Raw genomic sequence first — 72,089 nt, forward strand, 5'->3', positions numbered from 1 at the left:
TTTCCTGGAAGCAGACTTGTCCAGGAACGCCTGGGATTTTCACTGGCCCGTCCCCGTGGTTCTAATATGACCCGGCTGCCGACATCCAGTGGCTGCCTGGCTTCATCACAGACGTATATTCTGCCTGGTTATGCTGGACCCTGTCCCTCCTAAAGGGAGCCCTGCCCAGAGCTGCCCAAGTGACCCCAGCCAGAGGGAAGGGTCACAGCTGCTGCCCCGTGGTGAGCAGAGGCCCTGCGGTGCCTGGACCGCTCTGCTCGGGCTTCGAGGGGCGAGGCAAGGGCCCGACCACCCAGGGCAGCCGAGCAGCCTCACGCCCTGCGAGCCCGTCCCCGCCCCTTCCTCCACCGTAGAGGCCTAACCGGCACTCATTTCCTGACAGAAAGCTCAACTTGAACTGTGAAACAGAAGCCATTTTAAAAGAAACCGACTCCGCGTTTTATTATTTTTCCAGAGAAAACAGGTTCCGCCTTGGCCGGGCCTCGGAGCCGCGCGGGACGCGCCTCCGCCCATCCCCCGCGCCGTTCGGGGGCGCGTGGGCCACGAGGGGCTTTATTTCAGAGGAAATCCTTCCCTTTGAATCCGAGACTGAGGGAGGGAGAGAGAGACTATAAGAAGGAAAAAAGGTTGGTTTTAATATGTGAAGCTGGTGCCCCTGGGGGAAACTTTAATTCTTGTCAAATGTTTCGGGAGAACGCAAAAGGGAAACTTGCCACGTTTGCACATGCCTTTCACGGCTCTCCAGCTCCGAGGCTCTGTGCAAAGCCTCTCGCATCCAAGGAGATGCTAGAGGGATGGAGCCCCCCCACCCCCCGATGGCCTGGGAAAGGGAAATGAAGGGATGCCCAGCAAGGGACAAAGCGGCTGTGCAGCCGCAGTCAGCACCACGTGCGCCTGGGGGGTCTCAGCGGGAGGCGACCGAAGCAGGAGCAAGGCGAGGAGCGGGGCTGGGGGGCGTTCAGGGGCGAAGCAGCCCCTTCCCAAGATGGACAAGGCTGAGAAAACGCTTCTCATCCACCTGCCCTTCTTCACAGACTCTGCAGGTCTAGAGGGTCTTTGTGTCAGGAGACCCTGGAGCGCCAGAAAAGGGTGTTAGAAGACAGGGCCCTCCACTGATCCCGAGGGGCCACGTAAGTGGAGCCATGGTTAGAGTCGCCAAAAACCCATTTCCCAGCCCTAGTTTCTGAAATCCAACGCCCTTGGGACGAAACAGTCAGGATTCTAATTCTAACTGGTTACTCTGGGGGCACTTCTGGGCATAGCTGGGGTTTTGGAGAGGAAGGGGAGACGGTGGGGAGAGCAGGCAACTCCAGAGATGAGATGGGCACCCTGCAGACATTTCTCCTGCAAAAATAAAATCACCCTGCAGGTTGGTCAATATTCTGCAGATAAACAAAGGCTGTGACAGCCCCAGAGTTTAAACTGAGATGGACTGTGAAATGAGATCTTATTAGATCCCCTGCCCAAGACACACATGGAGCCTTCAGCCTCGGGGGACTTCAGAAGCGTTTGGGGGCACAGGACTCTGGGCATGGTCCCCAGGGACGGCTGGGTTCTCTTGGGCTCTCAGGTCCATTCAGGTGATCTCTGTCACCTCCCACATCATTGCCCTGACCTCTGGAATGAGGTAAGATCTTGTCCCTCCCATAACTTCCTTCTCACAATGTCATTTTTCTGTGTTTAAAACCCATCTTCCTAGTTGGACTGGTGACTTTCCAGGGGCAGAGCTCTGCTGTGTTGCTCACCTCTGAATCCCCAGTGCCTACCTTAGGCTGGCACACGGCAGAAACTTAAGAGCTCTTTGCTGAGTGAATGAATGAATGAATGAATGAACCGTCTCGCTTGCTGCTAGTGAAGGAGAGTGCTGGGAAGGGAGATGCGAAAAAAGAAGAGGTGGAGATTTTTAAACCCCTAACTGGCCTAATTTGGTTTAGCGCAGTTTAGGAAAGAGCTTGGAAGGCATAAATCCCTTGGGGCCATCCCCAATACTGCCTAAGAGAAGCATGGCCTGGGGACCCATGGGGGTTCCCACTGCGCAACAGGAGCACCTGTCTGCCATGCTGGGGGCAGGCTTTGGGGAGCTGGTTGCACAGCGCGAGTTGCCAGACACACAAACAAGCAGATTGTGAGGAGAAGGCCAGCTTTATAGAACAAGCAGCAGCTCCCGGGGGATGTGACGACGCCAGTCCCTGGTGTGAGCACACATTCCCCGGCCCCATTCTTTTGGGTTGAGGCACAGAGGGCTGCCATTAAAATACAGGTGTTATCTTGGAGGACACGCTAACAGGAATTTAGGAAACGAGTTAGGTAAGTTCTTTCATGGTCCATGAAAAGCATCTTGGTACTTAGAACAAGGAAGGAAATGGATCCAAAAGGGAAACGAAGAAGAATGCCAGCAGCAAAGGCAGCAAAGCAAATAGGTGCCTGAGAACGTTATTTAGAAAAGAAAGCTTCTACCCACATGGCTGACACAGGTTCCTATTCTAGGTTTAGTTCCAGTGTTTACAGCGTCTCCAGGCTGATAGGTGCGGAAACTGTAGTGGACATGCTATGCAATGATTTCAGCAAAACGTGTGACAGAACATCCAACAATATTTTTATAGAAAGTGTGGTGAAGCACGCGCTGGATGATAAGAAGTTTAGCTGGATCTGAAATGGATAAATTACTGGATCTGAAGCGTGATTAACAGCCTGATAACATCTAGAGAGTTGTTTCTAGACTTTAACTTTTTAATCAGTCATTTTTATGGGGAAAATATCAATGTTCCAAGTGAAAAACATCAAGAGAGAGAGCTGGTATTATAGACAGACTCATGATTCAAAATGCCATCAACAATCTCAAATATTGGCTACAATTGATGGAATGAACCTTAACACAGAAGGAAGATGGATAATGTCTTATATTTAATCTCCAAAATAAATCACAGAAAAACAGGATGGAGGAGACTCAGGTTGGCATGAGCTCATAAGAAAAAAATCAGAGGGCTAAGAACAACTAGAATGTAAGTGGAGGAGAAAGAGAAAAAAACAAGAGAAATGACTGAAGAAATAGGATGTGCTACCTGGAAAAGAAAGTTTGGGGACGTGTGAGTGTTCTCTTCAAATATTTAAAGCACAGTCTATCAAGAAGAGGAGGGGGTTGCAGAAAGAAATCAGGGTGACAGACTTGTTCAACAAGAGAACGGAGAACCTCCGAGGAACTGGTGAGGCTGCCTTGTGAAGCAGTGAGCTAAGCTCCCTGTGCTGCAAGACCAGACCAGATCCAGCGCTTCTGCTGACAGACATCTTTGCAGCCAGAGATCTTGCAGTGGATGGTAAATCAAACTGGATGATTCCTCGGGTCTCCTCTCTTGCATAGCCTCTGATTCTAGGAGCACCGAGGAAGCCTTTATTTACAGCACTGAATTATACACAAGTACCAAGCACTACAACAGACCCTCTTGATAAGAATGCACATCCTAGGAAATAGGGAATAGAGAACAAAGCACTAAAACAAAGCCCAAGTGGACAGGAGGTTTTGTGCATGTAGTTTGGGGGTAGGTGTTCCAACCTGTGGACAAGGATGGGTTTGAAATAAAAGACAGCAAAGGTGGAGGTTCCATAGCCCACAGTGGGAACTGTTCAGTGGAAAGGTGGTCGAGCATCTTAAAAGTTCCTCTCAGACTTTTGATTGTGGGTCACTTTTTTTTTTTTTTTTAATCCCTTTCCCTGCCTCTTGGCGAGGACACATATCGTTAGGTCGCTGAGTTTTCCTTGTGAATCACTCACAGAACAAGCAGTCGCTCTGCCATGTCGTAAAATATTTTTCCACTTAAGGACACAAAAGAATTTGTTGTGAACACAGAGAACCCTGACATGCAGTCCTCTCGCCAGCAGTCCCAGAAATTGTCTGCAAGAAGAGTCTGAGGAAGGAGGAGAGAAAGGGCTGTCTCCAGACTCGTAACGCACAGGGCTCCCCCAGGCAGGTCTTATTCAATCCGTCTGGCTGGTCTCATGAAACATTCTATTCTGTACCTTCTGGGCTGTTGAAGATGCAGAGTGGAGATTTATAACAACAGTTGTTCAATCCAGCCCAACTGGCTTGGCACAGGGAGGAGCTATGTTTTTCAGAACAGCTTTTCGACATTCCTACATGAGTTGAGATGCATGAAAATTTCAGTTTTGAAACAACCAGATGTTTTTGTCAGGAAAGAAATAGATGACCTCAAGGAGGCCAGGAGGATAAACTCAGGGCTCGGGGAAGAAAATGGTACCGCGGGGAGCTCATGTCTTTCTCATAGCCCCTACCAGCCACACCATGATTACCTACTTGTGCCAAAGCCAGACCCCACTCAGCATTTTCCTTCCCACTGGGGCTGCAGTGCTAGGAGTTAAAGACACAGCCTGCCATGTTCCACCGCAGACACCGGGAGTGGGTGGGTCCACGGCTGGGAGCACACCTCTCAAGGCGGAACTAGCCCACATGAAGCAGATACACAGTGAGCTGCAGAAGGTAGCAGAAACAGCACCAAGCTTAAAAGAGGGGCTCTGGGTTCTCAGCCACTGATTTGGTTATTTCCTGGAGCTCCAGCCTCATCTTCTGTCAAACGAGGGGCTGGGAACAGATAAGCCCTAGAGCCTTTTGCAGCCCAGTTGATTCAGGAAATCTCCGAGTCCTCTCTTCCTTACAAACAGATGATACATTGAGATTGATTGTGAGGAAATAACTTCTCTATTACCAGTTACCAGCTAAAAGATAGAAAGGGTTTTATCTCAATAAAGATGGCATTTCCTAATTTGAAAAGCAAATCACTTCAGTACATTCATGAATTGCACCTATATTATAGTGACCACAGTCACAGACTTTTCAAAATTGTCTGGATTTCAAATATTCTCACCTGCTATCTCACCATGAGTTCCGATTTTCTGTTAAGAAACCATGGTCAGGGACTTATAAATACTGGTGGGGAAATGGAGAAAGGAAGAAAGGCACAGAGTTCATATTTCATGTGACTCTTTTTATCCCGCACGTGGGGTTTTCTTGTTACTTCTTCACATCCTTTCTGGTAAGTCCTTTTTTGGGTTCTCGAGCAAGAGAAGCCCAGGAGTGAAACACCTCTGCCTCCCTGGTCTCCAGGAGCTCCGAGTCCTCGGTGTGTCTAAGACATTGGGCTACACCAGGTGTCTGTCTGCTGCTACGGTCAAGAGCTAAGCCCTCTGGGCACTTTAACTGGTGCTCCTCGGTGGTCTGCCACCTGCTACTATTTCCACTCTTGTTATCTCTCTCCTCTGTTTTTAGAAAACCCTGCTTGGTCACGGGGAGGCCTTGACCCGGCCAGAGAGCTCTGAGGGTACCTGTCTTCCTCTGTGTTCACCACACATCCACCCCCAGCGCTGCCCTTTGCCCGATGAGCCCCAGCTCCCCGGGCAGCTCCCCTTGCTTTCCGGGTGATACCAGCACCTGGGTGACTGGTCTAGCGCTGCTCTCGTCAAGCTACTCCCTCTCCTATAGCCGTGCCAGCACGCCTCTCTCTTCTTCGGAGAGAGCTGGGAGAAACCATCACAAACGTGTTCAAAATTACACATCCCCACTCTCCTTGACAGAGAAGCTTTGCAAACCTCATTACGAGAGCTGGAGAAAATACCACGGGACATTTCTGGGTTCATGGTTATTATTTTGCATGTGTTGCTGAGCTAATAGAGTGTGACCTTGGACATCCGTGATCCAAGGGAAGATGGTCGCCCATGTCCAGAGGCTATCCTACCAGTGCAGCAGAGATGGCTACCATTTTGGCTACTCACCCCCATTCACTCTACTTGCAGACTTCTTGAAAGGCAGGAGAGCCAAGGAGACAAAGATAAAGCGGAAAGGAATACATGTGGGTGGGTTTGGGAATGAGTCCTCTCACTTCCCTCCTCTTTGTCCCCCTCCCTCCTTGCTTTTCAGATGGTGGATGGACTGATTAGGATTATATTATTATTTTTCAGTTTTTCTCTGACTCTGTGAAACTGAGCTCTACCAGAGCTGGACTTAGACTTGTAAATACTCTTCTAGAGAAGCCTTGCTAAGTGGAAGCAGCCTGTTCAGTTCACTTTTCTCCTCTGGTTACCACCGATGACCTCCAGACATCTCAGTTTTACATAATTCTCCAGCAAGTAAAGCCACCTCTCCATTGCCTCTGTTGGAAAGAACGTCATGCTTGACCTGCTCCCTTGCTGGTGTGTGAGCCTGACAATGTGCGAATCAGCCCAGCTCAGATAAGGAAAACTCCAGATACAGACCTCATGGTTTTATATCTTCTCCAGAAGATCTGAGTGCCTGGTGAATGTATTGCTAAACAGACACATTAGAAGTGAAGTTCTCTACCACTTCATTGAAACCAATCTTTTGCTATAAAAACAATGGATTTGCATCAAGCAAAATGTGAAAAAACACCATCTGACCTCAGGCCATGTAAATAACTTCAACAAGCAAAAGCTAAACCATACTGAGCCCATCTAACAAGAAACATATATTGAGAAATCTAGCATGTGGGAGAACTTCAGCAGATTTTTGAAAATCCAGCAAAAATGGGAACTGAACAGCTCAGATACAACTGATTTCCAGTGTCTTATACATTCCGGAAGCAAAGAATGGAAGGCTTATGGAATGCAATGAAAGTAACTTCACCTTGAGCCAAGAGTTTAGAGAACCAGTGCCATCCCTTTTCTCCTACCCTCCCGCTCCCTCAGTTCTTGAATTGAGGTACCATTGTTAACAAGCCAGCCATCCGCTACAAGATGAACACCACAGTTGTCTTTCCATTCACTCCCTGAAGAAACTGGAAGAGAAAAAATATATTCTTATCCTATTGGATAAAAATATCTCTTGATAAATAAGTGCTGGATTCTTAACAGGACATTGTACAACCAACACCAAAAGTATTCTTTCTTCTGCAAAACTTTAAGCACAATTTCAGGTCAAAGAGTTAAGAAACAATTTCCAAAAAACAATTCGGAAACTACATCCATCTGTCTAAAAAGACCTCGTTTCCAAAACCCTGTTGTTAAGCTTTTTGTTTCCCTGAAAATGTTTTTCTTTTCATCTCAACTTTTACCTAAAGCAAGGACCAAGATTTACTTACAGGAATAGCTCAGAAAATTTTTTTATCCCACAGTCCTTTTTCTTCTTGATTTCTAAGCATTGCTACCCACAAAGCAGGATCTTTCTGTCTGTGATAATTACTGCGTGCAAAGTTCTGATCCTTTTATGTGAAAATGTGTGTTTTTTAGATTAACATCAACTTTACATTCAGTCAATTGTTCAGAGTTCGAAGGCTTTAAACAGTCATCTTCATCCTTCCATTGCTGCCATGGAGACGTAAGCACCTAGCATGCAACCCCATGTCTCCTAAAAGGGACATTTGCTCTTTGTATTTAAGAGGTACATGGGGCACTGGGTGTCCTGAGAGTTTGGAACCATCTGGTACATGGCACAGAGCACATTCCAGATGGTGGACTCTAGCACGCCGTCCTCCGTCCAACCGGAGGGTGGCAGTTGGCTAATGAGGAACTCATGTATCAGTCTAGCAGCTGGAACTTGAACTCTTGGTCCAGAGAAGTAGTGTTTTCTAACTGGCCATAACTGAAGTCTCTCTATGATTCAGGGCAGTAAGTCCTTTTCTTGAAATGTACAAGTAATCAAGGCATGGAGGTGTTAAGAACAAGACAGCAGCCCCAAATGGAGCCACTTATGCTACACCCCACATCACCCCCACTGAGACTTATTTACAGTTCTAGCCTCTCCCAGAAATGGAATGTGAAACCAGTCCAATCAGGTTTCACCTGGTCAGCACTAGGCCTGATCGACCCCTGCCATCCCCTAAAGGAAAGTGACCTTTCCACAATGAACCCACTTTTCTGCCTCCCTGTTTCCACTCCCTTCTCCTTTCATTTCACTTTGAATGTATTGATATTTGCCAAACAGAAACAGACTCACAGGCACAGAAAACAAACTTGAGGTTACCAAAGGAGAAGGGAAGTGGGGAGGGACACATTAGTGGCATGGGGTTAAGAGAGACAAACTACTATGTATAAATAGATAGGCAGCTAAGATACACTGTACAGCACAGGGAAATATACCCATTACCTTGTAATAACCTATAGTGGAATATAATCTGCAAAAATACTGAATCACTGTGCTGTACACCTGAAACTAACACAATATTGTAAATCAATTATACTTCGATTAAAAAAAAAAAGTCTTTCATTTCTCTCTGCTAGATTGGATGCCGCCCGATTCACTGAATCAAGCCAGTAAGATCTTGAAAACTTATTCCGTTGAGTTCTGTTTTCCAAGAGAGGACAGGGTTGGGTCACCTCAGGGCTTCATTCACTTTGAGGCTGAGACAGCTAAAAAGAACCACCGCACAGAAGCAGAGCCCTAAGAACGGGGTAAGGAACAACTGCTCTTCCCAGGTGAGAACATGTAAAACCTCAAGCAGCTCTTAAACCTTTAGGCCGTACTTAGCTTTGTTTCAGTGCGCTCGGCTCTGGGCAAGGTAAGAGGGGCAGAGGAACTGACCGAGCTTCCGACGGCTCCAGCCGCCACCATTTTCAGAAGCTGATTTAAATAAAGCGGAAACTCGCAGAAGATGTCTCCCTGGAAGTGCCCACAGAGTTTAAGGAGAAACAGAAACGTACCTGGCAGAGCCTGGCTCGGTCTGATTTGACTGCGGAACCCTCCCGAGAAGTGAGCGGCTCAAGCACGCTGTCTACCTGGGATGACGACCTCGTGTGCGGGCGCGTGCGCGGGCGTGTGTGTGCGAGCGCATGCGCGGGTGTGTGTGCGGGCGCATGCGCCATGAGCGGCAGCCATGACGCCGCGCTGGGCTGACCTAGGAGGACCGGCACACGCGGGAATCATCGCCGTCTGACGAGAAGGGACAAAGGCATGTAGGAAAGGACACGTTTGAGGTGGGAACGTGAACAACTGGGGGGCGGGGGGGATGTGAGCGGGGACAGCAAATGCGAGTTGAAAATAATCAGTGTATTTGGTGAGGAGAACTTCTTAATACTTTTCAAAAAACCCACAAAACCCCAAGCGAAGAGCAAAACAGGTAAGAAAGAGGGAGAAAAGGGGGAAAGTCCGCGAACTCAGGTGTAAAAAGCCTTGTGGCACTGAACCCCGCGGGGCCCGGCCGGGCGGCCCCCCCAGCCCCACGCGGTTCCCCTTCTCTCGCCGTGTCCTCCGCGTGGAGTCGAGCTGGTTCCCGGGTTAGCTCCGGGCAACGGGGGGAAACGCTCTGTGGCGCTTCGGGTCGCCGCGCTGCCCGGGAGCCCCGGGCCTCCACCAGAGCAGCGCGCAGGCGCGCCCGTCCGGTCCCGAGGCTCCCCTTCGCAGCGCGGACGCGGGGCAGCGGGGCTCTGACGGCCACCCTCCCCCACCCCCCGGCAGGTGCGTCAGTTCTCGCTCTTCGGCGGCCGCTCACCCACCCGCTCCCTGTCGCCCAGCCGCTGTGCCCGGGCAGCGGGAGGCGGCGGGCGCGGCTCAGGAGCCCGGGCAGCGCGCGGGGCGGCGCGCGAGGCCGGCCCACAGGCACGTTCGGCAGCCCCGCGACGCCGCGCAGACGGGGAAGAGGGAGGCGGGCCTCTGCAGGCGGCCCGGAGGGAGGCCGGTCCCGTGGGTCGCGCGGGCCGCGACGAGGACCTGGGTTTGTCCCGAGTCTTGGGACGTCACCGGCGGGCTTGCAGGGAGCAGGACGCCGCCGGCCTCAGCTGGCGCCTGAAGAGAATCGCTGACCCGCCTGCCGGGTTCGCGGGAACGTGTGATGAGAACAGGAACACCCCAGTTCGGGCGGCGACGACTCACGACGTCGGGCTTCCTGCTCTGGTGAGCGGGGTCTTCGGACGTCCCCCCGTGGCAGCCCCTCGCTTCGTCCGAAGGGACCCCTGGACAAGCCGGGCAGAAACCCTGAGGGCTGGAGCGACCCTCCAGGAAGCCGGCAGCCCGTCGCGGCGACAGGCTCCCCACCGCGGCTTGGCAGTAAAGCTTAGGACGGAGCACGTGGGGAGGAAGAGGGGGAAGGGTGGCCTCTCCAGTTCCAGCAAGGCCGGCTTTACCGATGTTGGCAAACGGAGTGACCTTCCTCAGCGAGGAAGCTCATTTCAGCCCGGTTCACCCAGCCGGGCTGGTGGGCAACCACAGCAAGTGTCCTAGACCAGCGGCCCCCAACCTCTTTGGCCCCAGGGACCGGTTTCGCGGAAGACGACTCTTGCACGGACGGGCTGGGGACAGTTCGGGCGGGAACGGGAGCGCTGGTTCAGGGGGTCACGCGGGCGACGGGGGACGCCGACGGAGCTTCGCTTGCCTGCCCGCCGCTCACGTGCCGAACAGGCTGCAGACACACAGCACTGCCTCTCAGGAAAGAAGAGCGCTGCCACCCCCCGGAGCGAGTGAGGGCGCCCCCCGGGAAAGCAGCCCGTTCACTTCAGGCTGAGACTGTACTACGTGTTAACGTGGATTTACCTTCGTGTTCCATGACACGCCAAGGCCTGTTTTGAAATTTAGAGATTACCGCAAGCGAGGCTTCGGTACGTGGCAAAAGTGGGAGCCAGTTGGAGGTCCATGCCCCGCCTCGTGGGGCAGTGCCCACCTCATGGAAGCTGCCGCCCGGAAGGTTCTCAGGTAATGAAAGGACCGGCTGCCTCTGGAGCTTTTAAGAGGAGACATATGGAAAGTCTGAAAAGAAATGTCTGCAGCTTCCATTAAAGGCGTGCTCTTCCGAGGGAATCCCATGCGCTCCCAGTTCCGTGGAGGGAGCCCCTGGTGACCAGAGTTCGTTCACAAGGGCGTCAGGAGGAGGTAGGTGGTACTCTGGTCTTGAAGAATGAGTACGATTTGGGTGGGTGCTGTGCTCGGAAGTGTTTGTGTCTCCCCAAAATTCATATGTGGTAATTCTGACCCCCAAAGGGAATGGCATTGGGGGGGCGGGCTTTGTGAGGTGCTTAAATCATTAGGGTGGAGCCCTCACGCATGGAGTCAGCGCTCTTACACAGGAGGCGCCAGAGAAATCGCTAGCCCGTTGCGCCATGTGAGGAGAAGTCTGCTGCTGTGCTGCCGCCCTGATCTCAGCCTTCCAGCTCCCAGAGCTGCGAGAAACAGGTTTCTATCGTTTAATTAGCTAACTAAAATGAAATTTAGAAATTATAATGTTTCAAAATATTTTATCAATTAAGCTATTTTGCTTTCCCCTAACAGTGTTCTGATTAAAAAAAAAAAAATCCAACCCTCTGACACGTTGACCTGACAACGTTGATGCTGCCCTCAGGGTGCCCTGCTTCCCAGTGTGAGAGGTGACACTCTAGGGCCATCAGTGCCGCCACTACCACCCCATGCCCCAAGAATCGGGTGCACACACCAAAAAGGTGTAAATGGAAGTCGGGCCTGGGTGGGGAGGGAGGAAGGGAGGAGCTGAGAATCCTGCCCGGGTTCCAGAATATGCCTGGATTTTCAGATGGTGCTCAAGTCCTTTACTGCACCCCTAACCCTACAGGGTGAACCTCTATTCTTCCTGCAACCCTTGGGACTTGGGCTGATTCCAAGTTCTACAGCTGTTGCGCCACCCATCAGACCAACCTCTTTCCTTGCTTACTTTTGAAGAAATGCCATAAGCTGTGCATTCGCAGAAGGAAACCAAAAGGTCTTACATCATCCTATGTTGGTTCAGATGTATTGCTCATGAAGTTCACGTCAGTTTTTCTGTTTTGCAAAATCACCATGCTCGTAGCCAGATCAGCCATCAGCTGTTATCTTTTTAAAATTTCAAATACTGAAGAATTCTTGTTTTCCTGAAATGTCTGAAAAAGGTTATTTCCAGGCTGACACTCTGCTTGCCAGCTTTTATTTAGAAGCACATTTTTCACATATTCACTTCAATTCTCTAAAAGAGAAGAGGACCAAGAAAGTAAATAAAGCAGTGGCCGAGGTTACTACCCATCCATCAATCCCTGGGCCCTGATTAAGCCCAAGCCATGAAAACATAGCCTTTGAAGGCAGTGGCACCTGCCAGATCCTCTTTCAAAAGGGACCCTTGTTGCCCTTGAGGGTTTAGAATTGAAAAGGAAAGCTCTTCAAAGCCATCAGAAAGTGAAAATTAATCTAAGTGCATCCACGTAGCACAAGAGTGTCAGAATTTATAATTAGGGGTCATAAATCTTTTTGCCATGGAGCAAAAATAAATAAGCATGCGAGAGCCAAATCGAAAGGCAGTGGGCGTTCACACACTCCTAGTGTCAGCTTTAATTTATTTCTCTACTTGGAAAGGGGAGACTTTGAAAGCTGGCTGCCAGTCTGGAGGGAGCCCCCTCAACTCTTCTTCTGGCCCAGACAAATGTCTGAACGTTGAGGGGAGACATCCAAAGAATAACACAGGAAGCTTTTGACTTCTTACATTGAAAAAGAGCTCTTCACAAGGTAGGGGTGTGGTTGGGGGAGAGAAAACAGAAAGAGAAGAAACCTCTTCTCTAGGAATCTCTTTTGTGTAATTCAGAATACTCAGCACGTTAAAACCAAATACCAGGACTTCCCTGGTGGCACAGTGGTTAAGAATCCTCCTGCCAATGCAGGGGACACGAGTTCGAGCCCTGGTCCAGGAAGATCCCACATGCAGCAGAGCAACTAAGCTCATGCGCCGCAACCACTGAGCCTGTGTTCTAGAGCCCGCAAGCCACAACTACTGAGCCCACACACCACAACTACTGAAGCCCCCACGCTCTAGGGCCTGTGCTTCACAAGAGAAGCCACCACAATGAGAAGCCCTTGCACCACAACGAAGAGTAGCCCCCGCTCGCTGCAAGTAGAGAAAGCCTGCATGCAGCAATGGAGACCCAACGCAGCCAAAAATAAATAAATTTATATATAAAAAAAAAACCAAATACCAACAAACAAGTGAAAAAGAAAAGTCTGATTTACAGTATGCTGTTGGATGCACCTAGAAGGGGCTTTGGAAAGACATTCACAGACCATTTTAACTGTATTGAGAACTCTACTAGGACAACAAGTATATGTATGTAAATATGTACATATGTATTCACACAGTGCGGAGGGCACATAATCATTTCCCTTGCGAATGGAAACGACGTCATTACAGCATTAAAACTGGAGGGGATCGATAGTAATAGAATTTCCTGAGAGCTCCACGTGGAGAAAGGTCAAGGAAAACAGCACCTGTGGAACCAATTACTTGTCATCAGACTCAGTGGCATGAAAATACACCCGTTCCCTCTCTTCTGCTGTCACTCACTTGAAGGCATCAAAACAGAAAGCTTCTTGTGAGCAAAGTAAAAGAGCCACTCCAGGAAGATTGCAGAAGTTCTCTGGGAAGATGTCTTCTGCAGCAACCTTTCGAGATTAGCACTATGCTAACAAGTTTACGAGCTGAGTCAGTGTCACACATGAAGCTGCCAGACTCCTGAGTCACCCCTGAGCTTTCGTGTTTCAGTTTCCCTTGTCTATTAAATAAGAAGACGTTTCTGTCCTAGTGAATCATTTTTATGTTTACGATATAATGAATTAAGAGATTGAAAACACTTTTAAAGTATGAAGTGCCTTAAACATACGAGAAATGCATTGCTCCCAGATTACTGGGCAGAGAACACAGGGCACAGAGTCACCCACACAGGAGAGAAGGCTTTGCTGTCTTCTCATGGTGGCCAGCGTGGGGTGGAAGTTGGTACGTGGAGCAAGGAGCAGGTGACTCTGTGCTAGACTTGCATGAAGCCAGCTGGATTGGAAGGCGGGAGCTCACGGGCAGCGGTGGGCTTGTTTGATAGACCTCTCCACGTAGGAGACTCAGAAGAAGTCTGACTTGCTAAAATTGCAACCTCACTTTCCAGACCTGTCTGTCTTCCATCATCAAGAAGAGCTGAGGAGTTAACCAGCATTGGGAATTAGTCTTTGGGGAGGAAATACCTGATCTTATGCTAGACTTTGCATCATTGCAGGAGGCAAAGCCCACCAGTTTATCTAAGGCCTACGTAGAATGCCAGTGCCATAGAGAACAGGGCACCTGTAACACTACTTGGCCGTGCTAAGTCGTGGCTCCCATGAAGAGTCTCTCAAGGACCAAGGGTCAGTTGAAAGGACCATCTTGAACTCTTCTGGCAAAGGAAGCAGGCATCTGCATGTAGTAACTAAGGGCTTAGGTTCTAGCCAGTCCCCCCACCCATTTCACCACCCTTCCCCTACACTCAGTCTGTCCCTAAGCTTAATCAGCAGTTAACCAGCTTAACCAGTGGCCTACTGCTTAAAAGTTTTATTTCATCTGAGAAGCCCACACTTCAATATTTGTAAAATATTGTGGAATAAATAATCTGCTATTCCGGGAAGCATGAACTAATCCAGGGGTACAATAACATTAAGAAATTCATCTTCTTTCTGCCGATGTCCTCCCCTTTAAGCTGGTCCCCGTGGTCACCTAATTCCACCAAGAAGAAAAAATCATTCCCTCTGTTCAGTAGGTTCATTTCTTATGGGTCTCCCTCACTCCTCCTGTACCCTTTATTTCTTACCACAAAACCCTAGGGGGGGGGCATCAAGCAATAGACATTTATTTTTGCTCAAGTTCTCTGGGTCCACTGGGCATCTTTGCTGATCCAGGCAGGCATGGCTGACTTCAGCTGGGCTCATGTGGTCAGTCGGCAGGTCAGCGGGGGCAGCTGGGAGGAGCCACCTCTGCCCCACATGGCCTCTCGTCCGTCCTTCACCCAGGTAGCCCGGTTGGTTCGTACGGCTACTGGGCAGGAGCACACAAAGCCTCTTTAGGCTGGTACCTTATTCTTCTAGAGCATTCTGTTGGCTAAAACAAATCACAAAAGTTGGCCCAGATTCCAGAGGTGCAGAAACAGGCTCCGTGTCTTGGTGGGAGGAGGTCACTTCTAAATCACACTGCAAAGTGTATGGATCCAGGGAGTGGAGAGTTGGGGCTATTTTTATCATCAGCTTTACCTTTAATAGATGGGACAAATAAGCCTTATGTTCCACATTAGAAGAGAATGATAACTATTTCTGTGCTTTTGCACAGATGTTTGTCCTGTCTAAATTCAAAGGTAATAATTTATTGAGTATGGAAGTCTCCAACAGCAAGTCCCCAAAGGAAAATTGCTATATTTTTTTTTATGAGGGGAGTTTTCTGAGGGACTTTAGCCTCTTAGTGACTAAAAATCCTTTCATTAACTGGGACAGGTTGTAGACAAGAAGAAGAAAAAAACCCTTAATTTCAGGTTTAAAGTTTGGGGCCTTTTTTTTAATCCTTTAAGGAAACGCAAAATCCTTAAGGAAAAGCAACTTTGCCAAAAGAGAATGGACTTCCCACAATGTCTGTTAACAGTGGAGGGTAAGATTTCGAGCTTCTTGGTTGATGTAAGCCTGTCTGTTCAGACTTCTGACAGCTTCCTGATAACACAGACCTGGCGGGTTTTCATATACGCGTCCACGCTGTTAATGTGCATATATGTCTTTTAGGTGTCTGGATCCAATTTGACAGCCATTTGGATCTCATGTCTATTCACTGATGTAATAATTTTAGGAGATTGGAGAGCCAGGGTTGAAAATGGTCTTGCCAAAGCCAAGGGAAATCTGGTCTGGGGAGAGGGCTTTCTGCGGTCCGTTTTGCAGGGAGACTTGCCTGAAACAGAGGTTGGGGTCACTTCCCACTTCCTTTTATTGGAATGGGCTAGCCCTATGGTAAAGAGATTGTTGGTCACTCTGTGTCCAGTCCCTTTGCCATGTGACTTTTTGTTCTTCCTTCTAAGTGCAGTGTTCTTCTTCCCTTGATTTTGGGCTCTGCTATGTTGCTTGCTTTGTCCAGCAGGCTATTAGCAACATGATGCAAGCAGAGGCTTGCTTTCTTGAGCCTCTGTCATGAGAAGAACATGCCTTGGGTAACTGAACAGTCCCAGGAAAACGAGAAACACCTGGAAGACGCTTGAACTGCTGAAATCATCCAAGCTGCCCCCTTTGGCCTAAATTTGAAGCAGCACCAGCTGACCAGCAGGTACATGATCCAGAAGAAAAGTTTATTTTTTTATGCCACCACGTTTTGGGATGGCGTGTTATGTGGCAGTGTTTCACAATAGCTCACTGATACTAGCCCCCATGGAAAGTAGAACAGGTTATAAATTACAAGTGGAAACCTGACATTTGGTGTATAATACAGGGTACTTACGGCTGCAAAATTTGGGAATTGTATTTTATCAATGTGACTTGATTGGTCCTCACTGACATTCAGTTGGCACCCAAGATTCCCTCGGTAACTGAGATACCAAATGGATAAACTGGATAAAAGAAAATTAGATATTTCATTTTTTCCCCATTTTTACTACAGAATTACCGTACCCCAAAGAGAATAATGAGCCGTTATACAACCATCACCCAGCTTCAACAATTATCAGCATTTTACAAAATTTGTTGCTGCTACCCTACCCATTGTTTTCTTGAAAATTAGCTCTTTTCAATTCCAGAACCACTAGAATTTAATTGGGTGAGTCTCTAGAGTCACTTAAAGTAGAAAAGACTCTCTCTTAGGATCGCTTGGGTTCTTAAATTTGAGTTCAGGAGCTTCTTACGTCTTCAGAAATTTATGCAAAAGTTTGTGTATGTAAATGTTTCGGGGGAGGATGTCCCTGGTTTCCATCAGATTGAAAAGATATGATCTGCTTTTCTGCACAAATACCAGCCATTTTTGCCTGTTCTCACCCAGCCTTGCCAGATGGCAGCATCTCGCACCCTCTGCAGGCAGAAGGTAAAGCATCAAATCACCTCAGCCCCAGGAGAATGGCTCCCTCCCTAGATGGGCAGAATCGTTGATTTGCTTATGCAGGCACAGAACTAAGGCAAAGTGTCAGCTTTAATTTTAGTAGCACTACAAGTCACAATCCTTTAAATATCAGGAAGAACAACTCTGCCTTTCAATGGAAATGTCTTGGGTGGCTTAAGGGTTCATCTTCTAAATCTCAGCTGTCTTAACAATTTCGGATGTGGCCGCCAGCAGCCTCATCAGTGGAGAGGAAGCACCTCCGGGCAGGTAGACCAAGCCCAGGGCTGTGGTTCTTGCAGTTTGGAGAACGTACAAATCACCTGGAAGACTTTAAAATCCAAGTTTCTGGGTCCCTTTCCAGACCTACCAAATTGGAGTCTCTGTGAAATCTGCATTTTTAACAAGTTCCCGTGATTGGTAGCAACTGGTCCACAGACCAGTCCACTGGAGAAGCATGGTCTGAGGGGCACCCAGGTCCAGAGTAACCATCTGAAGCTTAAAATAAGTCTTCCTGTCTTGAATTCATATTTCATTTCAGTCTGTAAATGGGGGAGGATTTAAAAAAAAAAATTGGAAAAGAAACCCCTCTAAATTCTCTACCAGCCTAGAAATCTGATTTCCAAGATTTCCAATTTCCTTTAGGGCCTGTGCACCTCTACTATTTTGTAAGTGCAACTGCTGTTGCACTGGGCTGATCCTAAAGGTTTAGGCTCTGCAGGAATTCTCATCAACCCAAACTGGGGAGAGCAGGCCAGGGACAGGGGCCACCAAAAGTTATTCATGCTACACAGGTGGCAGTGGCAGGCATGGGACATATAGTCGAGCACGACTTGAATTTCTAAACCAGTTCTTCCCAGGAGAAATATCACAAAAGCAATGGGAGCTCCAGAAATTATCTTCAAGTACAAAAGAGAACAAGAGCATGAGTACAGAGCTCCAAGGGACAGTAATAGTTGGTCCTCCCCCTCCGTGTTCAACATCAAGGCCACTGGTGCAATGTGGGTTTCATTAATGGCTCAAAGACAATATTTCACAGAGTTATAGGTTCAAGATGTTATTGAAAAACCCATGTTGTGCTTTTTATCCCCACCTATCCTCTCCCCCAGGGTTTTCTTAAATCATTAAACTTTTTTAAACGTGGTTCCATCCAAGTGGTCATATTTCTAAGGATCTGGGGCAATGCACACCAGGGCCAGTGAAACCCAAAATGGTTTGGTAGAAGGATGATGCCATTTCCTCTGCCTCTTGGGGCTACAGGGGGGAAAGCTGTCAACCCGTTAAGTACATAAGCAGGATCGTGTGGGTGGCCCCAGAGAGAGACACCTGTTTTGCTACTAAGTGCAGGATCACAAACACAATTTTTCCTTAATACTATCCTATCTGAAGCTCCGCCAGCACTGCAAGGCCAAGGAAATTTCTAGAGAAATTTAGAGCAAGATCTCACAAGGTCTTAAAGGCGTAACCTTGGGAAAGAGCCACTGCCTTAAAAGAGAAAGTCTATGGACTTTCTTTTTCCACAGATGCAGACTATTCCATGTATGGCTACACTATTTACTGGTGGACATTCAAGTTCTTTCCAGTCTCTTTTCCTATTGTAAACAAGGCAGCAATAGATAAGTAAATATATGCTAATGTAAATTAAAATGCTGCTTTGATTTCCACAGGATGGATTCCTACAATCACTGTGAATGGGTTAAGAGTGTTTATGAGCATGGACATCTGGTATTTTAATAAATATTGTTATTTTCAAAAATTACAATAACAAGTCTTCCACCAGGAGTAAAGTGCCTGTTTTCTCACATTTCTGTGATCACAGGTTATTTCTCGTCTCCTTCCTCTCCTCTGATAGGCATAAAATGATCTTATTGTTCTTTTTATCTGCATTTCTGTGTGTCAGGTTGACCATATTTGTATATGTCTACTGGTCATTTCATAGATATTTTCTCTTTTGTGAATGCCTGCTCTCATCCATATTAGGTTCATTTTCTTATGAATCTGCAAAAGCTGAATAACATTAACACTTGGTCTTTTGCATATGTTAATAATGTTTATTCCCAGAATTGTTTGTCTTTTAATTTTGCTCTTAAACTTGTCCTTTGACACAGAGAGATTTTTTAATTTTTAGGTAGTCAATTCTTCATGGATTCTGGCTTACGCCACCCAAAGTTATAAAATATGTGTCTTAAATTTTCTTTTAAAATATTTACTGTTAAAAAGGTAAAAAACTTTAACCCATCCATCTTAAATTCATTTTTGTGTGTATTATGTGAGGTTTGGGTCTTGGCTTATTTCTTCTGATATGTAAGGCCAATCACTACAATGTTGTCTGTAAACATCACACTAGCCTCTGGTGAGCCAGGATGCCATGGGGTCATATATTAAATTCCATGGATCTGTTTCTAAACTCTCTTTTTAAAATTCCTGTGCCTATGCTACACTGTTTTGTTTACAGTACCTTCATAGTAAAATTTAATAGTCTCTTACTTTTTCTAAAGATTTTGGGGCAACTTTAGCATATTGATTTTTACACAAAAACTTTGTCTATTAAAAAACTGCCTACTGAAATTCTGATTGAAATTACATCTTATGTGATTAAGTCTTCCCATCCAGAAATATCTGAGATTAAGATCTTTCCATTTATTCAGATCTTGTCTAATGTCCTCTAATACTGTTTTATAATTGTCTTCATTTGGGTTATTAGTCCACAATTAGGACTCTGCTGCTAATATGAATGAAATTTTGCCATGCAGGCAATAATAATCCTCCTTATTCACAGATTCCATATTTGCAAACTCACCTACTCACTAAAATGTATTAGTAATCTCCAATCAATATGGCTGTGCTTTCTCCATCATTCACAGACATATGCAAAGAGGCAAAAAATTTGAGTCACCTGATGCTCAAGTTCCCAGCTGACATTGAACAAAGCAACACTTTGTAAACAATTGTCCTTGTCATGGTATATTTAGTGCCATGCTTTTGTATTTTTGTGCTTTTTGTTGATGATTTTGCTGTTTAAAATGACACCTAAGCATAGTGCTGAAGTGTCATCCAATGTGCCATGGTGCAAAAAGGCCATGATGTGCCTTAAAGAGAAAATCCGTGTATTAGAAAAGCTTCATTCAGGCATGAGTTATAAGCATGAGTTGGTTGTGAGTTCAGTGTTAATGAATCAACGATATATATTAAACAAGGTTTCTCTAAACATAAACACACATAAAACAAGTTTATGCACCGATCAGTTGACAAAATGTTATGATCAGAGTCTCACAGGAACCTGACCATGTATTTCTCCTAGGAGTTCAGTATTAACTAATTCAGTGTTATGACAGTTTTATAGAAAATAACAAGAACTGGCTGTATGTCTTTACTTGTTATCCTTATATCAGATTTTGATATTAAGATAAAGCCAGCTTCATTAAATTAATTAACAAGCTTTGAATCCTTTAATATGGTCTAGAGTAGTTTAAATATATAAATTCTTTTCTTTAGGGCAATCTGTATTCAAGGCTGAATACTCACTCCTTCTTCTATTTTCCAGCCCAATTACATCCACCCATATTGTCAGAGGTTCTTCAATGATATGGAGATAATCCATTATGTATTTGTATTAAATACCTTATTATTTTAGTTAAATAGTAAATTTCCAATAATATAATGTTGCTTCAAATTTGAATATAAACCCCATCCCATTATGAATTTCCTCCTGACAAATTAAAATTTGAAGATTAAATCCTAAAGAGATCAAAATCCAAAATTCTTGTTATAGCCCAAAAGAAAATATCTAAAAGTTTTTGCCCTTGTGTGTTAAAAGTCCAGAGAAATAGAAGTTTAACATTCTTCTTTCTCCCTAATGTCTGATTTTGCTATCACTAGACGGTCCTGAGTGCCTGGGTAAAGTGAGTGTTGGTCAGCAGCTGCAGACTGGGATGTCCTCTGGAAGGTGTGGCTCACCTCATACCACAGGTTGAACTAGGCTCTCATATACCCTGCCTTTGAAAAGCCCAACGTGTTCAATGAAAGGTAAGAATATCACAACATTGGCTTTATTTTCTTTAATTAATTTTTATTGGAGTATAATTGCTTTACAATGTTAGTTCCTGCTGTGCAGCAAAGTGAATCAGTTATATGTATACATATATGCACTCTTTTTTAGATTTCCTTCCCATTTAGAGCACCTCAGAGCACTGAGTAGAGTTCCGTGTGCTATACAGTAGGTTGTCATTAGTTATCTACTTTATACATAGTATCAGTAGTGTATATGTGTCAATCCCAATCTCCCACTTCATCCCAACAGCCCCCCACTTCCCCCTTTGGCAACCATAACTTTGTTCTTTACATCTGTAACTATATTTCTGTGTTGCAAATAAGTTCATCTATACCATTTTTCTAGATTCCATATATAAGCAATATTATACAATTTTTGTTTTTCTCTGTCTGACTTACTTCACTCTGTATGACAATCTCTAGGTCCATCCACGTCTCTGCAAATGGCACTATTTCGTTCCTTTTCATGGCTGAGTAATATTCCATCATATATATGTACCACATCTTTTTTTTTTCTTTTCTTTCGTGATACGCGGGCCTCTCACCATTGTGGCCCTCTCCCATTGCGGAGCACAGGCTCCGGACGTGCAGGCTCAGCGGCCATGGCTCACGGGCCCAGCTGCTCCATGGCATGTTGGATCCTCCCGGACCAGGGCACGAACCTATGTCCCCTGCATCAGGAGGCAGACTCTCAACCATTGCGCCACCAGGGAAGCCCCACCACATCTTTATTCATTCCTCTGCTGATGGACACTTAGGTTGCTTCCATATCCTGGCTATTGTAAATAGTGCTACAGTGAACACTGGGATGCATGCATCCTTTCAGATTCTGGTTTTCTCCAGGTATGTGCCCAGGAGTGGAATTGCTGGGTCATATGGTAGCTCTATTTTTGGTTTTTGAAGGAACCTCCGTACTGTTCTCCACAGTGGCTGTATCAATTTACATTCCCACCAACAATGTAGGAGAGTTCCTTTTTCTCCATGCCCTCTCCAGCATTTATTGTTTGTAGATTATTTGATGATGGCCATTCTGGTATGAGGTTATACCTCATTGTAGTTTTGATATGCATTTCTCTAATAATTAGTGATGTTGAGCAGCTTTTCATGTGTTTGTTGGTCATCTGTATGTCTTCTTTGGAGAAATCTCTATCTAGGTCTTACACCCATTTTTGGATTGGGTTGTTTGGTTTTTTGATATTGAGCTGCGTGAGCTGTTTGTATATTTTGGAAATTAGTCCCTTGTCAGTTGCTCATTTGCAAATATTTTCTCCCATTCTGAGGGTTGTCTTTTTGTTTTGTTTATGATTTCTTTTGCTGTGCAAAAGTTATGTCCCATTTGTTTATTTTTGTTTTTATTTTCATTACTCTAGGAGGTGGGTCATAAAAGATCTTGCTGTGATTTATGTCAGTGTTCTGCCTATATTTTCTTCTAAGAGTTTTATAGTATCCGGCCTTACATTTAGGTCTTTAATCCATTTTGAGTTTAATTCTGTGTATGGTGTTAGGGAATGTTCTAATTTCATTCTTTTACATGTACCTGTCCAGTTTTCCCAGCACCACTTATTGAAGAGGCTGTCTTTTCTCCATTGTATGTTCCTGCCTCTGTTGTCATAGATTAGGTGACCATATGTGCATGGGTTTATCTCTGGGATTTCTACCCTGTTTCATTGATCTATATTTCTGTTTTTCTGCCAGTACTGTACTGTCTTGATTACTGTAGCTTTGAAGTATAGTCTGAAGTCAAGGAGCTAATTCCTCCAGCTCCATTTTTTTTCCTCAAGATTGCTTTTGTGGGACTCCCCTGGCAGTCCGGTGATTAAGACTGTACGCTTCCACTGCAGGGGGCATGGGTTCAATCCCTGGTTGGGAAACTAAGACCCTGCATGGAATGCGGTGTTGCTTAAACATAAAATTAAAAAAAAATTTAAGAAAAAAATCTAGAACAAAAATTGCTTTTGCTATTCAGAGTCTTTTGTATTTCCACACTAAATGTAAATTTTTTTGTCTTAGTTCTATGAAAAATGCCATTGGTAATTTGATAGGGATTGCACTGAATCTGTAGATTGCCTTGTGTAGTATGGTCATTTTGACAATATTGATTCTTCCAATCCGAGAACATGGTATATCTCTCCATCTGTTTGTGTCATCTTTGAGTTCTTTCATCAGTATCTTACAGTTTTCTGAGTACAGGTCTTTTGCCTCCTTAGGTAGGTTTATTCGTAGGTAATTTATTCTTTCTGATGCAATGGTAAATGGGCATGGTAAATGGTAAATAGGTAAATGGGTAACATCTTTAGGATGTTCTACGTATAGTATCATGTCATCTGCAAACAGTGACAGTTTTACTTCTTCTTTTGCAATTTGGATTCCTTTTATTTCGTTTTCTTCTCTGATAGCCGTGGCTAGGACTTCCAAAACTGTGTTGAATAATAGTGGTGAGAGTGGACATCCTTGTCCTCTTCCTAATCTTAGAGGAAATTCTTTCAGTTTTTCACCACTGAGAATGATGTTTGCTTTGGGTTTGTCATATATGGCCTTTATTATGTTGAGTTAGATTCCCTCTAAGTTCACTTTCTGGAGTGGTTTTATTATAAATGGGTGTTGAAATTCATCAAAAGCTTTTTCTGCATCTACTGAGATGATCACATGGTTTCTATTCTTCAGTTTGTTAATGGTGTATCTCATTGATTGATTTGCATATAATGAAGAATCCTTGCATCCCTGGGATAAAGCTCCCTTGATCATGGTGTATGGTCCTTTTAATGTGTTGTTGGATTTGGTTTGCTAGTATTTTGTTTAGGATTTTGGCATCTATGTTCATCAGTGATATTGGTCTTGCAATTGTGTTTTGTGATATCTTTGTCTGGTTTTGGCATCAGTGTGATGGTAGCCTCGAAAATGAGCATGGTAATGTTCCTTCTTCTGCAATTGTTTTGGAACAGTGTCAGAAGGGTTAGCTCTTCTCTAAATGTTTGATAGAATTCACCTGTGAAGCCATCTGATCCTAGACTTTTGTTTGCTGGAAGATTTTTAATCACAGTTTCAAATTCATTACTTGTGATTTCTCTGTTCATATTTTCTATTTCTTCCTGGTTCAGACTTGGAGGGTTGTACATTTCCAAGAATTTGTCCATTTGTTCTAGGTTGTGCATTTTATTGGTCTATAGTTGCTTCTAGTAATCTCTTATGATCCTTTCTATTTCTGTGGTGTACGTTATAACTTCTTTTTCATTTCTAATTTTATTGATTTTGGTCCTCTCCATTTTTTTCTTAATGAGTCTGGCTAAAAGTTCGTCAATTTTGTTTATCTTCTCAAAGAACCAATTTTTACTTTCATTGATCTTTGCTGTTGTTTTCTTCATCTCTATTTCTGCTCTGATCTTTATGATTTCTTTCCTTCTACTAACTTTGGTTTTTTTTTTGTTGTTCTTTGTCTAGTTGCTTTAGGTGTAAGGATAGGTTGTTTATTTGAGATTTTTCTTGTTTCTTGAGGTAGAATTGTATTGCTGTAAACTTCCCCCTTAGAACTGCTTTTGCTGCATCCCATAGGTTTTGGATTGTCGTGTTTTTGTTGGCATTTGTCTCTAGGTATTTTTTGATTTCCTCTTTGATTTCTTCAGTGATCCATTGATTATTTAGTAACATATTGTTTATCCTCCATGTGTTTATGTTTTTTACAGTTCTTTTCCTGTAATTAATTTCTAATCTCATAGTGTTGTGGTCAGAAAAGATGCTTGATGTGTTTTCAGTTTTCTTAAATTTACTGAGTCTTGATTTGTGACCCAAGATGTGATCTATCCTGGAGAATGTTCTATGTGCACTTGAGAAGAAAGTGTATTCTGCTGCTTTCAGATGGAATGTCCTATAAATAACAATTAAGTCTATCTGGCCTAATGTGTCATTTAAGGCTTGTGTTTCCTTGTTTATTTTCTGTCTAGATGATCTATCCATTGGTGTAAATGGGGTGTTAAAGTTCCCCACTATTATTGTGTTACTGTCGATTTCCCCTTTTATGGCTGTTAGCATTTGCCTTATATATTGAGGTGCAACTATGCTGGGTGCTTATATATTTACAATTGTTATGTCTTCTTCTTGGATTGATCCTTTGGTCATTATGTAGTATCTTTCCTTGTCTCTTATAACAGTCTTTATTTTAAAGTCTATTTTATCTGATATGAGTATTGCTATTCCAGCTTTCTTTTGATTTCGATTTGCATGGAATATCTTTTTCCATCCCCTCACTTTCAGTCTGTACATGTCCCTAGGTCTGAAGTGGGTCTCTTGTAGACAGCATATATATGGGTCTTGTTTTTTTTTTTTTTTTTTTGCGGTACGCGGGCCTCTCACTGTTGTGGCCTCTCCGGTTGCAGAGCACAGGCTCCGGACGCGCAGGCTCAGCGGCCATGGCTCACAGGCCCAGCCGCTCCGCGGCATGTGGGATCTTCCCGGACCGGGGTACGAACCCGTGTCCCCTGCATTGGCAGGCAGACTCCCAACCACTGCGCCACCAGGGAAGCCCTGGGTCTTGTTTTTTAATCCATTCAGCCAGTCTGTGTCTTTTGGTTGGAGCATTTAATCCATTTACATTCAAGGCGATTATCGATATGTATGTTCCTATTAACATTTTCTTAATTGATTTGCGTTTGTTTTTGTATGTATTCTTCTTCTCTTGTGTTTCCCACCTAGAGAAGTTTCTTTAGCATTTGTTGTAAAGCTGGTTTGGTGGTGTTGAATTCTCTCAGCTTTTGTTTGCCTGTAAAGCTTTTGATTTCTCCATTGAATCTGAATGAGATCCTTGCTGGGTAGAGTCATCTTGGTTGTAGGTTTTTCCCTTTCATCACTTTAAATATATCCTGCCTTTCTCCTGGCCTGCAGAATTTCTGGTGAAAAATCAGCTGATAACCTTATGGGGATTCCCTGGTAGATTATTTATTGCTTTTAATATTTTTTCTTTGTATTTGGTTTTTGTTAGTTTGATTAATATGTGTCTTGGTGTGTTTCTCCTTGGGTTTATCCTGTATGGGACTCTCTGTGCTTCCTGGGCTTAACTGACTATTTCCTTTCCCATGTTAGGGAAGTTTTCTACTATAATCTCTTCACGTATTTTCTCAGACCGTTTCTCTTTCTCTCCTTCTTCTGGAACCACTATAATTCGAATGTTGTTGCGTTTAATGTTGTCCCAGAAGTCTCTGATTCTGTCCTTATTTCTTTTCATTCTTTTTTCTTTATTCTGCTCCATGGCAGTAATTTCCACCATTCTATCTTCCAGCTCACTTATCCATTCTTCTGCCTCAGTTATTCTACCACTGATTCCTTCTAGTGTATTTTTCATTTCCCTTATTGTGTTGTTCATCACTGTTTGCTTGTTCTGTAGTTCTTCTAGGTCTTTGTTAAATAGTTTTATATCTTCTCAATCCATGCCTCTATTTTGTTTCCAAGATCTTGGATTGCGTTTACTATCATTACTCTGAATTCTTTTTTAGGTAGATATCCTATTTCCTCTTCATTTATTTGGTCTTGTAGGTTTTTACCTTGCTCCTTCATCTGTAACATATTTCTCTGTCGTCTCATTTCTGCTGATGGGTGGGGCTGTGTTCCTGTCTTGCTGGTTGTTTGGTCCTAGGCATCCAGCACCGGAGCTTGCAGGCAGCTGGGTGAAGCTGGGTCTTGGTGCTGCGTTGGGGACCTCCAGGAGAGCTCAAGCTGATTAATATTTCCTGTGGCCAGGAATTCTCTGGCAATCCAGTGGCCTAAACTCAGCACTCCCACCACAGGGGTCAGGCCCAATCCCTGGCCATGGAACCAAGACCCCGCAAGCCACATGGCATGGCAAAAAAAAAAAGAAAGTACATAAACCCCAAGACAAATAACAAAAACAAATAAAAACAAAAACAAAACAAAGCAAAAAACAAGAAAACAAACAAAAAAATCCACAAAACCAAAACAAATAATAAAAACAAAACTAAGAAAAACAAGACAACAAAACAAAACAAAAAACTAACTAAACAAGAAGCAAAGAGAACAGAAACAAACACACAAAAATGACCAAAAAAGATAAAAACAAAACACAACAAAAAATAAGAACAAACAAAACAAACAAAAAGTAGCAAAAAAGAAAAACAGAAAACAAACAAAGAACAAAACAAGAAAAAAATAAAAATAGAAAAGTAAAAATATATTAAAGAATAAAAATAAGACAACAATAACAAAACACAACACAACAACAAAAAAAAAAAAGAAAAGAAATTTCCTGGGGCCTCTGCAAGCAGTGCCCATGATTCCACAGTGAGCTACAGCCAACCACTGCCTCCCCAGGGCACCCTCCAAAGCCTTTCTTTTTCCCAAGCTCTAGGTATGTCTCTGGATCCGCTGTGTCAGCCCCACTTCTGTGTGTGTTTCTTCCACCAGTTTCTGCTCCTGAAGCTGCCCCAAAGCACATATGCCATTTCAGGCCAGCAGGGGCACAGGCATCAATGTGGGTGGCCGCTGGCGCCCGCATAACCAGAGGTGGCTTTGGTAGGGCAGTACTCAGGCCCACTGGGGCATTGGCTTTAAAGCTGCCAAATTTAGGAAGCAAGCCAACTGCAGACCCTAAGTACAATTATCCCAGAGAAAATCATGTTCCCAGAACCTAGTGCTTGTTGCCAAAGCCCAAAGCAAAAACTTATTTGTGTCTGAAGAGGGAAAGAATGGAGAAAATTTTGATTCAATACACCAAATAGTATGGTTAGTCTACGTCAGTTGACCAGTGTTTACAACCTGGGAGTTTAAACTCCATTGGAAAAAAAAAAATTTCTAGCAAGAGGGTAAGTTTGGCACCATGCATTAACATACTTAGGGGAGAAAGCCACCTATATATACTGTATCCCCTTTCAAAAGTGGCATTTTAAGAAATGCTATGCTCTTACTAATGTTTTTGTAATGATGCAGTCCCGGGCACTGAGTTTTATTATGGAACCTTCATTCCTCATCCAACATATTCAGTCGTCTTCATTTCTAATTTTCCCTTTGGGCCACTCAATGTTGGGATGAGTGTGGCTCTGTCCAGGTTCATACTTGGCATTCTCGAGTGAACAGGCATTTTCTCTTTTCTTTTCTTTTCTTTTCTTCTCTTTTCTTTTCTTTTCTTTCCCTTCCTTCCTTCCTTCCTTCCTTCCCCCCCTCCCCCTCCCCCTCCTTTTCTTTCTTTTCCCTGGGCTCCAGTATTTATTGTTCCAGGAAGTTAACTGGAAGGTAAGCTAAAAAGAATTTTGCTGGGAAGACTTGCACAACATTTACACAAACCCATTTCCTAGAATGTGCTCTGAGAAAAGACTGCGTGGGAGAATAAGTAAGAGAAACATTTCATTTGCCTCTCTGTGTAGGAGTGAACAGGCATTTTCAATGCTGTGCTACGGTGACTCTGTGCAGAAGCCTTTGAAACTTGCTTCTGGGGTGGTTTCTCTTTCATTCCCCATGTCTGCTTCAGCTGGAAGATCAAAGCTGGTTCTGATAACTGGACTCCTAGAACCCTAGTGAAAATCATTCTTCTACTGTAGGCTGCTCCTTAATACAATAAGCTGTGCAGTTTGGGTCCTGGGCATCTAAAGCTATGTTAAAAGCATGTATAATTGATGGATCACGTATAGAGTAGCCAGCTAAATATTCTCAGCTAAGTAGGAATTTCTGATAAACAGATACGTCTGAGCGTATCCCAAATACTGTGTGAGACGTATCTAAATACTAAATTTTTGTTGTTTTTTATTTGAAATTCAGATTTAATTGGGCATCCTGTATTTACATTTGCTCAGTCTGGCAACCCAAATCTTGAGCTAACTGGACACCATGTGGTGGGGATGACTCTTCAACCCAAGGACAGGCACTTAAGCCAAAGGTTGTCCCTTCCACACTTTCTTCCTTGGCACTGAATGGACAATGCCTTTTGGAGCAAACTGGTCTGCTTAGCTAGGTGCTGCTTAGCTAGGCTTGGAAACCACATCAAGCTGGAATCTCACTAGTGCCCTGTGGCATAGGTGGAATGCAGCTCCCTTGCAGTTTAAGGGTGCTAAATATTGTTCCCACCACCAATGCCTTAGGAGGTCTGACCCCACCTCAGTCTTTCCTGAAAACCCTTGTTTCACTGAGAATCAAGGTCATGCTGCACCAGCCTTAGCATTAAACCCTTCCCGTGAAGATGGTGGACTAGGAGGATGCAGGGTTCCTGTCTCTGCACAACTAGGGCACCTACCAGGCACTGGTGGGGGGCCACAGACACCTAAGGGGACAGGAGAAACCCCTGAGCAACCGGCTGCACCACAGCTTGCAGGATCTAGGTACCCAGGCCAGGGGTTGGGCCTGAGCTCCAGCAGTGGGAGCGCCAAGTCCCAACCACTGGACTGACAGAGAAACTCAGACCCCAGGGAATATTAATCAGAGCAAGGTCTCCCAGAGGTCCTCATCTTGGCACCAAGACCTGGCTCTACCCAACTACCTGCAAACTACAGTGCTGGAGGCCTCAGGCCAAACAGCCAGTAAGACAGGAATAAAGCCCCACCCATCAAAAAAATAAGATGACAAAATATATATATATGTAACAGATGAAGGAGCAAGGTGAAAACCTACAAGACCAAATAAATGAAGAGGAAATACCAACCTACCTGAAAAAGAATTCAGAGTAATGATAGTAAAAATGATCCAAAATCTCAGAAGTAGAATGGAGGCATGGATTGAGAAATTACAAAAATGTTTAAAGAAAGACCTAGAAGAACAAAAGAAGAAACAAACACTGACAAACAACACAAAAACTGAAATGAAAAATACACTAGAAGGGATCAATAGTAGAATAACTAAGGCAGAAGAGCAAATAAGTGAGCTGGAAGATAGAATGGTGCAAATAACTGCTGAGGAGCAGAGTAAAGAAAAAAGAATGAAAAGAATTCAGAGACCTCTGGGACAATATTAAACCAACATTCGAATTATAGGGGTCCCAGAAGAAGAAGAGAAAGAGTAAGGGTCTGAGAAAATATTTGAAGAGATTATAGTCAAAAACGTCCCTAACATGGGCAAGGAAATAGCCACCCAAGTCCAGGAAGCACAGAGTCCCATACAGTATAAATCCAAGGAGAAACATACCAAGACACATATTAATCAAACTAACAAATATTAAATTCAAAGAAAAAATATTAAAAACAGCAAGGAAAAAGCAACAAATAACATACAAGGGAATCCCCATAAAGTTATCAGCTGATTTTTCATTAGAAAAATCACTCTCTGCAGGCCAGAAGAGAGTGGCAGGATATATTTAAGCTGATGAAAGGGAAAAACTTACAGCCAAGCTTACTCTACCCAGCAAGGATCTCATTCAGATTCAATGGAGAAATCAAAAGCTTTACAGACAAGCAAAAGCTGAGAGAATTCAGCACCACCAAACCAGCTTTACAACAAATGCTAAAGAAACTTCTCTAGGTGGGAAACACAAAAGAAGAAGAAAACATACAAAAACAAACGCAAATCAATTAAGAAAATGGTAATAGGAACATACATATCGATAATCGCCTTGAAAGTAAATGGATTAAATGCTCCAACCAAAAGACACAGACTGGCTGAATGGATAAAGAAACAAGACCCATATATATGCTGTCTACAAGAGACCCATTTCAGACCAAGGGACACATACAGACTGAAAGTGAGGGGATGGAAAAAGATATTCCATTCAAATGAAAATCAAAAGAAAGCTGGAGGGCTTCCCTGGTGGCGCAGTGGTTGAGAGTCTGCCTGCCGTTGCAGGAGACACGGGTTCGTGCCCCGGTCCGGGAAGATCCCACATGCCGTGGAGCGGCTGTGCCCGTGAGCCATGGCCGCTGAGCCTGTGTGTCTGGAGCCTGTGCTCCGCAACGGGAGAGGCCACAACAGTGAGAGGCCCGCGTACCGCAAAAACAAAAACAAAAAGCTGGAGTACCAATACTCATATCAGACAAAATATAAAGACTGTTATAAGGGACAAGGAAAGATACTACATAATGACCAAAGGATCAATCCAAGAAGAAGACATAACAATTGTAAATATATAAGCACCCAGCATAGTTGCACCTCAATATATAAGGCAAATGCTAACAGCCATAAAAGGGAAGATCGACAGTAACACAATAATAGTGGGGAACTTTAACACCCCACTTACACCAATGGATAGATCATGTAGACAGAAAATAAGTAAGGAAACACAAGCCTTAAATGACACATTAGACCAGATAGACTTAATTGTTATTTATAGGACATTCCATCTGAAAGCAGCAGAATACACTTTCTTCTCAAGTGCACACAGAACGTTCTCCAGGATAGATCACATCTTGGGTCACACATCAAGACTCAGTAAATTTAAGAAAATTGAAGACATATCAAGTATCTTTTCTGACCACAACACTATGAGATTAGAAATTAATTACAGGAAAAAAACTGTAAAAAACACAAACACATGGAGGATAAACAATATGTTACTAAATAATGGATCACTGAAGAAATGAAAGAAGAAATGTAAAAATAGCTAGAAACAAATGACAATGAAAACATGTTGATCCAAAACCTATGGGATGCAGCAAAAGCAGTTCTAAGGGAGAAGTTTATAGCAATACAATCCTACCTCAAGAAAGAAGAAAAATCTCAAATAAACAATCCAACTGTATACCTAAAGCAACTAGACAAAGTAGAACAAAGAAAACCCAAAGTTAGTAGAAGGAAAGAAATCATAAAGTTCATAGGGGAAATAAATGAAATAGAAATGAAGAAAAGAATAGCAAAGGTCAATAAAACAAAAAGTTGGTTCTTTGAGAAGATAAACAAAATTGATAAACCTTTAGCCAGACTAATCAAGAAAAAAAAGAGAGGACTCAAATCAATAAAATCAGAAATGAAAAAGGAGAAATTACAACTGACACCACAGAAATACAAAGGATCATAAGAGACTACTACAGGCAACTATATGCCAATAAAATGGACAACCTGGAAGAAACGGACAAATTCTTGGAAAGGTACAACTTTCCAAGATTGAACCAGGAAGAAGTAGAAAACATAAACAGACCAATTACAAGTAATGAAATTGGAACTGTAATTAAAAATCTTCCAACAAACAGAAGTCCAGGACCAGATGGCTTCACAGGTGAATTCTATCAAACATATAGAGAAGCATTAACACCTACCCTTCTCAAACTCTTCCAAAAAATTGCAGAGGGAGGAACACTCCCAAACTCATTCTACGAGGCCACCATCACCCTGATACCAAAACCAGACAAAGATATCACACACAAAAAAGAAAATTACAGACCAATAGCACTGATGTACATAGACACAAAAATCCTGAACAGAATACTAGCAAACAGAATCCAACAACACATCAGAAAGATTATACACCCTGATCCAGTGGGATTTATCCCAGGGATGCAAGGATTCTTCAACATATGCAAATCAGTCAATGTGATACAGCATATTAACAAATTAAAGAATAAAAACCATATGATCATCTCAATAGTTGCAGAAAAAGCTTTTGACAAAATTCAGTACCCATTTATGATAAAAACTCTCCAGAAATTGGGCATAGATGGAACCTACAAGGCCATATATGACAAACCCACAGCAAACATCATTCTCAATGGTGGAAAATCCAAAAGCATTTCTTCTAAGATCAGGAAGAAAACAAGGATGTCCACTATCACCACTGTTATTCAACAAAGTATTCGAAGTCCTAGCCATGGCTATCAGAGAAGAAAAAGAAATAAAAGGAGTACAAATTGGAAAAGAAGAAGAAAAACTGTTACTGTTTGCAGATGACATGATACTATATATAGAAAATCCTATAGATACCACCAGAAAACTAGAACTAATCAATGAATTTGGTAAGGTTGCAGGGTAAAAAATTAATGCACAGAAATCTCTTGCATTCCTATACACTAACAATGAAAGATCAGAGAGAGAAATTAAGGAAACAATCCCATTTACCATCACCACAAAGAGAATAAAATACCTAGGAATAAACCTACCTAAGGAGGCAAAAGACCTGTATGCAAAAAACTATAAGACACTGATGAAAGAAATCAAAGATGACACAAACAGATGGAGAGATATACCTTGTTCTTGGATTGGAAGAATCAATATTGTGAAAATGACTATACTACCCAAAGCAATCTACAGATTCAGATTCAGTGCAATCCCTATCAAATTACCAATGACGTTTTTCACAGAATTAGAACAAAAAATTTCACAATTTTTATGGAAACACAAAAGACCCCGAATAGCCAAAGCAATCTTGAGAAAGTAAAACAGAGCTGGAGGAATCAGGCTCCCTGACTTCAGACTATACTACAAAGCTACAGTAATCAAGACAGTATGGTACTGGCACAAAAACAGAAATACAGATCGGTGGAACAGGATAAAAAGCCCAGAGATAAACCCACGCACATATGGTCACCTAATCTATGACAAAGGAGGCAGGAATATACAATGGAGAAAAGACAGTCTCTTCAATAGTTGGTGCTGGGAAGACTGAGCAACTACATGTAAAAGAATGAAATTAGAGCACTCCTTAACACCATGCACAAAAATAAACTCAAAATGGATTAAATACCTAAATGTAAGGCCAGACACTGTAGAACTCTTAGAGGAAAACTGGAAAAACTCTCTATAACATAAATCACAGCAAGGTCTTTTTTTTTTGATGATTTTTAAATTTTGCATTCCATATATTATCCAGTCTCACATGCTCACAGGATCAGCAATTACAATAGCCACCTTGTCTCCCAGGTCTGAAAATGGCAAGACAGCCACAGCTGCAGCCAAAGGCAATGCACTGATGTGCTCACGAAACAAAAAATTGCGCAATTTTCCTTCATTTTTCTTAAACTAATGGCTGACGCTAAGGCTCACTGCTGGAGAACGGAAACCCTTTTCTTCTTTATGCCTCAAGCTAAAATGTTAAACTTATCGGACAGGGCGGACAAGGTCTCTTCAATAATTAATTGCGCACACACACGAAAAATCCTTTATGTTGCATAAATATTTCGTTACACAGGGTACAAAAATACTTTCACTTTTTGGTTGGTTTTGAAGTTTGGAAATAATGAGGAGCCATGGCAAGGATGGGGTGCGCCGTGGAGAGGTAAGCGAAATTGGGCAGAGAAAGGCTTTTCCTAATGGCTGTTGGCCCATCTGAGAGGGAGGAAGCAGAGGACCCCGATTTGAAATGACCAAGAAAATGCTGTCTTGGTTGGTTGGTCCTTCCTGTTCAGCCTGGAAGTGTGTGGATGATGGAGGGCACCAGCCGCCGGGCGGAACTGGCTGCAAGACTTGGTCCACACTGAAGCAGGGTGGGTGCAGGAGAGGGGGTGAGGGGAGAGGGGCAGGGAATGATGAACCATTAGTGGGCAGGACTTGTTGCTATGGTGACAAAATGTGAGAACAAACTGTACACTCACATATATACCAGTTTAAGTGTCTTAATTCATGCCAGGAAAACATGCAAAATTAAACGCCTCATTTCTTTGAGGCGGGGCTGTGGAAACAAATTTGGACTGGGGGTCAGGCCTTGCTGAGTCCCAACGAGACCTCCGAGCTGGGTCTGGGTGTCCTGGTGAGAAGGCCCCTGAATCCTGCTGTGAGGCCTTGGAGAGGGGCTTTGGGGCAGGACAGGGCTGAGGAAAAGGAGAGAAAGGAAACAAAACAGTCCACTGAGTCGGGCTTAAAACTCAGTCTTTGGAGGGAAGCAGCAGCTCTGCACGGGCCGCCTGGGGGCAGTGGAAGCTCAGGGTGGCTTCCTCCCCACTGGGGCGGGGGCTTCGAGCCGTGGTGACCAGACTGAAGAACTAACAGAACTGATGATATTTCCATTCTTGCTGGGTGGTATCAGAGGAAGGGTACCAGTGCACCTGACCATGTAGGGCGGCAGCGGCAGCAGCAGTGGTGGCTGGGTAGGTACACGTAGCATGTGAGATGGCTGGGGTCAGCTCTGTGGTGTACAGAGGGTAGGGGGCCCAGGCATCTAGGGATGCGGGAATCAGAGTGGCCCCCATCAGGTCATAGGGGTATTGTGCGATGAAGTGTGCTCCTAGGGCGGGGTGAGCATTGGTGGGATTTGGTGTAGCCATTAGCTTGTTCTTGGCCATCTTGGTGTTGGCTTTGGCAAACTCTCGCCTCAGGGTCTGCGGGTTCTCGGGGTCAAAGCGAATACCATTCAATGCATTCTTGGCTGCTGCTGTTCCTGCCCGGCTGTCAAAGATCACAGAACCAACAGGCTGTCTCCATGTGAGCTTGATCAGGGACCCTTCATACCCCTGAATGGCCTGAAGAGCAGGTAGAGTTCTCTGGGTTTAATATGCACAGGGAGCCCACGTCCGGACCTCCTCCTCCTCCGGGGGCCGCTGGAGCCCGAGCCCGTGCTGGTGCTGTGCTCGCCGCCTGGCTTTGGGCTGCTCATGCTGCGGGGGTGGAGCGGAGGTGGGAAGGGGCGAGGGGAGCTGGGCGCTTCGGGGTGAGGGGCTGTGGGGGGGCAGCCGCAGCGTCGGACTGGGTCACATCAAGTTTGGCGGGTGCAAGAGGTGGGGAGTGGGTGAGGCACTGGGAACCAGAACCCACAGCACGATCCTTTACGACCCACCTCCTAGAGCAATGAAAATAAAAATAAGTGAATATGACATAAGTTAACTTAAAAGCTTTTGCACAGAAAAGGAAACTGTAAACAAGATGAAAAGACAACCCTTAGAATGAGAGAAAATATTTGCAAACGAAGCAACGGACAAAGGATTAATCTCCAAAATATACAAGCAGCTCATGCAGCTCAATACCCAAAAAAACCAAACAAGCCAATCCAAACATGGGCAGAAGAGCTAAGTAGACATTTCACCAAAAAGACACACAGATGGCCAAGAGGCACATGAAAAGCTGCTCAGCATCACTAATCATTAGAGAAATGCAAATGAAAACCACAATGAGGTGTCACCTCACACTGGTCAGAAGGGCCATCATCAAAAAGTCTAGAAACAACAAATGCTGGAGAGGCTGTGGAGAAAAGGGAGCCTCCTGCACTGCTGGTGGGAATGTGAACTGACACAGCCACTGTGGAGAACAGCATGGAGGTTCCTTAAAAAACTACAAATAGAACTACCATACGACCCAGCAATCCACTACTGGGCATATACCCTGAGAAAACCATAATTCAAAAAGACACATGCACCTCAATGTTCATTGCAGCACTATTTACAATAGCCAGGACATGGGAACAAGTTAAATGTCCATCAAAGATGAATGGATAAAGAAGATGTGGTACCTATATATGATGGAATATTACTCAGCCATAAAAGGAAATGAGATTGGGTCATTTGCAGAGATGTGGATGGACCTAGAGTCTGTCATACAGAGTGAAGAAAGAAAGAGAAAACCAGATATCGTATATTAACACATATATGTGGAATGTGGATAAATGGTACAGATGAACCTATTTGCAGGGCAGGAATAGAAATACAGATGTAGAGAACGGACGTGCAGACACAGGGGTGGAAGCGGAGGGCAGGATGAACTGGGAGATTAGATTTGACATAAATACACCACCATGTGTAAAACAGAGAGCTAGTGGGAACCTGCTGTATAGCTCAGGGAGCTCAGCACGGTGTTCTGTGACAACCTAGATGGGTGGGATGGGTGGGGAGGGAGGTCCAAGAGGGAGGGGCTATATGTGTACATCTGGCTGATTCACTTCACTGGACAGCAGAAACTAACACAACACTGTAAAGCAACTCGACCCCAATAAAAACAAACGAAAAGAGAAAAACCCCTTCCTGTCACAGAAGCCTCCACAGCACCGTCTGGCTCAGGCTCACCAGCCCACACAGCAGCCGCACTAGGGAATCTCAGCCCTGACTGATGCTGTACAACTGCTCGTCTGCATAAAAAGCATCCCTTGTGTGTGGATGAAACCACTCTAAGTGCAGTAACCCGCAACAGGGTGATGCCACTTGACAGCCTCTTGAAGAACTTGAGTGTTAAACATCTCACTCAGTCTGTACTAACATTGACCTAATAGGACTTCCAGAGTCAGAACAGAAAGGAAAGGAAAAAGTATGACTTCACTCTAGAAGAAATAGAAGTTCAAGTTCTGTACACGTATGCAAGAAATGCTCAATTTCATTTATAAATATTTTTTAAACTAAAGGAAGGAGATAGAGTTTGAGGCCTATATATCTGGCAAAAATTAAAAGATTTATAGCACTTGATGTCATCAAGGGTGAGAGAAAATGGCTATTATCATATGGTCTTGGTGAGGGTAAATTTGTATGGCCTTGTGGGATGGTAAAAATTGCATAAAAGTAGTACTTTATAATAAAGGAAAATTACAAGAGTCCAAATGTCAATGACTAGGGAGTAATGATAATGGCACAGTCTTAGGGAAAGTGGGATGAGAGCAATGAGTGTGTAATGACAAGGAAATGCCTGTGATACGTGTGTATTCCCATTTCATTGCTTAGTTTATCTGGATTTATAGACAGCTAGATAGATTGATAGGTAATATATGTTCCACTTGGCTGCTAAGTTACCTAGAGTACTGAGGACAAGTAAAAGCAGTCTTGCCCAAATTTCAACCAAATGTTAAGTCCCAATCAGCTCGAACCCTGCAAGTCAGTTTCTTAATGATAACATAGGACAATTTGGGGGGTCATGGGCCACCCATCCTTCTACTCTTGGTCTTCCTTGAATAGGGAACAATTCACTGCGAGCCTGAGCTCTTTCCCACAGGAGGTGAGGTTACCAGGTTTGGTGGGGCCTGAATGTATACAATTTGACGGTCTCCTCATTCAAAAATTAAAATATCTTACTTGTGCAAGTGTTTAAACTCATATGACCATGTGAATCCACTGCCCTGGCACCTCCCAGGACCCGGGCAGAGACAGAGGCCTGAGAGGCCCAGAGTTCAAGGGTGTGACTGGAGCTCAGTCAAAGGGGAGCCCAGTCTGGGAGCATCCTCCAGGTGCGCAGTTAGGTGGCCAGCACTCAGCTGCGACACCCCTCCGTGGGGAAAGGGAGAGCTTGATCCCCACCCCAAGCCAGGTCAGGGTGGCTCTGTGGAGAACGCTTGAAGAGACTGGCGGTGTCTGCTTCCCAGCTGGAAGAGTCTGAAGGCAGGAGGCGTCCGGGGCAGACTGCATGGCACCCGGACGGTGGAGGCTGCAGTGGGCAGTAGTCTGCACTCTCGCTGCATGGGGAATTCGAGTTCCCCGGGATGCTTGGTGGGCAATTGAGCATGTGCCATCTTGAAAGGCCCACAACCAGGGGACTTTCAGGCCAGACGAGGAGACCTTGAGAAAGAGGCGGGGTATTGTGCTGGGCAAGCGGGAAACAGGACGAAGATGGAAGGGGCCAGCCAGAGAGCGCCAGGAAATAATACAGGGCAGAGGCCCCTACTGGGCATCTCTGCAGAGTTTACTAAGATGCTCCAGAAGAGCCAGCGTCTGGAGGTCTGCCTGACAGAGGGCAACCCGCTGTTGCAGAGAGAACTGTAAACAGCACCGTCTGGATGAAGAGGACTTTGCCTTTTTCCTCTAACCCGTTTCCTCCTTCCTTGTCCCGCCTCCACTTAGGAGAGCATGAGTGAGGGGAGGAGAAGTGTGAGGCCAGCAGGAGCATTAGTGAAGGCGCCGCCCCACCGCGGGTTCCGCAGCCCAGCTTCGGGCCGAAGAGCAGGAGAGGCTCGCGGCTGGAGGCGAGGCTGAAGCTTTTACGTTATACTGGATTGGACTAACAGTGTCTGGAAATGTGGCCGTTCTCACGGCCAAGAGTGAGCTGAAAAGCAGGGAAATGAGTCGTCACTGATGAGCAGAGCAAAGGGAGGTCACAGAGAGTTGGTTTAAAGGCAGTGATGAGAAAAGAAAGTGTTGTTTCCTGATTGTACCCTCATTCTGTTCAGCCCACTAAGTCAGTCAGTTACGCAGAATATAGTGCTCATTCGATTAAAAAAAAATCTTGTAAGACTGGTTATGATGGAGGATGCGCCCACTTTATCATAGTAGCATTGCACTAAGACATGGTGATTCGTAACAGAACTTGCAGCTCACGATCATGACACGTGGTCCCCTCAACTCACATTCATAGTCTGGACCACTGTCAACAAAATATTTACAAAGTTCCCTTTCATTCATTCCCTTGATTCCTATCTTTCCATCTTTTCCTAAGAAAGGCAACCAGAATTTATAATCATAATTGACACTGATTTCTTTATGGTTTGCTTTCAGCTGAATGACATGGGTGAGACTGAGGGTCTCTAGGGCAACAGAAACGTGTGATTGCAGGCTCTGGTGCTGGCCAAAACTTCAGGAGAACAGTCCCAAATTTTGTTACCAACATATATAATTTCCAAATATCTATAAACATTTAAAACGCAGGAATAGATTCTGCTTTCCTTTTAGCAGAGTTTACATAAACTTCCCCATTTAGTAACAATGTGCCTTGACTCTCTTAAAATTTTCTTACATTTTGCTTTTCATATCACTGTGAAATGATTTCAGCATCCACCCAAGTAGATGCCATTTTCTAAAGCTGATATATTTGTCTCCCTTCAGTGCCACCCCCAAAACATCTAAGGACATCACTGTTCCCTGCCAAGACACTTTCATCCAGCAAATAATCGTTTGCATAATTTTTAAGAGCCAGTCTAGACATTAGAGATTTAATAGCAACAAGACAAAGTTCTTGCTTTTATGGAACTTCCATAGTGGACAGTTAATCACGATAAATTGAGAGATAATAGTAGTCAGTACTCTCCAGAGAAACAGAACCAATATGATAGATAGGTAGATAGATAAATAATTAGGAATTGGCTTTTGGAATTACGGAGGCTGGCAACTCCAAAATTTGCAGAGCCGATGTCCCAGTTTGAGTCTGAAGACCAGTAGGCTGCTGTAGAACCAGGAAGAGCTTATGTTCCAGTTTGGAGGTCATCAGGCAGGAGAATTCTCTCTTATGTAAAGAAGGATCAACTTTATTAGCATCTTCAACTGATTGAATGAGGCCCACCCATGTTAATAAAGAGCAATCTACTTTATTTAATCTACCAATTTAAATGTTAGTCTCATCCAAAAATTCTCCCACAGAAACACCCAGAATAATGTGCGACCAAATATCTGAGCACCTCATGACCCAGTCAAATTGACACATAAAATTAAGCATCACAAGAGATAAAAAGTTGAAAAATAAAATGTTTCATGACTCTTAGGCTACAGAGAAATTAAAACTGTGACCTTCTCACATGGTGATATGAGAAAAAGTGACCGGGGAAGGGAAGAGATTAAAATAGGTATGTGTTTAAGTTACAGTGCTGTTCCAGACTTTAAATGCATTAGCATTCAAATGCCATCCTGTGGCTGATGATTCATGTTGGGTTTTACTTGTTTCATGTCATTCATCTCACATCTGTTAAAATCTGTTGGACTGTCTGTTGGAGTCAATGGAGTTGCTGTCTTAAGCCCCCAGGGTTTTTGCTCATATTTCACGTGTATTAGTAGCAGTAATTCCATGCTCGATGGGTTCAGGGTACAGCCATGCCAGCTTTACTCCAGGATCAAATGCCTTCTTTGGTTATAATGGATTTAATTCAAGCACACTATAAAATAAAATATTCATGGTCAGTGTACATAAGGATGCCATAACAGAAATATTTACACACTTAAACTGACATACAGAATCACTTTACAACCCTTATGTTTAGTGCAACAATAACATCATTACATAGAATAAACAGGACTGAATCATTTCCCAAATTCTGGGCCTCCATAAATAGCAGTCTGCATTCTTGGCCCAGTGTTATAATCTTTGCTTTGTAACTTTATGCAATCTAATAAAAGACTTATGATAAAAATGGTCTTGGGCATGGCCCATAACCCATGATTTGTCTTTAAGACACATTGTCATTATTGTGTAGGCCAAATCTTTACATTCTTTTCACACACAACTACCCCCCACCACCTGCATTGTTCAGAAGGCCCACTAAAGTCAAGAGAATTAATTGCTAGCTTTTTCTTTAATATGTAAATGTATCAAATCATCACTTTGTACACCTTACACTTACACAATACTATATGTCAATTAAATCTCAAAAATAAATTTTTTAAATTCTATAAATTAAAAAGTTTATTAAATAATGAGATTACACTAAAGATTATGTATAAAATAAGTAAAAAGTACATATAAGTCAAACAATTTAAATGCCTATGTATATTAGTTTCCTATTGCTCTGTAGCACATTACCACAAGAAACATCCTTTTACTAGCTCCCAGTTCTGTATGGAAGTCCAGCATGGTGGGACAGGGTTCTCTGCTGAGGGTATCACAGGATGAGGTCAAGGTCATGGCTGGGCTGAATTCTCATTGGCAGCTCTGGGGAAGAATCAGCTTCCAAGCTCATCCTTGTTGGCAGAATTGTGTTCCTTGCAGCTGTAGGGTTTAAGTCCTCACTTCTTTAACGTGTGGCCCCTCTATCTTCAGGACAACAGTGGCATGTCAGTCAAATCCTTCTCATGCTTTGAATCTCTTGACTTCCTGCTCTGCATCTAGCTGGAGAAAATGCTTTGCTTTTAAAGAGTTTAAGTGATCAGGTTTGACCACCCAGACAACCTCCCTTTGGATGAAGTCAAAATCAACTGATTAGTAACCTTAACTATGTCTGTAAAATCCCTTCTGCAATATTCAGTGCCATAATCACAGGTGTAACACTAGGGACAGAGATCACTGGGGCCATCTTAGAGTCATTCTTACCACACCTTGTAGCCAGCACCCAGGTAAAAAGGTGGAAACATTGTCAGTCCTCTGTGAGTGCCTCCCTGATCTTAACCCTTTCCTACAATCCTGAATTCTGGATCTAGCCTCCCCTTGCTTTTCTTTCCCCCTCATCACATTTGCATGCGACATGAAGCAGTAGCATTCAATAATAAGTACATAACTGCAAACTAGATCTAGATGAAATAACATGAAACTAACCTTTTGAGTTTTGCATCTATATGGATGCAAGCAGGTGTAGTTCATAAATATCTATTACTGATTATAAGAATAGACCACAATTACTATTATTATTATTTTTTTGCAGTATGCGGGCCTCTCACTGTTGTGGCCTCTCCTGTTGCGGAGCACAGGCTCCGTACGTGCAGGCTCAGCGGCCATGGCTCACAGGCCCACCTTGGATCATTTTCCTTTTCCCTGAAAAACATCTATTAGAATTTCTTACAGTGGGGGCCCCTCTATTTTTACCCAACAGTCTTATGTCAGTTTGACTGAAAAGGCTTTATTGACCCTTATTCTTGAAAGATAATTTTTGTAGGTACACAACTCTGGTTGACAGTTCCTTTTTCTTATCACATTAAATATATTTTACCACAGTCTCTGGATTTCTACGTAGCTGTTAGGAAGTAGGAAGTCAACTGACAGTTAAGTTGCATTCATTGGTGGTTAATATGTTACTTCTCTCTGCCTACAGTTACCAAGACAGTGGTACTGGAATAAAGATAGACAAATCACTAGAACAGATTAAAGAGTCCAGAAATAAATCCACACAAATACAGACAACCAATTTTCAATAAAGATGCAGACGCAATTTAGTGGTAAAGGATGATCTTTTCAACAAATTGTGCCAGAACAATTGGATGCCCACGTGCTAAAAAAAACAACAAAAAACATTTTCACCCATACCTTGCACAATATACAAAAATTAACTCAAAATGGACCAGAGATCTAAATGGAAAGCCTAAAGTTACAAAACTTTTAGAAAAACTATAGGAGGAAATGTATATGGCCTTAGGTTAGGCAAAGATTTCTTAAATATGATACCAAAAGTACAATCTGCGTAAGTACAAATTGATAAATGGGGTTTCAGCAAAATTGAAAACAACTTCTCTTCTAAATACACTCTTAGCATAAAAACACATGCTACAGATTGGGAGAAAATATTTACAGATTATATATCTGATAAAAGACTTGTACCTAGAATATATAAAGAACTATCAAAACTCAATAATAAAAAAAAACCTTGACTATAAAAATGACATAAGACTTCAACAGACACTTCGACAAAGAAGATGGCAAATAGATACATGAAAAGATGCTCATAATAACTAACCCTCATTAGTTATTAGGGAAATGCCAACTAAAACTACAAGATACCATTACTCACCTACTAAAATGGTTAAAATTAAAAAGATGAATGGGTAAAGAAATTGTGCTCGATCCATGCAATGGAATACCATCTGCCAATAAAAAGGAATGGCCTATTGATACATGCAACATCATGAATGAAAGAAGCCAAAATTACATGGTATGATTACATGGATATACAACTCTAGAAAATAGAAACAAGTGTATTGGGACAAGAAGCAGATCCATGGTTGCTGAGGGTGATGGGGAGAATCAGAAGGGAAGGGTTACAATGGAGCCGGAGAAAACTGGGGAGTGCGGCTGTGTTGGTTAGCTTGACTGTGGTTAGGGTTTCCTAGGTGTATAAATATATCAAAACTGATCAAATTGTTTACTTTACACGTCCAGTTAAATGTATAACAATTTTACCTGAGTAAGCCATTCAAAAAACAATAGAAGGCAATTTACTCTGAATTTTATGAATTAAAAAATACCAAACAAATTATTTGCCAGCTGCCTGGGCACCTGCAAATAGAGGCACATCACAGAAGAGAGTAGCCACAATTGTTTTGCTAGTCAAACTCAGGTGAACACAATTGAATAAATAAAAAGTTTCATGCATAGTCTTTTATTTATTTTACTTGTTTGCGTATGTATTTATCATAGTGTTATGAAGAGTCACAGTTGCCTGGCCAGCTGCAGAACTATAACTCTGATCATCACTTCTACCCATTTCTTTCCCTGGCCCTTAAACCCTGCCTCAAAATACCAACCACTCTGCATTTTCTGTTTAGCATCCTCTTGATGTCTTAGAATACTTTAATCTAACATGACTAAAAAAAAAAGTTGTTTAGTTCTAAATGTCCTTTGAGCTTAAGAAAGAAGGGTGGGGGGCAGGTATTATGCTCATAGCAGCACTATTCACAATAGCCAAGAGGTGAAAGCAATCCAAGTGTCCACTGTCGGGAATGGATAAACAAAATGTGATATATACGTATAGTGGAATATTATTCAGCCTTAAGAAAGGCTACATGCTACAACATGGATGAAACTTGAGGTCATTATGTTAGGTGCAACAAGCCAGTCACAAAAATACAATTACTGTGTCATTCCACTTGTGTGATGTATCAAATTCACATAAACAGGAAATAAAAGGGTGGTTACCAGGGGCTGGGAGGAGGGGCACAGGGGAGTTGTTATTTAATGGGTATAATTTCAGATTTGCAAGATGAAAAAGTTCTGGAGATCTGTTTCACAACAATATCAATATGCTTACTACTGAACTTTACACTTAAAAATGGTTAAGATGGTAAATTTTATGTTATGGGTCTTTTACCATAAAATTAATTAATTAGTTAATGCAAAAAGGTTATCAGGCTAAATGTAGCCTTTTTTCCCACTGAACACTACTAAATTATAATTCATGTTGCTGTATGTTGTAGTTATTTTTACTGTTGTAAGATATTATTTTCCTTCTTTCTACTTTCTTTGGTTTATTTTGGTGGTTTATTTTGCCTCACTCATTTTCAGCATTTTTTTTTAATTTATGCATTGATGGCTATAATTTTTCCTCAATATATGTTTTAGTGTAATATAGCTAATATACCACATGTTTTAATATGAATTATTTCTGTTATTTGCAGAACATGTTCTAAGTTACATTAAGACTTCTTCTTTGACCCATGGGTTATTATTTTTATTACATAAAAATTATCAAAAGTATACTTTTTAAATTACAAACACATTAGGATTTTCTAATAACCTTTGGGTTTCCAGCTCAATTCATTGTGTTCAGAGAACCACAATATGTGGGTCATTTTTCAAATGTTCATGTGATTGAAAAGAACGTCATTCGTCTTTTTTTTTATTTTGGAGTATAGTTACGTTGTGTTAGTTTCAGGTGTACAGCAAAGTGAATTAAGTTATACACGTATCCACCCTTTTTTAGATTCCTTTCCCATATAGATCATTACAGAGAACTGAGTAGAGTTCCCTGTGCTATACAGTAGGTTTTTATTAGTTATCTATTTTATATATATTAGCGTGTATATGTCAATTATTTTCTAATTTTGTTCACAACTTTATATTTAAGCCATGAGCTTTTTAGAAGTATAGATTATTTAAATTTCCAAATAATGAAAAATTTCAGTTTCTTGTTTTGGAATTCCTCAAATGTTTCCTTCTTAATAAGGGCACCAGTCACTGTTTTTAGGGCCAGTATAATACTTGTTCTTTGAAATTTGCTGAAATTTGCTTTACAGCTTAGAAAATAATGAATTTTTATAACATTATATGTGTCTGTCAAATCAAGCTTAATTGTGTCACTCAAATCTATATTTTCTTCTTACATCAACAAGAGATGTTTGGTAAATTCTCTACCATGACATTGGATTTGCCAATATCTTCTTACAGTTTTATAAATTTTTGAATATTCAAATTAATTTATTAGGTGTATACATGTGTGGAATTTTTATATCTTCTTATGAACTGAAATAGTATTGTATAGTAAACCTCTGTATCCCTAATGATGCTTTTTGTTTTAAAGTTTTTAATATTTTTTATATTAATACAGTCACACCAGCTTTCATTTAATTAGCATTTACCTAACATACATTTTCCATCCTTTTACTTTCCAACTCTCTATAGCTTTATGTAGGTCTGTCTTACAAATCAGTATATGGCTGGATTTTAAAAATTCTACTCTATCACTCTCTCTTTTTTCATTGGCAAGTTTAGTTAATTTATATTAACTGTGATTATCATCTTACTTTTTTACATTCAATTTCCCTCCTTTTGCTATATTCTTTTTCCTTACTGTTTTTTTAATTTGATATCTGTATCTCTCTCTGTATAGTTTTGTGGGGCTGCCATAATAATAAAGTACCACAAACTGGATGGCTTAAAACAACAGAAAAATACCGTTTTACAGTTCTAGAGGCTAGAAGTCTGAAACCAAGGCGCTGGCAGGGCTCTGTTCCCTCTGGAGGCCCTGAGGGAGAACCTTCCTTGCCTCTCACCTGCCTCTGGCAGTTCCTGTTTGTAGTTGCATCACTCCAGTCTGTGTGTCATTTTCACATGGCCTTCCTCCCTGCATGTCTGTGTCTCTGCATCCAAATGTTTCCTTTTTTCTTTTTTTTTCTTGGCCATGCCACACAGCTTGCACGATCTTAGTTCATCTGTGAAAGCATGGAGTCATAACTATCGGACCGCCAGGGAATTCCGCAAATGTTTCCTTCTTAATAAGGGCACCAGTCACTGTTTTTAAGGCCCATCCTAATCTAGTATGACCCTCATCTTAACTTGAGTACACGTACAAAGATCTTATTTCCAAATAAGGCCGCGTTCACAGGTACTGGGGGGTTAGGTCTTGAACTATCTTTCTGGAGACAAATTCAACCCACAACACCCTCCTTTCAAGATTAGAACTTTAAACACATTTTCATCTTCCTTTCTTTCCCTTTATACCCTGTCATCTTGGTCTTGTGATATTTCTTAACATTTAGATCCTGGGCTGTTATGTACACAATTTCTCTCTTCATTTTGCTTATCTTTTTGCTTTTGTTCTGTTTTATTATATTGTGGGTTTTTACACATTATTTGATCATTCTAGCTTCCCATATCTATTTGTAGCATTTCCTAGATTTGCTCCTCTTCACATTTGAAGGCTTGCTTGAAAACCGTTTGTGGATCTTTGTGTAGTGACCCTTTTGAAGCCTGGTATGTCTGAGATTGTTTCATTAAGCTCTGACATACACATGGAAATTTCAAAGGATATAAAATTCTAGACTACAAGTTTTGTGCTTCAACCCATTGAAACATTACTGTCTTCCTGCATCTGTTTCTAATGGGAAGAAGAAGAACATCATTTGTTTGAAGGTCACGTGTTTTTCTTTTTTGAAATTTTAGGAGCCTTTGTAATCTGAAGTCTTTCTCATTTCTTCAATTCTGGGGAAAATTCTACATCGTTTCTTCACATACTTTCTTCATTATTATTTTTCTCTCCTTCTAGAATCAATTATAGTAGACGTTAGCACTCTGTCCTCCATATAGCTTAGCTTTTTTTCTATGTTTTTATTTCTTTTCTATTTTGTATTTCTTTGTCCTCTCCTGCTTTCTTCTTGGGAGAGTTTTTCAATCTGTTTAACTCATCAGCTGGTTCTTCTATTATTTATGCCAGTGTGTTCTTATTTCAAATTATTTTCTTTTTCATACTTGATATTTATATTAGGTTCTTTTTATGTTTTTGTGCCTATATTGTCCATTTATATTTTTTCACATATGTATTAACTTTGTTTATTTATTTTTTGGCTGCACTGCACAGCTTGTGGGTTCTTAGTTCCCCAACGGGGGATTTAACCTGCACCCTCGGCAGTGAAAGCATGGAGTCCTAACCACTGGATGCCAGGGAAGTCCCTTAAGTTTATTTAAATATCTTGGTCCATTTGTTTCTAATACTCCCAGGGATCTCTGGTTTGTTATTTTTCTTTTGAGATAATTACACTCCACAAATCTATCATTATTTTAGCTAATGAAGTCATACTCCCCAGGGGTATCTAATAATGGATGATAGGAAAGGGCTCAAAAACGTGCAGGAGCCCACACCCTGGCTCTAACATCCTGAGTACAAGGAGTAAGCAGGGATGAGCCTTAGAGTGGAAAGTCCCAGGAGTCATAAAACAAGTTAATCACCCACTTCTGTCACCAAGCAGCACTTCAGGTCAGGACTCGTGCATGTTGATGCCCAGATCAACAGCCCAGACCAATTAAATCAGAACCCCTGGGGATCTTGAGGTGGGGAAACTAATCCATTTCAGACTTCTGGCACCAGAACTATAAAAGAATAAATGTGTGTTGTTTTAAGCCACAAGTTTGTGGTCATTTGCTACAGCAGCAACAGGAAACTAATACAGCTCAGCTTTCCCTTTTTACTTCAGTCACAAGAAGCGTATATCAATTTTTATAATTAAAAAATAAAAAGGAAAAGGGATTATTTCTGATTATTAAAATTATCTTTGTATCCTGTGAGATTTTTTAACATGTATGCATTACATGTTCAAAAATAAAATATTTACATTAAAAAATAAGCTGAAGGATGCAGATTTATGTTGTTATCCATGGACCACGCAGCAGTCTGACATGTCCAGGAGGAATGTGGGTGTCATGGGCCAAACAGCCCAGGAACCTTGCCTTTGGCAACTTCATTTTTGTTTTTTATGTTATTGTTTGTTTCATTTGTTTGGTTTCCTGGAACCGTGTTCCTGGTGGAAATATAGTATCTCAGAGGTGTATAATGACCTACCAAGGAGACAACGTTGTGATTTCAGTGTGTTAGCCTGCAGCATTGTTAACCAGCCATATTACCAACAACTTTAATAATGACAAAAAAAACAACCACCTTAGTGAATATCAGCTTTCTGTGTGATGAGGGTATTCACAGCTACTCTCTCCTTTACTAGTGTTGGTCCAAAGATGTGGAAATAACCCCAAGTAAATCTGACCCAGTTTCTTCTTTGTTCTATTTTTTATCTTGACAACCCAAGCCCCTGAAGACTGGGACATCCCCAGTGCCTTAGACCCTGCCCTTACAGTGTTGCCCCCCCATCCCAACCCCACCACCACTTCCAGAATGTCCTTTTTATACTCCCAGAAACACTGTACTGCTTTCCCAGAAAAGGAAGAGACCCAGGACTCTCCATGCCTTCCTTCACTTGGTCCAAACTGTAATGTATGCAGCAAGAATTCCATGATGTTTGTACAAGGTAGTTGGCATTTTCCTAAATTCAAGACTTGTCTTCTTTTACTCCCCATTCCCCAATTTTGTTTCTTTAGTCTTTTTTTGTTTTTTGAGAGTGTTTTTTGGGTCAAGAATGGGAATCAGTAGTATGTAACCTTGCTCTTATGTGTTCATATTCCTTGGGTATCCAAATTTTCTAATTTTCCTAAAATGACTCTGTATAGTTTAATTTAAAAATAAGTTTCACCTAAATTTATTTTTAAATTAATGTCATTAAATTTTATCCTAGTGTTTTCCAGTCAATTAAATCTTGCAACAAATATTTGAGCTTATAAAATGTTCTGGGATGACATCAGCTAAGTTGCAATTGTCTGTTTAAATCGAGCTTCTGTTGTTCCTTTAACTATGACAGTTATATGAGCCAACCAGAATGTACCTCTGCTGAGGAGAATATAGGCAAAAATGATACATTAATAAGTTTTAATTTTACTCTGAGGCATTCTTTTTGAGTTTCAATCCAAAACTATTATAAACAGGATAAAAACGTCAGCATTTAGATTAATAGCAGGATTTGTGTAAAACATTTCCTTAATTATAATCTACTTAAATGTGTGTGTGTGTGTGTGTGTGCTGTTTAAGCGATTTTTTTTTTTTTTTTTTTTTTGCGGTACGTGGGCCTCTCACTGTTGTGGCCTCTCCCGTTGCGGAACACAGGCTCCGGACGCACAGGCTCAGCGGCCATGGCTCACGGGCCCAGCCGCTCCGCGGCATGTGGGAGCTTCCTGGACTGGGGCAGGAACCCGTGTCCCCTGCATCGGCAGGCGGACTCCCAACCACTGTGCCACCAGGGAAGTCCTGTTTAAGTGATTTTTGTTGTTATTGGTTTCCAGAGAGAATCCCTTACTTGTGTTTCTTATATGACAATTTTGTGTTTCTGGGATGCAGAGTTGAAAAATATGGTGGCAGTTGTTCTGAAACACTTGTCTTCTTATTTTGCTCTTTTAAATTTTGCAGTCAAGCAATAATTCTCTTTTAGAAATACGTCTTCAAAAAAATTTAAATCTCAGTAAATCATGCAGAAGTAGAAGTTGACAAGACTGGAGGAAGTTCAGTGAATCTTGAAGGAAAAGTTTCAAAAGATAAAAGCAAGTAAATACTGCGAGGGTGTTTACTTCCTCTTGAAACTTAGAAAGACCTGAGCCATATAAGTGCTACATGAACCCAAGATGCTGGGTTTTTTCACTTTTCTGCTTTTTGAGAGACTGGAGACAAAGCCCACCTATAACCATAGCAAGAGCTCTCGGAGCCAAGGTGGAGCTTTATCTTTTCAAAAAAGACCAATTTTGATTATAAGAGCCTACACGTGACTCAGACCAAAAACCTTCATACTCTAGAGACTCAAAAACATCCTAGAACTGGTCCCATTTTGACCAAAATAATAATAACAACAACAACAACAGCAGCAGCAGGAGAAATAAACCATAGTATCAAGGTATGATGCCAGTAAGGTAACTCATGTCACGTAAGTGAAGAAAAGGAAGTAGAAAAAAGGAACTAGTCACTTTGTGCAAAAACTGGGCCATCCTGGGAAGTTGAGACAGTCCTATTTGCAATAAAATGTTCAAGAGTTGGTAATATAGCAATGTAATCTGTGGCTGTATTCCTCAGGAAGTATTTCAAAACTGAGATTATCTCTTAGATCCAGAGGTGGAGAGGAGAAACAGAGGAACAACAGCAATAACATCAAAAACCCAAAACCAAAAAACAATGATGGTATAAGTAGAAAACAAATCATAAAATGGTAGCTATGCATACAACTATATTAATAATTGCATTTCATGTAAATATACCAAAATATTCTAACTAAAAAGACAGAGATTGTCAGATATGATCTTTATTTAAAAAATGAAACAGTTATATGCTGTCTACAAGAGACACACTTTAAATTTGAAGACACGCTAGATTGAAAGTAAAAGGATGGAAAGAAGTATTCCATGAAATAAAAAGCTGCTGTGTCTATGATATCAAAGTAGACTTCAAGAAAAAGAGAATTTTATCATTTTACAATGATAAAAGGGTTGATTAATCAGGAAGGCAAAATTCTAAATGTGTATGCACTTAATTTTGAAATACACATTTGGAATTTTGTCTTCTTAATTAATCAAAGCAAAAATTGAGAGAACTAAATGGAGAAATAGAGAAACTCACTATTGTAATTGGAGAATTTAACCCCATTCTCAGTGATTGATAGAACAACTAGACTAAAACTCCTTAGAAGTATAGAAGACACCTGAACTATACTATTAATCACTTTTATCTAAATTGATATTTCAGAGCTCTATTCTCAATATATGGAAAGTTTGCTAAAATAGAGCATATGTGCTGGTACATAAAATAAAGTTCAATAAATTCCAAAAGATTGAAATTTTACACAAAATATTCTCTGTCCACAATAGAATTAAATTGGAAATTAATTACAAAAATATATCTAAAATGTCTCCATATATTTGGAAATTAATACACATCTGAATAATATATGGAATGTATAAGTATCCTTTCTTCCTCTGTCTAGCTGTCACAGTTCTTCTTTTATGAGATAAGCACTGTTGCCAATTTCTCATAAATTCTTCTGGAGGTAGTCTATGCATTTTCAAACATTTATATATACCCTTCTTTATACAAATGCCAGCATACACTATGTTGCAACTTGTTTCCTTCATTTAACAAAGGAAGTCTTTCTATAATTAGTATATTTAAAGATGCCTCATTTGTTACAGTGTATGGTTAAACCATATTTTATTTAACCAGTTCTCCATTGATGGTCATTTGTGTTGTTTCCAATGTTTTGCTTCTATCTAGGGGTGGAATTGCTAAGGTGGAAGGGTAAGTGTATTTCAATACATGATTGAAAATTCCACACCACCTTCTCTAAAGTTGCACCAATTTATCCTCCAACCAAGAACATGTGAGTGTGAAAAAAGAAACAGACTCACAGATATAGAGAACAAACTAGTGGTTACCAATGGGGAGAGGGAAGCGGGGAGAGGCAATTGAGGGGTAAGGGATTAATAGACACAAACTAATAAGCTACAAGGATATATTGTATAACACGGGGAATATAACCAACACTTTATAATAACTATAAATGGAGTGTAACCTTTACAAATTATGAATCACTATTTTGTACACCTGTAACTTATATAATATTGTACAGCAACTATACTTCAATTTAAAAGAAGAATATGTGAGTATGTAGAGCTCTCTTTTAAAGTATGTATACTCCTGGAAGAGCATCAAAGTAAGAACGTCTTAAAATTCTTCTTTGGAACTAGGAGTTGGAATGGGTGAACACGAACAATCAGTGTGTGAAATAAACTTATATTTAAAAATTCTACCAGCATACACTACTACCCACTTTCTCTTTGCAGAGTGCCCCCAGAGCATTTCCCCTGATGTGAGTTAATACAGGGATCTGGGAACACATGGGCCTCTCAGCCCAACATCCTCATCTCTAGACATGGTACGAACCCTGCTTCTGCCATTGAATTTGAGAAGAAACTCTGCATTTCTGCCTGAAAGCCCAGGATAGTTTATCCCTTGGCAATGCAACCAGGTGTGCACATTTTTTTAACAAATGTTCCTATTTAGCTTGTGAAGAAAATCTTAAATTCAACTCAGCCTCTGTCACTGATGAGATGAAAAGTCTAGAGCAATATGCCAGAATCTTGCTCCTGTTCCTGGAATACCACACTCCTACCTAGAGCAATATCCTGTCAACAAAGTGAACATTACAGCTCCTTGGTGTGTAAAATAGTGCTCAGTTTGATCCAAAGGAGACGATGTGGACCATCCTTTACTACTGAAATCAAAACTGTTGTTATCAATACTTAGTGGTTATCGGAAGGTACATTAGTATACCTCAAGGTTATTAGAGGCTTGAAATATGTTTGTTCAAAAACAAAGTAAATTTTTTTTTTTTTTTTCTGGTACGCAGGCCTCTCACAGCTGTGGCCTCTCCCGTTGCGGAGCACAGGCTCTGGACGCGCAGGCTCAGTGGCCATGGCTCATGGGCCCAGCCGCTCCGCGGCATGTGGGATCTTCCCGGACCAGGGCACGAACCCGTGAGTAAATATGTTTTTTTAATTAATTAATTAATTTTATTTTTGGCTGTGTAGGGTCTTTGTTGCTGTGTGCGGGCTTTCTCTATTTGTGGCGAGCAGGGTCTACTCTTCGTTGTGGTGCGCGAGCTTCTCATTGCGGTGGCTTCTCGTTGCAGAGCACGGGCTCTAGGCTCGTGGGCTTCAGTAGTTGTGGTGCACGGGCTCTAGAGCGCATGCTCAGTAGTTGTGGCTCGTGGGCTCAGTAGTTGTGGCTCACAGGCTCTAGAGTGCAGGCTCAGTAATTGTGGCACACGGACTTAGTTGCTCCGCGGCATGTGGGATCTCCCCGGACCAGGGCTCGAACCCATGTCCCCTGCATTGGCAGGAGGATTCTTAACCACTGCGCCACCAGGGAAGTCCAGTAAATATGTTTTTGCAAAATAAGAAACTGATATATTGTATAACACGGGGAATATAACCAACACTTTATAATAGCTATAAATGGAGTGTAACCTTTACAAATTATGAATCACTATTTTATACGCCTGTAACTTATATAATATTGTACAGCAACTATACTTGCCAGTTAAATCTTTGATATTAGTGATTTCCTATGTTTTATCCCTCTGATTTATATAGCCAGCTGGTCAGACTCACAGGCGATAACCTTGAGCTTAAGACTGGTGTCTGAAGTGTGTGTGTGTGATGGGGGAGGGGCAGTCTTGTGGGACTGAGCCCATAACCTGTGGGGTCTGATGCTGTCTCCAAGTAGATAGAGTCAGAATGGAATTATTTGTAGGACACCCAGCTGGTATTGCAGAGTTGCTCGGTATGAGAAAAACACCCACACAGCTGATGGTCACAGAACTGTTCAGTGTGAGTAGAGCTAGGAGGAGACACAGAGGACTTTTCTCTATACAAGGTGCTAGGAAAAGATTGATAGAGTACATCTAAAAAGAAAAGTAGAAGGATAAGACCTTAGAAGAAATTAGTAAACTAGAAAGAAAACATACACATACAAACACACACAAAAACAAGAAAAGCAAAAACTAGGGTCTTTTGGCAGCTTTTTTTTTTCTTTTGAAATAACAAAACATTGGAAACAACTTCAATACCTATAAATAAGAGAATAGGTAAATAAAATGAGACCTATTAGTAGAGTGGAATAGAATGATGTCATTTAATGAATGAATGGGAGCATGAGTAAATCTGAAGAGCAAAGTTGAAGAACAAAATCAAGTTGCAAAATGACATGTGCATAAAGTCCCAAGTACATCAAACAAAAATGTCTATTTTATGACTGTACAGAAACTTCCTAAGAACCAAAAGTCTGGATAGAAAGACACTTACCAACTTGAAGAGAGTGGCTAGTTCTATGGAGGGAAGAAAGGAGAGAGGATGAGATCAGGAAAAGACAAAAAAGGGGCTTTAAACATACCTGTCTATTTTTTAAAAAAATATCTGAAAACAACAAGGCAAACGTTAACATTTGTTAAATCTGGATCTTAAATGCATAGATGTTTTGCCCTCTATTTTCTGTCTGAAGTATTTTGTAATTAAGAAAAATATTTTATAAAAGAAAAACTTGTGTTTTGACCAGGAGCTTATGTGAAATTATGTTTATTTTATTAACTTGTTTATCATACACTGTCTTCTTAAATATTACAAAGTTAAAATTTAGCTGGCTTCCATCCAAAACATGTGATAAATGAGTTTGCTGGGGTTTGACACTCTGTTCTTCATCTGTCTTTGGCTTGTCTGCCCTTTCTTGGGAGCACAGTGTTGTGGAAAGAACCTTGGCCAGATCAACAATAACAAAGAAAAACACTCTGTTTCCTATGTAGAGGAAGGATGGCATCCTCGGATAATAAATGTTTAATTCTATCAACAACTCAGGTTAAATATATTAATTATGGGCTCTATCAACAAATTTCACTGTTTCAGAAAGATGCATCTGTTCTATACACAGAAAAGCAAGCCATCCTTCAAACATGAAAGCTGCACAGGACGTACTGTGCTGGAGAAGGCTACCCCCTTCTGCAGCTAAGTGGCAGAACCCTGCCATGTGGTTCTCATCAAAGTCCTCAAAAGTGCGTTTCACATCATAATCTAAAGAGACGACCCTAGATTAAATGCAGGCCCAACACATATACATTTCAGGGTTTGGTTGAGGTATTTCGATTGTATAACATATGTAGTCATTTCTGGTACATAAATTGGATTGTTACAGGCCCTTACAGAATCCATAAAGAACCCTCCTACTTTTTATATTCTTTCTGACAATACTTTGTGTAAATCATTGACGTTTATCCGTTGAATTTTGTTAATTGGCTGGTATGGCTTCTGTGTCCTTGTCGGGTGACTTTGGGATATTAGTGTTGAGCAAGGAGAGAGGAAAGGAACACATGAGCCCCATAGGGATGGTGCGAGTGCTGGCAGGGTGGATGAGGGGAGTGGGGAAACCAACAAGGAAAGGGCAGAGAATCCACCCCAAAGCTAGGATACCCCCTCCTTACCTGCTCCTGAGACTACCCCCTGCTATGTGTCACCAGCCAAAGCGACCCAAACCTCTCAGCCCCCAGAAGGAGACAGAATAATGGTCCCCCAAAGAGGTCCGCATTCTAACTCCCAGAATGAGTGAGCATGTCCCTTACATGGCAAAAGGGACTTTGCAGAATTGACTTAGGTAAGGGTCTTGGGTTAGGGAGGTTATCCTATGATCTGGGTGGGCCCAATGTAATCACAAGGGTCCTTATAAGAGATGGGTAGGAGGGTCAGGCTCACTGAAGGAAATGTGGTGATGAAAATAGAGATCAGAGAAAGATTCAGAGGAGACAGACAGACAGACGGATGGAAGACACTGGCTCTGAAGGGGGAGGAGGGGCCCTGAGGCAAGGAATGCAGGTGCATCAAGAATCCAGAAAAAAGCAAGGAAATGGATTCTCCCCTGGAGCCTCCAGAAGGGACACAGCCCCGCTGACACTGATTTTAGGCCTTCTGACCTCTTGTACTGTAAGACAATGAATTTGCTGCTTTAAGCCACTAAATTTGTGACAGTTGGTTATGGCAACAATAGAAAACTAATACCTCTCTCCACCCCAGTGAAAAGTGACTGACTTATAACTCCATTCCTTCAAATCTTGATGGCCTTTCCAGTTTTCAAAGTTTGTGTTTTATGACTACTGACTAGGTGGCTACGAGGAAACCTTGCTGTTGTGTTTTAATAGGCTGAGCGCACTTTACTATAAACAAATTATGAGTCTAATGTGAAAGACTTTCAGAGCTAAAGGCACTGGGGCCACAGAAGTGGGGTAGCATTCCACTTACATTTCAGCAGACAAGAAAGATGGGAGCCCCACACCCACAAGACAAGGTAGCCACTTGCATGAACACCCTCCTTGTCTTTCTTACACAACCTTGGGAATATATTTTCAGTTCCAGGAAAACAAAATTTCTCAACTAGCTGAAGCACTGAAACAAAACTCTCTCCTCATAAATATAAGCATATTTCTAAGAACCACATATACCTGAGAAAATATGAAACAGAACTGACACTTGAGGAAACATAATTTGCAAAGGAGACCTGAGGAAAATAATGATAAGTATCCTCAGAGAGATGAGAGGTTATCACAATAAGAAAGAAAAAAAATGGTATTAAAAAAGTGATCAGAGTAGTTGGAAAATAGAAACAATTATCATTCCCCAACTTGACAAACAAATCTCAGTACATGAGTTGAATTATGTAATGGAAATAAGTGAAGATTAAATTGGTAACCTGGAAATGCAAGCTGAGGTATTCTTCTGGAATAGAGTGCAAAATAAAGAGCAATGAATTTTGAGAAAAAGAGGCAAGGAAAACAGATACAAGAGTCCACGGAAAGTCTAGCAGGACTTGTGGGGGAAAGTCATACCAGATACATCTAACTGAGATTTTTGTTAAGGATAGAGCTATTTAGGTGCCAAAGAAGAAATAAAGGAAGGAAGAAAGGGGGAGAGGGAGGGAGGTAAGGAGGAATGAAAGAAGGAAGAAATGGAGAGAGGGAAGGAAGGAAAGAAGGGAGGGAGGGAGGGAGGGAGGAAAGAAGAGCAAAGTGCTAAACAGGCTACCTACAAATATTTTAAGTAGACTAGCATATGACCTCACATCTGCAAGCTATCCATAGAGGAATATATTATTTCTATAACAAAATCATTTTAAACTTAGAATTCAAATACAGAACCAAACCATCATATAATTTTGAAGGCACAAAAAATATTTTCAAATTACAAAGATTCTGTAGAAAGTTTACTTCTCATGGAACCCATTCCTAAGGAGTTACTAGATGACGTACTTCACTAAATAACAGCAACAGGGACTTCCTTGGTGGTCCAGTGGAAAATAATCCTCCTTACAATGCAAGGGACGTGGGTTCGATTCCTGGTCAGGGACCTAAGATCCCACATGCCGTGGGGCAACTTAGCCCACGCACCACAACTACTGAGCTTGCACGTCTCTACTAGAGAGGCTGTGTGCTGCAAACTACAGAGCCCACGCGCCCTGGAGCCTGCTCGCTGCAACAAAGATCCTGCACGTCTCAACTAAGACCTGACGCAGCCCAAAATAAATAAATAATCTTAAAAAAAAATCTTAAAAAAATTAGCAACAAAGTTGGAAAAAAGCCATCATGGAATTCAAGAAATAATGGAAAGTAATGAAACCAGTAAGATCATGAAATTTTACTTCTATATGGCTTTGAAGCATAATACGACTTAAGAAACCATTACTCTAAAAGTAGAGGAATCATGGTTTTAAAATAATAAAAATCTGCAAATAACGATGTCACATGCTTTTCAGAAAATCACTGCAATGAGTAGACAAAAAGAGGGATTGAAAGTGCCAAACCACTGACTGTTCAGCTTCTGAGGGAAGCAGTAAAAAAGATGGATTGTCAATGTTGATAGAAAAACACAAAGTTACCAATTTGGATAATAATAATAAGATGTGTAACTTTCAAACCACAAAAATATTGAAAAAGGAAGGATAGAAGGGATGGGGGAGAAGGAGGAAAGGAAACAGGAAAAGAAACAAGAACACTAAATAGGTTAAAATAAAAGTAAAATAAATGGGAAACGTACATCAAGGTAAGAAATATAATACTAAATATTTCAATTAATGCAGTAAAAATAAATGGGTTAAATCCAGTGTGTGTGTGTGTGTGTGCGTGTGAGCAGGAGACAGAGATTCTTAGACTGACCTTAAAACAAAAACAGAAATGAAATTTAGCTGTACACTGTTTACAGAATACACACATAAATCAAAATGACACAAAAATGGAAAATAATGGGGTAGAAACAGATAAACCAAGTAAATGCTAGCACTTTGGAACTATTAATGTCAGCCAAAACATAATCAAGCAGAAAACATATTTTGTTTAAAAGATACAAATAAGAGAAGTGCCTTCTGTGGAATAGGGAGAGACAGAGAGAGGAATATAAGGGTGGCTCGACATACAAAATTTGATCAATATAATACAGCACATTTACAGAATGAAGGACAAAACGAACACGATTATCTCAATTGATGCAGAAAAGGTATTTGACAAAATTCAACACCCTTTCATGATTAAAACAAACAACACTCAACAAAGTAGGAAGAGAAGGAAATTATCTCAACATAACAAAAGCCATATGTGAAAAACTCAGAGTGAACATCACACTCAATGAAAGCTTTTCCTCTAAAATCAGGAACAAGGCAAGAATGCCCAGTTTCACCATTTGTATTCTACATAGTTGTAAGCTCTAGCCAGAGAAATTAGGCAAAAATAAATAAATAAAAGAGATCCAAATTGGAAAAGAAGTAAAATTATCTCTGTTCACTTATGATATGATCTTCTATGTAGAAAACCCTAAAGATTACTCACACACACACACACACACACACACATGCTGTTAGAACTAATCAATGAATTCAGGAAGCAACAGGATATAAAATCAATACACAAAAAACAGTTGCATTTCTATACACTAGAATGAACAATCTGAAAAAGAAATGATAAAAACAATTCCATTTACAACAGCATCAAAAAGAATAAAATACTTAGAAATTAAGTCAACCAAGAAGGTAAAAGACTTGTACAATGAAAACTATAAAACGTTGCTGAAAAATACTAAACAAGATATAAATAAATGGAAACACATTCCATATATATTGATTGGAAAACTTAATATTGTTAAGATGTCAATACTACTCAATGCAATCTACAGATTCAATGCAATCCTTATCAAAATCCCAACGTCATTATTTGAGAAATAGAAAAACTCATTCTAAAATTTCTATGGAATCCCAAGTGAACTTGCATAGCCAAAACAAGTTTTTATAAGAAGAACAAAGCTTTGGAACTCAAAATTCCTGATTTCAAAACTTACTACAAAGTTACAGTAATCAAAACAGTGTGGTACTGGCACAAAGACAGACATACAGACCAATGGAATAGAATAGACAGCACAGAAATAAACCCTTGTATATATGATCAAATTATTTTTGACATGGCTGCCAAGACCATTCAATGGGAAAAGGATAGTGTTATCAATAAATGGTGCTGGGAAAACTGGATATCCACATACAAAAGAATGAAGATGTATCCTTACCTAACATCATACACAAAAATAAACTCAAAACGGAGCCAAGGCATAAATGTAAGACCTAATACTATAAGACCTAAAACTCTTAGAAAAAAGCATAGGTAAAAATCTTCACAAATAGGATTTGGCAATGATTTCTTGGATATGACATCAAAGGCACGGAAAACAGAATAAAAATTTTTAATTGGATTTCATGAAAAGTAAAAAATTTTGTACATCAAAAGACAGTATCAACAGAGTAAAAAGATACCCTATGGAAAGGGAGAAAGTATTTGCAAATCATATATCTGATAAGGTATTAATACCCAAAATATAGAGTACAACAACATAAAATTTAACAACATGAAAACAAACAACCTCGTTCAGAAATAGGCAAGGGGAAACTGGAACACTTGTGCATCGCTAGTGGGAACGTAAAGTGGTACAGCTACTGTGGAAAACAACATGGCAATTCCTCAAAAAAATTAAAAATAATATTGCCACATTTTCAGCAATTTCAGTTCTTGGCATATACCCAAAATAGTTGAAAGCATGGTCTTGAAGAGATATTTGTACACCCATGTCAATAGCAGCATTATTCACAACAACTAAAACTTGGAAGCAACACAAGCGTCTATCAATGAATGAAGAAGTATAATGTGGTATAACCATACAATGGAATATTATTCAGCCTTATAAAGGAAGGAAATTCTGCAATATTCTTCAGTATGGATGAACCTCAAGGACACTATGCTAAGTGAAATATCTAGTCACAAAAAGACAAATATGAAATGATTCCACTTACATGAAATACTTAAGATAGTCAAAATCATAGAGACAGAAGTTAAAATGATAGTTGCCAGGAACTGGGGGGAAATAAATGGGGAGTTACTGTTTACTGGGTGTAAGATTTCAGTTATACAAGATGAAAAGAGTTATGGAGATGGACAGTGGTGATAGTTGCACAACATTATGAATATATATATAATATCACTGAGCTGTACACTTTACAATGATTAAGATGGTAAATTTTATATTATGTGTATTTTGCCACAATGAAAAAAATTAGAAAAAAAGAGATGCTCAACTTCCTTTATAATTAATCAAATAAAAATTAAAACAACAACAAAAAAGGTAGAGATCAAAAACACTGTAACAGAAGTTAATAATGTCTTTGATGTGTTAATTAGTAGACTGGATATGTCTGAGAGAAGAATCACTGAGCTTGAGGATATGTCAATAGAAACTTCCAAAAGCAAAGAGAAAAAAGACTGAAAAAAAAATGGAACAGAACATCCAAACACTGTGGAACAAATACATAAGGTATAACATACACATAACAGAAATATTAGAAGAAGAGAGATAGAAAAAGTACACAAAAAATATTTGAAACAATAGTGACTGAGAATTTTTCCCAAATTAAAGTCAGACACCGAACAACAGACCAGGAAGCTGGGAACACCAAGCAGGATAAATGCAAAAACAAAAACAAAAGAAACAAACAAAAACCCAAAACCCTACACTTAGGCATATCATTTTCAAAGGGCAGAAAATCAAAGATAAAGAAAAAATAGTGAAAGAAGCCTTCAGGAAAAAATCTTACCTATAAAGGAACAAAGATATGAATTATATCAAATTTTTCCCCTGAAACCATGCAAGCAAGAAGAGAGTGGAGTGAAATATTTAGAATGCTGAGAGAAAAAGGAAGCCAACAACCCAGAATTCTGTATCCTGCAAAATTATCCTTCAAAAGTGAGGGAGAAAGACTTTCTCAGACAAACAAAAATTGAGGGAATTTATTGCCAGTAGACCTGCAAGAAATGTTAAAAGAAGTTCTGTAGAGAGAAGGAAAATGATATAGGTCAAAAACTCAGATTTTTGTAAAGGAAGAGCATTGGAGAATGAGTAAGTGAAGGTTAGATAAAAGCTTTTATTTTTCTTACTCTTATTTGTTCTAACAGATAACAGTTTGTTCAAAATAATAATGGCAACAATGTATTTTTGTGTATGTTTATGTATGCTTATGTATAAGTGAAGTGAATCACAGCAGTGATAAAAGGGATGAGAGGAAGGAATTAGGAATATTTTGGTTTTATAAGGCACTTGTATTACCCATGAAGCAGTATAAGGGTATTCAAAAGTGGACTTGGATTAGTTGTAAATGCATATTGCAACCACTAGAAAAAGTTTAAAAAGAAGTATAATTGCTATGCTAAGAAAGGAGAGAAAATGGAATCATTTAAAATGCTTGATTAAACCCACAAAAGGCAGTAAAAGAGTGGGAGACAAAAATAAGAACAAAGAACGAGGGCAACAAACAGAAAACAGTAACAAATATAGTAGATATTAATCAAACTATATCAATAACCACTTTGAATGTCAATGGTCTAAATGTACCAATTGACGTTTAGATTACACAGATTAGCAGTGGATCAAAAACAAGACCAAACTATATGTTGACAACAAATAATCCTCTTAAAATACAAAGACACATATAGATTAAAAGTAAAGGGATGGAGAGAGATATACCACGCTAACACTAATCAAAAGAAAGCAGGAGTAGCTCTATTAATTTCACACAGAGCAAACTGCACAGCAAGGAGTTTCTCAAGGATAAATAGGGTCATTAGATAAAGGGGTCAATTCTCTAAGATGATATAATAATCCTTAATGTGTTCACATCTAACAACACAGCATCAAAATGCATAAGGCAAACACTGATCTGCAAGGAGAAATAGATGAATCCACTTATATAGTGAGAGATTTCAACATCCCTGTATCATAAGTAGACAGATCCAGTAGGCAGAAAATCAATAAGGCATAGTTGAACTCAACAGCACCATCCATCAACTGGATGTAACTGGCGTCTATAGACACATTTATCCAGCAACAGCGGAATACACGTTCTTCTCAAGCTCACATGGAACTTCCACTAAGATGGAACACTTTCTAGGCTATAAAACACACCATAACATATTTGAAAGAATAGAAATCATACATGCTTTCAGATGACATTGGAATTAAACTACAAATTAATAACAAAAAATAGCTGGAAAAATAGCTAGTGTGGGATGCTGGTAGTTGGGGGGAGCCGTGCATATGTAGGGCAGGGGACATATGGGAACTCTGCTTTTTGCTCAGTTTTGCTGTGAACCTAAAACTGCTATAAAAAATAAAGTCGATTTCTTTAAGTAGAGGGAAGGATTAATACAGAAGCAAAAATTAAATAGAAACATTACCAATAAAAATGTAGACATATTATCAATAAAACCAACGTCTTAAAAGTAGCAAGTGTGATCAAGAACATTAGCTGAAGATTTCTGAACCTTCTAAAAACGACTAACATTATAAACATATATTTATATCAAGCATGTCTGCTATTACTCAGTCCAGAAACAGTGCCATTTAAGCAAAGTAAGCAGAGAAAGAGAGGTAGTGCCAGACTCTGATGAAGAATACAATGACAGAATTGTCTTATAATTTGAAACATTTGGAGAAAAATAGCCTATGAGAATTAAATGTATTCAATATACTGGAGTCAAAATCATCGAACAATTTAGTTTTAAAAGTTTGGTGGAAAATGAAGTGCAATTTAAAATCCTTTATTTTAACTGAGTGTTTCCAGAAAACAGTTCTCTCTCCTCACAAAAAGAAGCCTAATATAATCTCATCTTTAAGCTCTAAACTGATTTTAAATCAAAAACATAAAAGTAAATAATTTTAAAGCCTTAAATTAACTCAGCTTCACAAACTATTTGTGGCATCCTCATTTTATCTGTAATGCCTCTATTCAGTCCTCCAAACTTCTCTTTAAAATGATGAAGGCATACCACAGAAGGAAGCAGTCCTCTTCCAAACTGCGAGAGCAACTATGCTTCCATTTTCTCCGCCTCCGGCGAAATCAACCCTTGTGGGTGCTGAACTGTAATTTGGTCCTGAGCACTGTTGTGCAGTCTGTCTGTTGACTTCAGTATAAATAGGCCATTTCAGAACAGAAAGGCTCAGATCTAATAAAAATGTGATGTGGCTGAACTTTGCCAAAAAAGAAAAGAAACAAAAAAAGAGACAGTGACAGACAGAGAAAGGAGGAAGATGGCAAAAAAAAAAAAAAACCCAAAACAAACAAACACCAGCAACCAAAAAATAAAACCAAAAACAAAAACCCCACAGGCTGTAAAAATTCTCAAAAAATTGGACAGTGTCAAGGCTTTGATGGTGACCTTCACTGCAGAAATTCTCAGATAACTGAAGAGCTGCTGCCCCCTCATGGAGAACTGAAAGATCTCATTTAGAAGCATTGATTCTGCAATCACACATTTACATCCTGCCTTCTCTTTTATTGGACTATTAAAAAAAGAAAAAAGGCACAAACATTTTCTATAGAAAATGCCCACTCTTCTTGATACATAATTTTCCTTTAAAAATAATTAATTTAAATTTTGATGACCCTGGTATTATATAGCACAGGCATATGAAAGCACTAAAATATAGAATTTCACTTTAAGTTTTTACTTGGATTTAGATGTCAAACTCTTTGCCCCACACACGACTGTGGAGAGAAACAGTCTGATGTGACAGGTTACACTTCTGCCCTGAACACACACTTCACAAATCTAACAGTGAAATTTCAAAGTTTAGAGAGCAGCACAGTTGAAGGTTATCTTCTTGCCCCGTGTCCACCTTCCCTGCAACGTCCTGATTGAAAAATCAAAAATCTTTCCTTCTTATCTTTTGTATTGTTGCCTTCCCAATTTCAGGTCTTATCTCAAGCCATGCGATCCTAGCAATAGAAATGGGCAAGCTCAAGACCTAAAGTACAATAATAAATGCACTTCCAAGGAACTTTCATATCTTAGTAGCAGAGCAAAGCAACATGCCTTTTTCTGCAGGGGAGGATAATATGCTATAGTGTGCATTTTGATCAAGGGAAAAAATGACCTCAAAATCTAATTTTTAAATTGTCTGTCTTGTTCTACTATAATAGAATATAAATTCCAGGAAAGTAGGGAACTTGTCTGTCTTGTTCTAGGTTGTTAGGCAATTTGAAATACTTCTATATGAATTAGAAAATTAACACTGGTTTACACAATGACAGCCATCATTTTTCCACTAGCACTTGTGCCTTGGTTGCATTTCTAAGTTTTTCAAAACATTTGATGCCATGTGGATAAAAATTTCTCCATCCATCCACAAAATAAGATTGGTTTTCTTTTAAATTTAAATTCAAAGAGGATAAAGTTTTAGAAACTACTGTATTTACTTCAGTCTCTATTTTCAAATACTAACCTAATACTTATCCTTTATAAGACACATTCTTGAAAAAAAGAAAGGCTCTTTTTATCCAGTTTTACTGGAAATATATTAGATATTGTAAGACATTTAAAATGTATATCATGATGATTTGATATAAATATACATTGTGAAAGGATTCCTCCCATCTAGTTAAATGACGAATCTAACATGTAATTTATACAAATGGTATTTATCACTGGAGCTTGAAATGGGATTTCCAATAGCTGCATCTTAATCACTTAGAAACTAAGTGAGTTTTGGTATTTCCATATCCTCTTTGAATGCTTCAATAAGGAACTCTTCTCCATCAAATTTGTGTAAAAAGTAAGGCTTTTCTAACTTTGTTCACCTACTTTTGACCCCACTCCAGTGCTGTACTCTTTTGAGCTTGCACTTAGACATTAACATGGTTTTAAAACAAATCTGAACTCCTGTATTGTGCACATTCTTCAAATTTTTCCAAAGTTGGAAGAGAAAATCTAAAGGAAAAAGTCTATTTTTGATTTTATCTCCAAGTATAGAAATTGAAGAAATCTCCAAAAATAAATTTTATACACACACACACAGTAGAACTTCAATGGGTGTTCGTCATATTATTCTTTATAACATATATACATTACCCATATTTTCTTATAAACGTGAAAAAAATTAATGAAATAAAAACAAGAGTACAGGGTTGCAATATTATCAGATTAAGCAAAATTCAAGGTCCAAATGAATTAAACAAGATAAAGGGGCGTTTATGTAATGATAAAAGATTCAAGCATAAAGAATATGTACATTCCGTTTCCTTATGGACTAAATAACATAAAGCTAAAACATGTAGCTCTACAGGAACTTGATAAAATCATCTATCATGATAATATCCTTTAACTCTTTCAGAATTTGACAGCTCAAATACACAAAATAACAATGTTATAGAAGATGTGAAAGATACATTTTTTTTTTTAATTTTTATTTTTTTGCGGTACGCGGGCCTCTCACTGTTGTGGCCTCTACCGTTGCGGAGCACAGGCTCCGGACGCGCAGGCTCAGCGGCCATGGCTCACGGGCCCAGCCGCTCCACGGCATGTGGGATCTTCCCACAAATATATCTATTAAGTAAAATATGGGGCTTCCCTGGTGGCGCAGTGGTTGAGAGTCCGCCTGCCGATGCAGGGGACACGGGTTCGTGCCCCTGTCCGGGAAGATCCCACATGCCGCGGAGCGGCTGGGCCCGTGAGCCATGATCGCTGAGCCTGCGCGTCCGGAGCCTGTGCTCCGCAACGGGAGAGGCCACAACAGTGAGAGGGCCGTGTACCGCAAAAAACAAACAAACAAACAAACAAACTTTGTTCTCTGTAAATGATGTGTATTAAATTTCTAATATCCATGAAGCATTTTAAAAAATGAATCAAAATTCCAACTCTATTATTTATTAGCTGTGTGACCTTGGAAAAGTTACTTAATTTTTCTGAGTTTCTATTTCCTTCTCTGTAAAATAAAAACTGTCACACCTGCTCACTGGATTGTTGTGACAATTTAATAATTTTTTTCTACCACTCTTAGAGACATCTGTAACACATGTGTCTTTACATAATGTATTCCATGCAGTACAGTGTGGTGAATGCATTTGAAGTTTAATGATTAATGAGTGAAAGCCAAGCACAGGAACTGGCACCTAGGAGATGGTAAATAATAGCGTTTTTTTTCTTTCTGTAATTATCTCTCTTCTTGGTACCATCTTCCCCAACTTGCATACTAGTCCTTTTCATTCACATCACAGCTCTCCTCTACTTGGGAAATTTAAATGCTCTGAACTCAGCAACCCCACACACTGCAACAGTGTGCCAGGTAAACTGCTCTTGCCCTTGGTTGCCCTGGGCTATACAACTGCAAATCTAAAATAAGTAATGATAAAATATGAACAAACCAAACAGTAATAAGAAAATTCTTGGCCACCAAGAAAACCTTAAAGAATCCCCCAAAATACAGAGATTTAATGTTCCACATTCTCTAACCATAACTGAATTGTAAGCTAGAAGTTTACAAGAAGAAAAACTAACCTAAAGAGAAAAAAACAAAGTCCTTACAATATGAAATTAAGACACTCTGAATAGTTTCCTACGCAAACATATAATTAAAATACATTACAAATAAAAGAATACTTGATATCAAAATATCTGGAACATAGCTAAACTATATACAGTAGAGAATATTTAAATGTTTCTATTACTAAAAAAGACTGACAATAAATAAGTATGCAACTAAAGAACACTTTATAAAATTATAATAAATCAAAAGAAAGCCGGAGAATTAAGAATCAAGGATGACCCAGCCCCCCACACTCCTTGGGGGTCTGGGTCATCATCCTTAATGATGCCCAGCCCTTCTGGGCATCACACAAATTTTTCATAGCAGCTTTGTTTGTAAAGCCCCAAATTGGACAATTAAAATGCCCTATAATAGGTGAATGAGTAAATGAACCGTGTACAGCCATATTATTAATTACTACTTAGCAATAAAAATAAAAGAACTGTTGATACATGCAACAACTTGGATGCATCTGAAGGGCATTGTGCTGAGTGAGAAAAAGCTAATCTTAAAAGGTCACATACTGTATGATTCTAGTTACATATTGGGTTGGCCAAAAAGTTCCTTCAGTTTTAAAGTAAAAATAAAAGACACATTTTTCGTTTTCACCAAGAACTTTATTGACCAACGTATTCACCCTTTTGTTCCACTACCTTCTGCCATTTCTCAGGCAACTTCATAATTCCATCTTCCCAAAACTTATCTTTTTGAGCAAAGAACTCTTCCAGGTGCCTTTTACAGTCTTCCAGGGAATTGAAAGTTTTTCCATTAAGAGAACTTTGTAAAGAATTTTGTAAAGAATAAATGGAAATCCAAAGGTGCAATGTCTGGTGAATACGGCAGATGAATCAGAACTTCCCAGCTAAGCTGTAGCAGTTTTTGCCTGGTCGTCAAAGAAATATGTGGTCTTATGTTATCTTGATGGAAGATTATGCATTTTCTGTTGACTAATTCTGGACACTTTCCATCGAGTGCCACTTTCAGTTGGTCTAATTGGGAGCAGTACTTGTTGGAATGAATTGTTTGGTTTTCCGGAAGGAGCTCATAATAGAGGACTCCCTTCCAATCCCACCATATACACAGCATCACCTTCTTTGGATGAAGACCGGCTTTTGGTGTGGTTGCTGGTGGTTCATTTCACTTGCCCTACGATCTCTTCCATTCCACATTATTGTACAGTAACCACTTTTCATCACCTGTCATAATTTGTTTTAAAAATGGAACATTTTTGTTACATTTAAGTAGAGAATTCCATGGGGAAATATGATCAAGAAGGTTTTTTTTGCTTAATTTATGTGGAACCCAAATATCAAAGTGATTAACATAACCAAGCTGGTGCAAATGATTTTCAGCACTTGACTTGGATATTTTGAGTACGTTGGCGATCTCCTGTGTGTTATAACATTGATTGTTCTCAATTAATATCTCGATTTGATCGCTGCCAACTTCAACTGGTCTATCCGACCGTGGAACATCCTCCAATGGGAAATCTCCAGTGCGAAACTTCGCAAACCACTTTTGACACGTTTGATCAGTCACAGCACCTTCTCCATACATTGCACAAATCTTTTGTGTGTGTGTTTCAGTTGGGTTTTTACCTTTCTTGAAATAATAAAGCGTAATATGCCAAAAATGTTGTTTTCTTGCATCTTCAATATTAAAACTGCTACACAAAAATTCACCAGTTTTGATGTTTTTTTTTAATGCACGCTATGACAGCTGTCACAATACAATCTAACAAACTTGTTTCGAATGAAGTTAAAGACAGCCAAGTACTACTAGAGCCATCATACGGAAAACCAAACAAACTTCTTGGCTAACCCAGGAGCATTCTCGAAATGACAAAATTATATAGTGGAGAACACACTGGTTGCTGGGGGTTAGGGATGATGGGGGAAAGGGGAGGCATGACTATAAGAGGATAGAACAGGAGAGAGCTTTGTGTGATGGAACTATTCTGTATCATAAATCTGGTGGAGGTTACACTAATCTACATCTGTGATAAAATGTAGAAATACACACACCTATTGGACCAACGTCAATCACCTGGTTTTGATATTATAGTCATGTAGGATGTAACCACTGGGGGAGACTGGGTGAAGGGTGCATGGGACCTCTCTGTACTATCTTTGCAACTTCTTGCAAATCTATAATTATGCCAAAATAAAAAGGTTTTTTTAAAAATAAAGGATAAAATTATTAAGTAGAATTTAAAATATTGATAAAATAAAATCTTGTTCTTTGAAAATACAAATAAAACATATTAAACCCCAACAAGTCTGACCATACAAGAGAGAAAATGACAATACATAGTTAGGGGATAAGAAACAAGGTAAAACCCCAACTACAGAAGAAATTAGGAGACCTTATATATTCATCTATTTATATATGGCAATAAATTTGAAAATTTATGGTAAACTCATCTACTATAGGCCACTTTTCTAGCTAGGGCCTCCCTGGATGGCCACACAGCTTGTGCTCACTGAATTCACTCCCATAAAAGACGCCAGAAGTCTACAGGGTGGAGGGGGAAACACAATTGTATGCATGAGCTGCCCTTTTCTTGGTGCTGAGGACAGATCAATTTACAAGATTCCCTTGAGATAGCTTATAGATGCAAGAGCTACAAACACGTAAGTTGAATCCAGTAGAATATTTTTAAAAAATACAATTCAGACAAGTAAGATATATTCCTAGTATGTAAGGATGGTTTTGCAACAAGAAATCTTCAACATGATTCCTACATTAAACAAAACAATGAAACCATTTGCTTGTATCAATAGGTGGCAAAAAATAAAATAAAATTGAAAAAATTCAGCTGCCATTCCTAATAAGACTGAATTCAAATATTAAAAGTAGGAATGTAAACCAATATTCTAATTAGGCTATTTATTGAAATAAAGAAAAAAGCAAATAGTACATTAAAAGGCAAAATACTGAAACTATTGCCATAAAATCAGGATCAGAGAAAATTATCTTCACTCACACATATTATTATGAACCTAGATAATAAGAAACACTGAAGAGATTAGTATTAATAAACTCATTAAGATGATGTTTATAAGAAACATATAAACTAATTTTTCTTTATTACAGAGAAAAAGAAATAAGAAAAAAACCCATGATATACTATAGTAAGAATAAAATGCCTAGGAATATATTAACAAACATAGCTAGGGGGTTTATATGAAGGAGATTCTAAAATTTTGTTGAAAGACATAAAGCAAGAACTCAGTAAATGGAAAGATATGCCATGTTTCTGGATGGGAAGACTTTTTAAAATGTCAGCTTGTAAGTTAATACATAAATATAACGAGGCTCCTGTCAGAATTCCAAAGAACTTTATTTTGTAACTGGATAAAATGATTGCTGAGATAAGATGTTAAAAAAAATTGCAAGGGGGAAAACGATTTATAAATATATTGCAAATCAAATCATTATTTGGGCTACATTTGTGGAACAGAATAGAATCTAGAACTAATTCAACTGTGTATCTATTGATTGAAGAAACATCCATGACCCGTCTAGTACTTAGGCCTCTTCACCCCACATCAGGCACTCATACATGTTTGTAACTGTGATCTACTCCCAGAATCTCACTAGCAAGCATCTCTCCACTGGTGCCTGTCTTTCTAGCTCACTTGCCTTGATATATCCATTCCAAAATATTTGACCCTACTGGGAACACCCATCCTTTGGTTCTACAGTTTCCCCCCATCAACAATTTCTTGTTGACCTTGCTAGTTAACAATGGCTGTTCATTTATATGTGGAATCTAAATAATACAACTAGTGAATATAACAAAAAAGCAGCAGACTCACAGATATACAGAACAAACTAGTGGTTGCCAGTGGGGAGAGAAAAGGGGGGGGGGGCAGTATAAGGGTAGGGTATTACAAGGTACATACTATTAGGTATAAAATAAGCTATGAGGATATACTATACAATATGGGGAATATAGCCAATATTTTATAATAATTATATATGGAGCATAACCTTTAAAAATTGTGAATTACTATATTGTACAACTGTAATTTATATAATAATGTACAGTAACTATACTTCAATTAAAAAAATGGCTCCAGCGTAGGAGGGTACCCCCAAGCACGTGAGTTTGTTTGTATGTCCTCCCAAAAACATGTTAAAAGTATATTAAAGAAATTGAAGAACAAATCTTCTTAGCAGTGAGGAACATTATTATTCTAGATTTATGCAAAATGGAGAAAAGGTGAATGGCTCTATTGGATAAAAGAGGAGAAACTGTAGGTCTAGAATTCGCAGGTGGAGAATACAAGAGGCCAGAGCCATTCTGCCGGGGGTCACAGAGGAAGCCCCAGGCAGTGTCAGGCATAGTGGAGATGGGAGGAAGAAGGGGACCAAACATTGTACACAAGGGAACTTTTGGATGTCCTGGTAATAGGAAGGTTCCAGATCTTGTGATAGCGGTTTCATAAGTGTATGTATTTATTAAAACCCATCAAATTACAGTCCTAAAATGGGTGAATTTATTTTATGTAAAATATACTTCAATAAAGATTTTTTAAATTGCCTTAGGAACTTATCCTCCACAGATACGAAACAACACATACGGTTATTCACTGCCCATTCACAGGCAACTGGTTGAATAAACTGTGCAACCCAGGACAATGGAGGACTTGCAACCATAAAAAAAAAAGAGGAAGAACGCTACAAACTGAGGATACATGGAGTGATTTTTCAGGTTACACTGTTAAGTAAAAAAGCAAGATTCAAGAGTGTCTACAGATGCTACCTTTTGTATAAGAAATGGAAAAAAAGAATACTGCATAATTTTTGCAAAAACAAACATAGGAGGAATAAACCAGAACCTATTGATAACGACTACATGTGGGGAAGGCAAGATCACAATGGGGTCAATAGGTTTGGGAACGTGACTTGTCTGATTTAGCTTTTTATATGGTATTGACTTTTGAGCCATGTGAAATGTTTTAATTATTCAAGACTAAATTAAAAGGGATGAAAAAAGTAACCCTAAAATTGAATATATGCAGGAACAAATGAACTTATATCAAATAGATAGTAAGACCACATAGAAAAATATGTATTCAAGTAATTTGAACACTTGACTATACATCCGTAGTGAGATAAACACCTTAAGGTTAAAAAGAATGCAAGTGAATTTTGACGTTTTCTTAGCAGGTTCATGCTTGGTAGATCTACTGGTATTATAACTCTGAAGTCATTTTGTAAAGAGTGATTTATTCGTATTTCTATTAATGAAAAGTGAACTGTGCAAGAGGTACGTGTAAACAGACATGTTTATTAATGTACATGGTTATTTATGCTCTCTATCCAGCACTG

At 40.6% G+C, this 72,089-nt stretch overlaps 1 pseudogene; it reads right to left on the reverse strand.

The window, feature by feature from the left end:
* Window positions 1-34,631: 34,631 nt before the first annotated feature.
* Window positions 34,632-35,259, reverse strand: LOC113628462 (RNA-binding protein with multiple splicing 2 pseudogene; annotated as a pseudogene).
* Window positions 35,260-72,089: the final 36,830 nt, after the last annotated feature.

This window comes from Aethalodelphis obliquidens, unplaced genomic scaffold, assembly GCF_003676395.1.
Source record: "Aethalodelphis obliquidens isolate GAN/ISIS:26980383/991018 unplaced genomic scaffold, ASM367639v1 scaffold23, whole genome shotgun sequence".
Lineage (NCBI taxonomy): Eukaryota > Metazoa > Chordata > Mammalia > Artiodactyla > Delphinidae > Aethalodelphis > Aethalodelphis obliquidens.